At 38.6% G+C, this 72,089-nt stretch overlaps 2 protein-coding genes and 3 pseudogenes across 2 annotated transcripts; 2 read left to right on the top strand and 3 right to left on the bottom strand.

The window, feature by feature from the left end:
* Positions 1 to 8,403: 8,403 nt before the first annotated feature.
* LOC116868777 lies at positions 8,404 to 10,234 on the bottom strand (annotated as a pseudogene).
* An 11,730-nt stretch (positions 10,235 to 21,964) lies between these two features.
* DEFB128 (defensin beta 128) lies at positions 21,965 to 23,977 on the bottom strand. The gene is given in 2 exon segments (XM_032859374.1): positions 21,965 to 22,197; positions 23,929 to 23,977. Coding segments are annotated over 2 exon segments (282 nt in total).
* Positions 23,978 to 27,428: 3,451 nt separating this feature from the next.
* LOC116868730 lies at positions 27,429 to 29,200 on the bottom strand (annotated as a pseudogene).
* A 21,009-nt stretch (positions 29,201 to 50,209) lies between these two features.
* On the top strand, positions 50,210 to 52,512 carry DEFB129 (defensin beta 129). Its single transcript, XM_032859420.1, is given in 3 exon segments — positions 50,210 to 50,267; positions 52,000 to 52,447; positions 52,449 to 52,512. Coding segments are annotated over 3 exon segments (570 nt in total).
* Positions 52,513 to 55,790: 3,278 nt separating this feature from the next.
* LOC116868779 lies at positions 55,791 to 56,110 on the top strand (annotated as a pseudogene).
* The last annotated feature ends 15,979 nt before the right edge of the window (positions 56,111 to 72,089 follow it).

A 72,089-nucleotide genomic window follows, 5' to 3' on the forward strand; every position in this document is an offset into this window, starting at 1 on the left:
AATATAGAAATAAATATCCATGAGTCCATACTGATCTGAAAAATAACTAAACAAAATAAATTGGTGAGAAAAGACAGATTTCCTGTACAGAGGAACTCCAAGTAATTTATGTTGATACTCCCGCCTCAAGGAGGTGAAGCTTTGCCTCTCTCCCTTCAGTGAGTGCTGTGTTTAGTGACTTGACTCCTAATAATAGAGTATGGAAAGGGGCAAAAAGATAACTTTACAATGGATAACTTCAAATTCTATGGAGAAATCATGTTCATAGCATGAGCAAGTGAAATGATGTAATAAGAATGGCACTTCGCCTTTGCTGTCTTCCTCCCTAAAATCCATAACCCCAGTCTAACAGTGAGAAAAATCTTCAGAAAAACCCAAATACAATGGCATTCTGCAAAATATCTAACCAGTACTCCTCAAATCTGTCAAATTCATCAAAAACAAATTTCTGAGGAACTGTCAAAGACCAGAGAAAGATAAGGAGACATGACAGCTAAAGTAATGTGATATTCCAGATGAACTCCTGAATAGGAAAAGGACAGTAAGGAAAAACTAATGAAGCTGGAATAGTGTAGAGCTTAGTTAATAGCAATGTACTTAGCTGTGACAAATGTACCATGGTATGTAAGATGTTAATAATAAGGGAAACCGGTTGATGAATACACAGAAGCTCTCTGTACTGTCTTTGTATCTCTTCTATACACCTAAAACTCTTCTTTTTTTAAAAAAAAGTTCATTAGATTTTAAAAATTAAACACAGAATCAGTTTAGTCATACTCTTTTTTTCATTATTTATCTAAGAGATTCTCATGTTATTTCTTTATTGAATGTTTGATAGAATCCACTGAGATTCAACTTCTTTTTTTAAATTTAATTTAATTTTATTTTTTATTATTTTTTATTTTCAGCATAACAGTATTCATTGTTTTTGCACCACACCCAGTGCTCCATGCAGTCCGTGCCCTCTCTAATACCCACCACCTGGTTCCCCCAACCTCCCACCCCCCCCACCTCTTCAAACCCTTCAGATTGTTTTTCAGAGTCCATAGTCTCTCATTGTTCACTTCCCCTTCCAATTTCTCCCAGCTCCCTTCTCCTAACTCCCCATGTCCTCCATGCTATTTGTTATGCTTCTTATAGGAAATTTTAAAATTATAGGTTAGGTTTCTATAAAATTTAAAGGAAAATGGCAATTTTTTAGTCAACTCATATTTTTGCTTTTAGTAGTTCTCCCATTTTATTAAGGTTTTTAAACCTGTATCAGCCTAAAATAATTATCTTCCTTTTCTTTTTAATGCCTATAAGATATGTAGTGATGTCCCTTTTTCCATTTCTGATATTGTTTATTTATAACTCTTCTATTTTTTTTCTTGGTAAGTCTATTTATTTATTACTTTGAGTATTCTTTTAAAAAACAAATTTTCTTTGCTAATTTTTATTATAGTTTCCAGTTCTTTAGTATCTTCATTAATGCTTTTTTTCTTTTTTTTTAAGATTTTATTTTTTTATTTGACAGAGAGAGAGCACAAGTAGGCAGAGAGGCAGGCAGAGCTCCATTCAGAGCGAGAGGGAGAAGCAGGCTCTCCATAGAGCAGGGAGCCCAATCTGGGGCTCGACCCCAGGACCTGGGATCGTGACCTGAGCCAAAGGCAGCTGCTTCACTGACTGAGCCACCCACATGCCCCTATTTCTCCTTGTTTTTCAAAAACTTCACATGCCATAAAATTCACTGTTTTAGGTGTATAATATAATGGCTTATTTCTACTTTTTTGGTTTTGATATGTTCTTATTTTTTCTAATATTAGGTGATGTTAGGTGATGTTTATCTCTCTTATTTTTAACCTTTCTTCATTTCAAATATGAGTATTTTAAAGCTATAAATGTCCTTCTATACACAGCTTTAGCAGTGTCCCAGAAGTTTTTGGCATATAGTAGATTCATTATTATGTTATGAACTTTTTCACTTTACTTAGGTAAGTACACAAATAGAATCTTGATGATATTAAGACAATGAAGACTAATTTTCTCAATTAGTTATAGTTACATATATAGTAAGGTTACTTTGATTATATATAAACCTAGTCAAACAACACAACTTGAAAAAAAAAACAAAAAATATCCTACACAGAAACTTTTACACACTTGTCCCTCATACAATTTGTTCTCAACATGATCCTCTGTCTTGCCATGAGATTTTGCATAGCTTAAAACTGACAATTACTTTTCATTTATATTGACCTCTGTTATGTTCTTCTAGTCCTGGCTCTCTTAGATCAGTAAATTTTAAAAATATATTTTTTGATTTACAAAATTTGCCAATTATCACCATCATTTATTAATTTATCATTAAATATCACCATCATTCCAAAAGTGAAATTTTACTATCAAGAAATATGTACATATGACATAGGAAGGGAAAGAACAGATTTTTCACTAAACTCGTTCAGATTTCTTAAAATCTTATCACTTTATTCCAGTTTTTCCCATTTTATACAGACTGGCTCAAACTATATTACAAACTACATTGGGACTCATCAATCCACTTAAGAATTCAATTCTCTAGTTCTTAAATTCTGAAAATAAAAATGTATATAATTACTGATACTTAGTGGGCAGTAGTCTTCTGGGATGTATCCATTCCATTCCATCATGCTTTATCTTCTATAATCACTCTCTGAATCTAAATGTCCTATCAGTTCCTTTTTTCTGTAGTTAGGTAGGGAAAGTGCTTACTTGTCTCCTTAATAAATAATGTATATTGCATTCCTAATGATTAGTGGTTTTGTCTTTTTTTATCTGCTTGTGACAGATGGACTTGTGGTCTTTTCTTGAACTCTGATAATAGTAATATCCAATTCCCCATCTAAAGACCATAACGTCAAATACACTCGACAGTTTTTAATCATATTCATATTGTTATGATGTCCATAATCCCCTAATTGTTTAATATTCAAAATATATAAGGAAATCATACAACTCAACAGGAGAAATTCTAACAACCCAATTTTTAAATGTACAGAATACTTGGATGCACATTTTTCCAAAGGCATACAAATGACCAACATGTACAAGAAAAGGTACTAAACATCACTAATTATCAGGGAAATACAAAACAAAACTATAATGGGATATCATTTCACTCCTGTTAGAATGACTACCATCAAAAAGATGAGAGATCCCAAGTACTAGTAAGGATATGGTGAAAAAGAAACCCTTGTGTAACTGTTGGTGGAGAGTCAAAATGGCATAGCCACCATGGAAAACAGTGTAGAAGGCAACTATTATGGAAGGTTCCTCAAAAAATTAAAAATACGGACAGTTAGTAGCTGCACTTGTGGTGAACATAGTAAAATGTATAGACTTATTAAATCACTAAGTTGTACATCTGAAACTAATGTAACATTGTCTGTCAACTATACTCAAAATAAATTAGGTAAATAAACCTAGCAAACTTCTATATATTATTATAAAAATAATAAAATAAATAAAATTTAAATTAAAAAGAACAACTACAATATGATCTAGCAATCCCACTTCTGGGTATATATGCAAAGGAAATTCTAAAACTATCTTAAAAAGACATCTACACTTCCATGTTCACTGAAGCATTATTTACAATAGCCAAGACATGGAAACAACCTAAGTACCTGTCAATGGATAAACGAATAAAGAAAATGTGATACAGATGTAAATATAGATACACACACACAACAGATTATTACTCAGCCTTAAAAGAAGAATAAATTTCAATTTTAAAGATACAATTCAAATCCAGAAAAACGGGGGGTATAGCTCAGTGGTAGAGCATCTTAAAAAATAAGGAAATCCTGCCTTTTGCAACAAAGCAGAGAGGCCTCAAGGGAAATATCCTAAGTGAAATAATTCACAGAAAAAGACAAATTCCATATGATCTCATTTATATGTAGAAACTGAAAAAGCCAAACTCATAGTTACAGAGAAGAGAATGGTAGTTGCCAGGAGCTGGAGGGAATGGGGAGATGCTGGGTACAAACTTTCAGTTTTAAGATGAATAAGCTTGGGGCACCTGGGTGGCTCAGTCGTTAAGCGTCTACCTTAGGCTCAAGCCATGATCTCAGGATCCTGAAATGGAGCTCCGCATTGGGCTCGCCACACAGCAGTGAATCTATTTCTCCCTCTCCTTCTGTGATCTCTCTTGCTTTCACTCCCTCTCTCAAATAAATAAAATCTTTTAAAAAATGAATAAGCTCTGGGGATATAATATAATATACAGCATGATGACTATAGTTAGTAATACTGCGATACATACTTGAAAATCACTTCGAGGGTAGATCATAAATGTTCTCACCACAAAAAATAATAATAAAAATGATATGAGGTTATCGAGGTATTAACTAACCTTATTGTGGTAATCCTTCTGTAATATATACATGCACCAAATCATCACATTGTGCACCTCAAGCTTACACAATGTTAGCTGTCAATTCTATCTTTTGTTGAATCTTTTTTTTTTTAAGATGTCTGTCAAAAATATTTGACAGACAGAGATCACAAGTAGGCAGAGAGGCAGGCAGAGAGAGAGGGAGAAGCAGGCTCCCTGCTGAGCAGAGAGCTAGATGCGAGGCTCAATCCCAGGATCCTGGGATCATGACCTGAGCTGAAGGCAGAGGCTTTAACCCACTGAGCCACCCAGGCACCCCTGTCAATTCTATCTTAATAACACTGAGGAAAAAGAGAAACTGGGCAGTAGGAGGTACCTGAAGAGCATCTCAAAGAACGACACATATACCCCACAGACAAACTAGGATTTAAATACCTGCCACACAAAATACATCAATTACCTCACAGAGCAAGAGCGTGGTGCAGTGCTGCCCAATCACATAAAGAGAGATTTACTCTTTCCTTCTCCCCTCCCCAGTGACAGAAATCTGTGGAAGATGGAGTAGAATAGGGTAGGGGGGAGTCCGTGGCATAGTTGATACCCAGAGTGGGTCACTTTTTATTGCCATACAACAAAATCTGTCTATAATAATTGTATAAAATTAGTAATAATTTCCTTGATTTATTTTTTAATTTTAAAATAAGACCTAAAAGAAGAATAAATTTCAATTTTAAAGATACAATTCAAATCCAGAAAAATGGGGGGCTATAGCTCAGTGGTAGAGCATTTGACTGCAAATTCAAAAAAATACTTCATATATGAATTGAAATTAGTACTAACCATGCAAAAATATTACAACTTGCATTCTCTTTCACCATTTGGATAAACACAAATTTGGTCACACAGAGTGACAGAACTGAATTAACTAACTCTAGTACTATTCCTTCACCTTTACAATCACTCTGGTATCACTGCTGAGTTCAAATCCACTATTTAGAGAAATACATGGTACTTGAAGGTTTGGAACATGGGACATGAAGAAGTTGAATCACGATGAACTTATTTTTTTTAAAACAAACACGTATATCTGAATCCACCTGTATAGAAGCAGGCTGTAAAACCTGGAACTCTTCAGTTAACCTCCCTGTAGAATACAATATATATTAAAGCATAAATAATTTTTTAAATGTGCCAATTTGGTGTGCACATATTATTAAAACATATACGTTATTTAGAAAATAGTCTGAGGACTGACATTACCAGACATACAGATTTACTATAGAGCTACAATAATCAAGGCAGTGTGGTATTGTTGAGAAAGATAAGTAGATCAATGGAACAGAATAGAGGGCCTAGAAACGGACCTACATAAATATAGTCAACTGATCTTTGACAAAGGAGGGAAATCAATTCAATGGAGAAAAGATAGTTCCTTCAACAAATTGTGCTGGACAACTGGACAGCCACATGCAAGGAAAGAAAAATGGAGTAACAGGGCTTGTGGGCAGAGAACAGGACAAAGGATGATGTTGGAGACATGGGCAGAGACCAAAGGACTAATAGGCAGAGGCTAACAGATCATTTTAATGTTTAACTGAGGAGGAATAGGAAGCCATTAAGTATTTTAAGCATGCAATGATGTGGTCAGGTCTGCACTTTTTTAATGGTTCTGTACTGAGTACATAAAATGCATTGAAACTGGAAGTAGATAGGGAGAGAATAGATAAAAGGTATTACAATGGGCCAGGAGAGAGGGGGTTTGGACCAAAGTTAAGATAGCAAAGATTGCAAAGTGGATGGATTTGAGAGGTATTTTTAGCTGTAATTTATAGTAGTTGCTTATTCATTGGATGTGGTGGGAGGGAGGAAGACTTTATGGTTTCAGCCCACAGTGACATGAGAAACTGAATAACAATAATGTCATTTCCTGAAGGATACTATGTGCCCTTGTGTTGTCTCATTATCACAACACCAGCTTCTGATTTAAGCCCCTTAAATGAATTCTGGAAGCCATGGATTGAACCAGTGGTACAGTTTAACAATTATGGCACATAGAGTTGAAAAGTGAAGCTCAGTGAGATCCTGACAATACACCAAGTGGACAACAGGATCCCACATTCAGAGTACACAGTAAGTCTGTGGAAATCATATATAAATCCTCCTTTGTTTCACTGACTATAGAAGGTACTGATTCTGCTTCCTTAAAATACAGTCACCCAAGTCACCTACAGTCCACAGACTTGCTACAATTGCATGCCCCAATTCACTCTCTCCCTCTCTTAAACCCATTCCTAGAGGGAAAGGAGACTGTGTCTTCTCTATACCTGGAGATGTGGTGTGATCAGGGCTGAGATGGCTCTGAAGCTGAGACATTGCCCTAAGAAATATCGATCTTTTCCTTGAACTGTAAACCAAGAGCACTGTCTCCCTGTTTTCTTCAAAAAACAAGCACTGTAGTTTATAGTGCAGTGTCTTCTCACTGTACACCTGTACTGTTTCTAGTGGTATCTCTAAGTCTAGGCCAATTACTCTGCTTCTGTCTCTGAAAATCTATCTAGCTCCACCTGCATTAAAGGAAGAGGTTCTGCTCCTGAATTCTTATCTCAAAACTGGTGTAATGGACAACTATCAGGTTATTGGCTTCTCAACACTTTTTCAACACAATTCTTATTTTGGTTGTAGGAATGGGTCTATACAATCCATGGTTGCTCCTATGGTATAGACATGTGACCTGGGCTATTTATTACCAATAATGGTGTCATGAACATTCACAATCTCTGGAAGTATGTTTTCATTTTTCTTGCATATATAACTAGAAGTGCAACTTTTGGATCATATAGTAAATCTTTGTTTAACATTTGAGGAACTACCAGATTGTTTCCCAATATGGCTGCACCATTTCATATCCCACCAGCACGGTATGAGCGTTCCAAATTCTCTACATGCACACTAAAACTTGTTATTATCTGCCTTTCTGATTATGGCTATCGTAGTGAGTATGAAATGGTATATCATTATGGTTTTGACTTGCATTTATCTGATGACTAGTGATGTTGCATTTTTTTCATGTGTGTATGGGTCATTTGTATATCTTCTTTGGAGAAATGTCTCTCAGATCTTTCATCTATTTTTTTTGCTTTTCACATGGTATATGTTTATTAGTTTGTACTAATACATTCTTGTATTATAAAAGCAATTTAGTGGAAGAATCTTTTTGATACTTGAATCATCTAAACTTAACACAAACAGAGCCACACATTTTTTTTAAAGATTTTATTTATTTATTTGACAGACAGAGATCACAAGTAGGCAGAGAGGCAGGGAGAGAAGGAAGCAGGCTCCCCGCTGAGCAGAGAGCCCGACGTGGGGCTCGATCCCAGGACCCTGAGATCATGACCTGAGCCAAAGGCAGAGGCTTTAACCCACTGAGCCACCTAGGCACCCCCACACATTTTCTTTTTATAAACCTTCATTTGGATAACAAAAAGAGACACATTAAACAACAAAAAAAGTTTTCCTTTTTTACAAGCGACACTAAAGGGGACCCAATTCAGTTTTCTTTTTAAAAGCCTCCAAAGACAAAAGCAACTTAAAATATAATTTAAATGAATATTACTCAGCCATCAGAAAGGATGAATACTTACCATTTACATCCACACAGGTGGGACTGGAGGGCATAATGATGCTGAGTGAAATAAGTCAATCAGAAAAAGACAATTATCATATGGTTTCACTCTTGTGTGGAATATAAGAAACAGCACAGATCATAGGGGAAGGGACTAAAGACTGAATGGGAAGAGAGGGAGAAAAACCATGAGAGACTCTTAACTATAGGAAACAAACAGGGTTGCTGGAAGGGTAGTAGGGGAAGTGGGGTAACTGGGTGATGGACCTTAAGGAGAGCACATGATATGATGAGCACTGGGTGTTATACTTAACTGATAAATTACTGAACACTACATCTCAAACTAAAAAAATAAAAAGTTAAAAATAATAAAAATTTTTTAAAAATAAAATGAATAAACACTTTGTTTCCCAAACTGTCAGCCTCCAGCACCATTTTGTGTTTTCTATTGTTTCAATGCACGTTCTTGTCTGTTTCTTTTCTTGCTCTTTTTCCTTGTCCAGCTGCACCATTTTTATCACCTTCATAATCACGATCACATTTCATTTTCTTGCCCTGAAACTGAACTTTTCCTTTACCCATCCTAGACAGTTTTATTTCCCTTTCTTTTTCCTTTAAATCTGAGACCTTTAGACTTCCTTTTGTTTAGGGATTCTTGTTGATTTATGAGTTTTTTCATTGCTTCTTTTCCATTTCTTCCTTTAGTACGTCCCAGGTCACTTTTTTAAAAAGATTTTATTTATTTACTTGATAGAGAGCACAAGCAGGCAGAGGGAGAAGCAGGCTCCCTGCTGAGCAGAGAGCCCACCATGGGGCTTGATCCCAGGATCCTGGGATCATGACCTGAACCGAAGGCAGACACTTAACTGACTGAGCCACCGAGGTGCCCCATCCCCAGGTCACTTCTTTGTTCCTTTATTGTATATTACCGTTATTTGCACCTTTGGCTTTATCCAATGCTTCCTTAGTTCTTACATCAAATAGAATTATTCCCTCTTTTGCTCCTCTAACAAAGTCTATCCATTTTATTTCACCATGATTTAAGAGAAAGATGTTCAAATCTTCTCTACAGATCTGATCATCTAAGTTCCCCCCAAATTTCAGCAAGCATCCAATCTTTTTTTTTAATTTAATTTTTTGTGTGTGTTTCAAAGTTCATTGTTTATGCACCACACCCAGTGCTCCATGAATATGTGCCCTCCTTAATACCCACCACCAGGCTCATCCAACCCCCCATCCCCCTCCCCTCCAAAACCCTCAGTTTGTTTCTCAGAATCCACACATGTTTTCTCATGGTTTATCTCCATCTAATCCTTTCTGCTAGAGATTTCATTTCAGCATTTTCTGCTACCTTTCATTTTTCTTCTTGATCTTGCTTAGCATATAGTTTACTTCACTTTGTTTTCTTTCTTCTTCCTCTTTTGCCTCGTCTTCCTCCTCTTCCCCATCTTCCTCCTCCTCAGCATCCTTCTCCTCCTCTCCCTTCCCCTTTTCTTTCTCTTCCTTCTTCCTCTTTTTAAAAAGATTTTATTTGAGAGAAAATGAGAGAGATCATAGAAGAAGAAAGAAAAGGAGAAGCAGACTCACCACTGAGCAGGGAGCCCAACACAGAACTCAATCCCAGAACCCCAAGATCATGAACTGAGCCGAAGGCAGATGCTTAAGCAACTGAGCCACCCAATCACTCCTTCCTCTTCCTCTTCTGCTTCTGTTATTTTTCTTTCTGAAGCAGTCAGGTCCTTGTCTTCTGGCCAGGGGTCTAAACAAACTTCTTAGATTCAATTCTATTAAACACAGCATATATCGATACCTTAAATACTGCATGCAATGCTCTTTTCATCTGAATATTTAGTATTTGACCTTTATCTCTTACCACTCTTATGTCATCAAGCACTGCATCAGTTGGGAAGCTTTTAATACAAACACATATTTTTTTTAACATCACTTTTATACTTATCCGTTACTTCAGGGTAAGGTTTGCTTGGCGATCTTCTGATTTTACTTTTAGCTTCATTTATTTCCATGAGTCCTGCCTTTGATTTGCTCAGTGCTTCCACTATTACATTAAAATTAAATAGATAGATGAATTGTATCATTATATTTAAAGGTAACCAACCCTCATCTGGTTTGATCTGTGCCTTTAAAGTTTTATCACAAGGCAAATTGAAGTCACCAAAATCATACTCAATTTGATGAGTTTGGCCTCCAAAGCAGCCATTTTTTTTTTCATTATCACCATTTTCATCCATTGTGGCTATCTTTAAGGTCCTGCTCCACAGAGCCATAGTCCCTAACAGTGACAGCAGATTGCAATGTATTGACTTCCCAGCATTACCAGCTGGCCCAATGTGCAAAAAGATAAAGGTTATTTTCTGTCCATTTTTTAATTGGGTTGTCTTTTTATTATTGAGCTGTAATAATTCTTTATATATTCTATATACAAGTCCCTTATCAGATAAATGATATGCAAAAATTTTCTCCCATTCTGTGGATTACCTTTACACTTTCTTCATGGTGTCCTTTGAAGCCCCAAAGATTTTAATTGAGTAATGTCTAATATTCTGTACACTTTTTAACTTTTTAAAATAAAGATGGGGGGAGACAAGATGGCGGGGAAGTAGGAGGAGGCGCCATTTCAACCTGTACCCTAAAGTGAGCTGATTATCTACCAAAGAACTCCGATCACCCATGAAATCAGCCTGAGATCAGAATTATACACGTCTAGATCTCTACAGGGGCAGAAGATGCCAGTGGGCAGGTAAAGTGGAGTGGGAACGACGGACTGATATCAGAAGATAAACAAAAAGGGGAGGGAGCCACCAGAGACAACTCATTGGAAAGTAATACCCCAATACGAGAGTGCCCTGCGTATGGGGACCAGCATTAACTTGGAGTCTGGTTTAAAGCTCTCAAAAAGAGCAAAGGACCGTGGAGGGAAATTGTGGGAATTGGGGTGGTAGGGACAGGGGCTTAAGTCCCCGGACCCAGGACAGCCACCCCTAGCGCTGAACTAGAGAGAGTGCAACAGAGAAACCAGGTCTTGGTCCCTGAGCCGCCAGCGCGCCCGAGAACACGTGGGGTCCGGCTCCCATGAGGGGCTGGGAGCCTCACCAGACGGCAGAACACTGTGCCATGCTATCAGAGCCTGAGACACGCACACCCTACACCCTCCCCTGGGAGAGGTGCGTGCAGGCGCCAGCCTGGTGCTCTTGGACCTGGAAAGACCAGGCACTCCCAGCCCAGGCCAGCAGGAAAATCTCAGTGTGTGATCACTGCTTGGAACCTCTCTGGAGCCGCTGCCATAGTTTTGGGTACAAGCAGGAGCTCCTGTGTCCCCGGGGACCGTGACCCGGAACCTGCTCTGCCAGGAGCCAAGGGGGAACTTATGTGCTCTGAAGCACCCACAGGGGAGCACACTGAGGCTTCTCTCTGAGAGGGAGGCTGGAGCGCAGTTTGCTTTTCTCTAAACCTCCAAAAACCATCAAAAGCTGTCAAGGCAAGAGAAAACAAATCAACAAACATGAAAACCTCCAGAGAACACAAGCCTGAAAAACCTGTTTCCTCAGAGCCCACCCCCTTGAGGGGGGCGGGAGGACTTAACTCAATGAACATCATTGACTGAAAACCCATGTGGCAGGCCCCTCCCCCAGAAAACCAATCAGAAAAAAAAAAAAGAAAGAAAAGAAAAAGACACCACTACTTCATAGATACAGCTTTTATTTTTAACTCGTTCCCACTATGCTAGTTCATTTTTTTAATATAGATAATTTTTTACCTATTTACCATCACAGTGAGATGTCCAGTATATCAAATTCCATAATAACCTTTTAACCTGAACTTTTTGATACATATACCCGTGTTTTTCTTTTGCTTTTCTGTTTTTTTTAATTTTTTTTTAATTTTAGTTTAGATTAGTATAGTTTATTCTTTTTTTATTTTTATTTTCTAATATTCATATAGAGTTAAACTTCAAGGTAATCCCCTTTCTGCAATCAATGCTATCCCTATAAGTAAACCAATTTTTTTTAAAGATTTTATTTATTTATTTGACAGACAGAGATCACAAGTAGGCAGAGAGGCAGGCAGAGAGAGAGGAGGAAGCAGGCTCCCTGCCGAGCAGAGAGCCTGACGCGGGGCTCGATCCCAGGACTCTGGGATCATGACCTGAACCGAAGGCAGAGGCTTTAACCCACTGAGCCATCCAGGCGCCCCAGTAAACCAATTTTTAATCCCCCTTTATCTTAGGAAAGTTGAGTCCTTTAACAAAGATATCAAGATACATTCAGGAAGAATCAAAATAACCTTCCTCTCACACACTGAGAATTTATAACCACTCTCCCATCTTTTTCTTCCGCCAGTACTTCTGTGTATTTATGTTTGTCCTGATAGTATATAAATCTTATACTTGGGGTTCTTTTTGATGAGGTTCTTCCTTTTTTTGCTTTTATATATATATTTTTTTCTCTTGTCATATACTTTTATCAGTCTTTTTGTTTGTATACTTCATAAATCTTACCTTGGGGCCCATTTGGGCTGAGCCTTCTCTTTTATCTTCCCTTTTTTTCCTCTCTCTCTCTCTCTCTTTTTTCTTTTTCTTTTCTTTTTTCTCTCATTTGGGTAGGGATTGCTAAGAAGCGTTCCAGGGTGCACCTTGACTGCACTATAGTCAATACATCCAGCTACATCCGTTCAGTCATCTCTCACCAAAATGACTAGGAGGAGGAATGCCCAACAGAAGAAAAATACAGAAGATGGGCCTTCTGCCACAGAGCTAACAGATGTCAACATAGACAATATGTCGGAAAGGGAATTCAGGCTAACAATTATCCAGGCAATAGCTAGGTTGGAGAAAGCCATGGATGACCAAACGGAATTTATTAGGGCAGAACTGAAAGCCACCAGGGATGATGTTCACAATGTTAGTGCAGAACTGAAAGCCACCAGGGATGATGTTCAAAATGCTCTCAGTGAGTTCCAATCTAATCTAAATTCTCTAAAAGCTAGGGTAACTGAGATAGAAGATAGAATTAGTGATCTGGAGGACAAACAGATAGAAAGAAAGAATCAGGAGGAAGCCTGGAACAAACAGCTTAGAAACCACGAAAACAGAATCAGGGAAATAAATGATGCCATGAAACATTCCAACATCAGAATTATTGGAATCCCTGTAGGGGAGGAAAAAGAAAGAAGTCTAGTAGATATAGTGGAACAAGTTCTCCATGAAAATTTTCCCAATCTCATGAATGGAACCAGTGTTCATGTACTAGAGACAGAACAATTTCCCCCTAAGATTATAGATTCTCGAAAGTCCTTGAGACACCTAATAGTAAGAATGAAGAATTATAATTGTAGGCAGACCCTCTTGAAAGCAGCTAGGACAAAGAAGCTCCTTACGTACAGAGGAAAGCCCATCAGAATAACGTCAGACCTGTCCACAGAGACCTGGCAAGCCAGAAAGGGCTGGCAAGATATATTCAGGGCACTAAATGAGAAGAACATGCAGCCAAGAATACTTTATCCAGCAAGACTGGCATTTAAAATGGATGGAGAGATAAAAAGTTTCCAAGACCGGCAAGGCTTAAAAGACTATGCAACCACCAAGCCGACACTGCAGGAAATATTAAGGGGGGGTTCTATAAAAGAGAAAAAATCCTAAAAATATCATTGAACAGAAATATAGAGACAATCTACAGAAAGAAAGACGTCAAAGGTAACACAATGTCAATAAAAACATATCTATCAATAATCACTCTCAATGTGAATAGCCTAAATGCGCCCATAAAACAACACAGGGTTGCAGATTGGATAAAAGGACCCATCCATATGTTGTCTACAAGAGACCCATTTTGAACCTAAAGATACACCCAGACTGAAGTGAAGGGATGGAGAAGCATCTTTCATGCCAATGGGCCTCAAAAGAAGGCCGAGGTAGCGATTCTCATATCAGATAAATTAGATTTTAAACTAAAGACTGCAGTCAGAGATACAGAAGGACACTACATAATTCTTAAAGGGACTATCCACCAAGATGATCTAACAATTGTAAATATCTACGCCCCCAATATGGGAGCAGCCAATTACATAAGAAAATTATTAATCAAGATAAAGAGTCATATTGATATGAATACATTAATAGTAGGAGATCTTAACATGCCTCTCTAAGTAATAGACAGATCATCAAAGCAGAAAATCAATAAAGAAACAAGAGCATTGAATGACACATTGGACCAGATGGACCTCATAGATATATACAGAACATTCCACCCTAAAACAACAGAACACTCATTCTTCTCAAGTGCACATGAAACCTTCTCCAGATACTGAGTCACAAATCAGGGCTCAACTGATACCAAAAGACTGAGATTATTCCCTGCATATTCTCAGATCACAATGCTTTGAAACTGAAGCTCAATCACAAGGAAAAGTTCAGAAGGAACCCAAACACCTGGAAGCTAAAGACCACCTTGCTTAAGAATGCTTGAATCAACCAGGAGATCAAAGAAGAACTTAAATAATTCATGGAAAACAATGAGAATGAAGACACTTTGGTCCAAAACCTATGGCATACAGCAAAGGCGGTCCTAAGGGGGAAATACATAGCCATCCAAGCCTCCGTCAAAAAAAATTGAAAAATCCAGAATACACCACCTTAAAAAACTGGAAAATCAACAACAAATCAAACCAACTCCACACATAAGAAGGAAATAATCAAGATTAGAGCAGAGATCAATGAGGTAGAAACCAGAGATAGAGTAGAATGTACCAATGAAACTAGAAGCTGGTTTTTTGAAAGAATCAATAAGATCGATAAACCACTGGCCACAGTAATCCAAAAGAAAAGAGAGAAAGCCCAAATTAATAAAATTATGAACGAAAAGGAAGAGATCACAACTAACACCAAGGAAGTAGAAACAATCATCAGAAGTTATTATCAACAGTTATTTGCCAATAAGCTAACCAACCTAGATGAAATGGATGCATTCCTGGAAAACTATAAACTCCCAAAATTGAACCACAGGAAGAAATTGACAACCTGAATAGACCAATTTCTACTAACGAGATTGAAGCAGTGATCAAAAACCTCCCAAAAAACAAGAGCCCAGGACCTGACGGATTCCCTGGGGAATTCTACCAAACTTTCAAAGAAGAAATAACACCTATTCTCCTGAAGCTGTTTCAAAAAATTGAAGCAGAAGGAAAACTTCCAGACTTTTTTTATGAAGCCAGCATTACCCTGATCCCCCAACCAGGCAAAGACCCTACCAAAAAGGAGAATTTCAGACCAATATCACTGATGAATATGGATGCTAAGATTCTCAACAAGATCCTAGCAAAAAGGATCCAACAGCACATTAAAAAGATTATCCACCATGACCAGGTGGGATTCATCCCTGGGTTACAAGGATGGTTCAACATTCACAAATCAATCAATGTGATAGAACAAATCAATAAGAAAAGAGAGAAGAACCACATGGTCCTCTCAATTGATGCAGAAAAAGCATTTGACAAAATCCAGCATCCGTTCCTGATTAAAACGCTTCAAAGTATAGAGATAGAGGGAACAGTCCTGAACTTCATCTATCTATCTATGAAAGACCCACAGCAAATATCATCCTCAATGGGAAAAAGCTTGCAGCCTTCCCATTGAGAACAGGAACACGACAAAGATGCCCACTCTCACCACTCTTGTTCAACATAGTATTAGAAGTCATAGCAACAGCAATCAGACAACAAAGAGAAATAAAAGTTATCCAAATTGGCAATGAAGTCAAACGCTCTCTCTTCACAGATAACATGATTCTTTATATGGAAACCCAAAAGACTCCACCCCCAAACTACTAGAACTCATACAGCAATTCAGTAACGTGGCAGGATACAAAGTCAATGTACAGAAATCAGTGGCTTTCTTATACACTAACAATAAAAATACAGAAAGGGAAATTAGAGAATTGATTCCATTTACTATAGCACCAAGAACCATAAGATACCTGGGAATAAACCTAACCAAAGAGGTAAAGGATCTGTACTCGAGGAACTACAGAACACTCATGAAAGAAACTGAAGAAGACACAAAAAGATGGAAGATCATTCCATGCTCTTGGATTGGAAGAATAAACATTGTTAAAATGTCTATACTGCCTAGAGCAATCTATACATTTAATGCCATTCTGATCGAAATTCCACCGGTATTTTTCAAAGAGCTGGAGCAAATAATCTTAAAATTTGTATGGAATCAGAAGAGACCCCGAATTACTAAGGAAATGTTGAAAGACAAAAATAAAACTGGCGGCATCACATTACCTGATTTCAAGCTTTACTACAAAGCTGTGATCACCAAGACAGCATGGTACTGGCATAAAAACAGACACATAGACCAGTGGAACAGAATAGAGAGCCCAGATATGGACCCTCAACTTTATGGTCAAATAATCTTTGACAAAGCAGGAAAAAATATACAGTGGAAAAAAGACAGTCTCTTCAATAAATGGTGCTGGGAAAACTGGACAGCTATATGTAGAAGAATGAAACTCGACCATTCTCTTACACCGTACACAAAGATAAACTCAAAATGGATAAAAGACCTCAGTGTGAGACAGGAATCCATCAGAATCCTAGAGGAGAACATAGGCAGTAACCTTTTTGATATCAGCCACAGCAACTTCTTTCAAGATATGTCTCCAAAGGCAAAGGAAACAAAAGCCAAAATGAACTTTTGGGACTTCATCAAAATCAAAAGCTTCTGCACAGCAAAGGAAACAGTCAACAAAACAAAGAGGCAACCCACGGAATGGGAGAAGATATTTGCAAATGACAGTACAGACAAAAGGTTGATATCCAGGATCTATAAAGAACTCAAACTCAACACACACAAAACAGATAATCATATCAAAAAATGGGCAGAAGATTTGAACAGACACTTCTCCAATGAAAACATACAAATGGCTATCAGACACATGAAAAAATGTTTATCATCACTAGCCATCAGGGAGATTCAAATTGAAACCACATTGAGATACCACCTTACACCACTTAGAATGGCCAAAATTAGCAAGACAGGAAACAACATGTGTTGGAGAGGATGTGGAGAAAGGGGAACCCTCTTACACTGTTGGTGGGAATGCAAGTTGGTGCAGCCACTTTGGAGAACAGTGTGGGGATTCCTCAAGAAATTAAAAATAGAACTACCCTATGACCCTGCAATTGCACTACTGGGTATTTACCCCAAAGATACAGATGTAGTGAAAAGAAGGGCCATCTGTACCCCAATGTTTATAGCAGCAATGGCCACGGTTGCCAAACTGTGGAAAGAACCAAGATGCCCTTCAACGGACGAATGGATAAGGAAGATGTGGTCCATATACACTATGGAGTATTATGCCTCTATCAGAAAGGATGAATACCCAACTTTTGTAGCAACATGGACAGGACTGGAAGAGATTATGCTGAGTGAAATAAGTCAAGCAGAGATAGTCGATTACCATATGGTTTCACTTATTTGTGGAGCATAACAAATAACATGGAGGACATGGGGAGATGGAGAGGAGAAGGAAGTTGAGGGAAATTGGAAGGGGAGGTGAACCATGAGAGACTATGGACTCTGAAAAACAACCTGAAGGTTCTGAAGGGGCGGGGGTGGGAGGTTGGGGGAACCAGGTGGTAGGTATTAGGGAGGGCACGTATTGCATGGAGCACTGGGTGTGGTGCACAAACAATGAATAATGATATGCTGAAAAGAAATTTTAAAAATATGAGGAAAAGAAATACATACACACACACACACACACACACACACACACACACAAATAATAATAAAGATGGGTTTTGTGCAAACTCTGGGGGATATTCTGTGTGTCTGCCAGTCATTAATTGCATGTTACTTAAAATATGTTTTTTTGGAGATAGAGGGAACTTTCTATTCTTAACCAAAGGATATAGATACATTGCTAAATTTATATTCTACTACTTCAAATTGGTTAACTATATTTTACTTTCACTACACATTGTAATTTAATTTGTAGAAGTTACAAAAAATTCACCTTCCAACTTTTACCCAGTTGAAAGATAGTAAAAAAAAATGCTGAAAGATAGCTATCGTATCATTTCTGTGCTTCCATTTTTCCATTAGATAGGGATTTTGGATGTGCTTAAGTCTTATGCAACCTGATTCTTGGACTCAGGAAATACTATTTAAAAGCATCTGGGCTTTTCATATTTATCTGACATGCACTATTTGGGAGGGGTTATTTTTTTAAATATCTGAATTATTATCCCTTATAATTATTTTCCACTAATCTCATTGTGTTTTCTAATATTTATTAGCTATTTTTTTAAAGTTTGAAAAGTACCAAAATGAGGCAATGAGTACCTACATATTCCTAAGGGTCTCTGAGTAAATGAAGCTAACTTAGAACTTATCTGTGAATACAAAATATCATCATAAAGTTACTTTGAACATGGCCTCTGTTAAGTACCTGGGATTCTAAAACTAGTTGTTGAAGTGGGTCTGAATTGCTGTCACTGTCATTATCCTATTCTTCACTAATTAATTTTTACTAATGAGCAAACCCTGTTTGTACCTCTGTGCCTGAAAACTTGCCCTACATATAATTTTCATATCTAAGATATGAGGTCATAGGAAACATATACCAACTCAAGCCCATTTTAGAAAAGAAGGACCTAATTATAAGAAATTTTAGTAAATACATGAGGCCTAAAGGACTAGAACCAGTAACTAGAAATCTCTCTCCCTCTCCCACTTTCCTTCTCTCTCCCTCCCTCTCGCTTTCCTTCACTCCTTCTCTCTTTCCCTCCATCTTTTCCTATTCATCAGTTTACCAGGACCCAACTTGGAAATCTGAAGAGGTTCAATCTCTATGTACACATGTGTCATCCATCCCGGTCCAATTACTTGTAGACAAATATAAGGTTTTCTGGCCTTCTACTCTCTTGCCGGAGCCCATTGAAATAAGCTCCCTGAGAAAGGCTGAGCAAATTTTCTAAGAAGGTGTGTGTGGGTATGAAATAACTAATTTAATCTCCAGCACCTTTCATGAGCATTATCCAAGACCCCCAAAGAGGTGGGTGGTCCCCACTGCTGTAACTTAGTAGAAAAATCTATCTGAAACATTCCAGCAATTTTAAAATGTCCAATGAATAAGATTTTGAAGGATGTCCTAAAACAGATTTGAGAAAAATAACCAGTAATACTGCCTGTGCCAGAAAGGTATATAATAAAAATATAGGATTTCAATTTAAATTTGTGTATAAAAATAAAGTCAACCAAAAAAACATGTGCCTATCAATACTGACCACATTCACTCTTCTATGAGTATGAAGGGGGTATAAAAAGGATAACAAGGAAAAGTCAAAGCAAAGATTAGTTCCACCCATTCAAAGGAAAATTCAAGGCTTAATTTGCTTGTTCCTTTCATTATACCTCTCTCCCTGACTCTGCAACACTTCACTGGTTGATCTTACACTAAGCCAAAATGAATTCTTTTATCTAATTTATCAATGGACTCGTATAGAGTAGAGGACACACATAAATTAAAGACAATGGGCAAGACCCATCTTCATATTATAGTGACAAAATGGACACTACTTAAAAATGCCTCTGGTAACTCATAGAGATAGAAGACTGAAAAAAGAGGAGCTTATGAAGTGTTGCAATAAAGAAAGGGCTTTCTTATGTGGGTATCTTGATAATTAGACTGAAATAGTCCTAGATTAGTTTCCATGGTGAATTCATCAACAAAATAATTTCTAATTCTATGATTTAGTCTGGTCCTTGTTTCCTATACACTTCTACAAGATTCTTAAAAGCCACAACTACTAAAAGGAAGGTCTTTATAGGCTCTTAAAATGTTACCATGGCTATCTAAATATTTGTCTCCCTGTCCTCCCAGTGAAATGAGATGCACATGGTAAGCTGTACATGGAGGAATAAGGCCCATTGAGTTCTTTATCTCAGATGAGCAAATGGTAGCTCCACAAAAGTTATTTATGACCAGTACCTTAACCAAGCAACATCAGTGGATGGTACCACAAAATGTTCTGTTCTGTTCATCTAGAGAGCATCGTGACTTACTAAGATTTTATCTAGCTCATGAGGAGCTTCTTAAATATGTCTCTCTCATTTATAAGGCTTTAAATTTCATAGTATTTTATTTATTTATTTATTTATTTATTTATTTATTTATTTTTCAGCTTTCTTGAGGTATAACTGACTCACAAACTTTAAGATATTTAAAAGGTACATCATGGTGTTCTGATATATGCGTATGTCATGAAAGGACTCCCTCCCCATCTAGTTAATTAACACACCCATCACCTCCCATATTTACTTAGTGGTTTTTGGTTTTCTTTCTGTGTGTGTGTGAGAACATTTAAATTCTATTGTCCTAGCACATTTTAATTACACAATACAGTGTTCTAAACCATGGTCATTGCATTTCACATTAGATCCTCAGATTTTATTATAACTGAAAGCTTGCAGATTTCACACTATTAACAAACAAACAATTGAATATGTAATGTTTTCAAGATTCTAAGGGTAATATTGTCTAAAACTTGTGTCAACTGAGTGGTCTGATTGCTATTAAAAAGGAAATGGATGGGGCACCTCGGTGGCTCAGTAGGTTAAAGCCTCTGCCTTCGGCTCAGGTCATGATCCCAGGGTCCTGGGATTGAGCCCCGCATCGGGCTCTCTGCTCAGCAGGGAGCCAGCCTCCTCCTCTCTCTCTGCCTGCCTCTCTGCCTACTTGTGATCTCTGTCTGTCAAACAAATAAATAAAATCTTTAAAAAAATAATAAATTTAAAAATAGGAAATGGAGGATACACATTAAATAAGCGTCATATGATGTATAGATATCCCCTGCTTTTTTAAAGTTTGTAGTTACACCACTTCACTTTTACAAAAGACCCACATTAGCACCTTTTTTCATTACCTGCAAGAAATCTGAAGAAGATACTGTCTTTTGCATAAAAAACCAAAAAGCAAAAATGGCACTCAGTGTATGTTTTGCAGCAAACCATTACAGAGGCTGTGGGTACCCTGAGCAGCAAGAGTGGCCTCACCAAGCTCCTTCCCCAGGACTATACTCAGCATCCCAGCACCAAGCCATCAAAGCTTTGAGCTGTGTCTGTGAGCATCTGTGCTTTATCTTGACTTACTTTGGGCATCCCTTAGCAAGATGTGTCCTAAAGTATCAAAAAAAAGCCTAAGAGAGGTTATTTTTTGGGTCTGGAACACTCAAAAAATTTTCCATTATATAAATTCATAGTAAGTGCTTCTTCATTTTACACCATTCTGGCCTATGAATGTTCTCATAGGATCGCTCTACTTTTGGATAGTAGGGGAAACCTGTATTGGAATTATCACTAGGTGTCATCACTGCCCATTAGAGTTGGCCAATAAATGTTATGAAAATGTTCCAATGACTTGCCTTCTTTTAATGAATTCTCAGTTGTTAGCAATACCCTTATTCATCCTACACACACAAAGTTGGGACATTTAGATCTGCTTAAACCCAAGAAACTTCATTTAAAAGAGGAGTAGTACTTGAAATGCTATGAAATATAGAAAATGGAGGAGCTAACTTCCACTTATACCAACATTTTCACTTCATCTCTGTATCACCCATCTTACCAGTATAATGCCTGGAACATGATTATCCATTTATAGTTAAAGTGTTTTTAAAAAATGAGTGACTTATTTCACTCAGCATAATCTCTTCCAGTCCCATCCACTGGGTGTGGTGCAAAAACAATGAATACTGTTACGCTGAAAATAAATAAAAAATAAATTTTAAAAAAAGAGTGAATACATTAATAAATAAATCCAGAGAAAAGCATAAAATTTTATTACATGGAGAATCAAGTTCACAGAAGAAGTAGATAAATTTCTTACTCCTGGCTGTCAAAGGAGGTGGCACTTTTGATTTAGGAAGAGTGGAGACCAGTGAAGCAAGTGCTCGATTTATAGTTGCACTGTGAGAAGTGTGGTGGTGGGTAAAATGACATAGTCTATCTTCCATCAGGCTGTGGTAGAGAAGGGTGACTCTGGGGCTTTCTTGTGTTTTTTGATTTTTACTTCATTTACACAACATAATTTCCCATTTAGACATGCCACTTCACATATTTCCCCCATTTCACATTTCTTCCGGCAGTAGTCTATTATATTACTAAAGCATTTTCTGGGGCATGCTGTATCTGTGCACAGGAAACATTGAATGCAGATTAGTTTCTAAGACAGAGTAGAAGTAGTATGTGGTACCCACAGGTTTGGCCTCCTGTGCTTCCAAAATGAACCTTATGCTGATAAGAGAAAACTAAGAGCCTCCTCCTTGAAAATCATCAAACAGGGGTTCCTGGGTGGTTCAGTGGGTTGAAGCCTCTGCCTTCGGCTCAGGTCATGATCTCAAGGTCTGGGATCGAGCCCCACATCAGGCTCTCTGCTCAGCAGGGAGCCTGCTTCCCCCTCTTTCTCTGCCTGCCTCTCTGCCTACTTGTGATCTCTCTCTCTCTGTGTCAAATAAATAAATAAAAATCTTAAAAAAAGAAAAGAAAAGAAAATCATCCAACAAATTAAGAACATCAAAAGTCCATGTTCCTAGCCAAAACTCAGTTGGCGCTGAGAACATTAGTACTTATATGACAAAAAGGAAGAGAGAACAATTCATGGTTATCAACTGGAGCTATGTCCCACTCCTGAACTCTGGAAAATATGACTCTGTCTCCCATACTCCGAAGTCAACACTCCCTCAGCCTTACCCTAGCTCAGTGTCCCCATAGAGTACCAACTTGCCACCTCGGCACTATTCAGAGACAAGTTAACTTTTAAAAGAGTACCACAAACAGGACTTTTTAAGTTAAGAGAGAAATAGGGTTTCACACTCACTGATATAAAGAGTAGAAATCTCCCTTTGCCAAGGCCAAGACTTCATGGGTCTCAGCAATAAATGCTGCTGAGAAATTCCCTTATTCAGCTTCTATGTCTTCATGACCATGATCCTCCTAGATTCAGTCTCAATATCTCTTTCCTTCTCTCTCTCCATCCTCCTTTTTGATCTCAGATAAATGTGTTGCCCACGGATCAAACTCAATTCCATGTGTACCCACCTCCCTAGAGAGCCAAACTGTCACCTATTTGGAGTATTGCACTGAGGTCCTAGATCACCTGTTTCACATTCTTTATGTGTCCCTGTACACAAATTTGGACAAGCTCCTGGAACAAAGAGGGAAAACAAAGACATTTCCTCATATGAAATTCAATCATTATGAAATGGGGTCATTATACTCAATTGACAGATGAGAAAACTTAGATTCAAAGGGAATAATTAGGGGTGCCTGGATGGCTCACTCAGTTGAGCATCCAACTCTTGGTTTCAGCTCAGGTTGTGATCTAAGGGTCCTGGATTTGAACCCATGTTGGGCTCTGCACTCAGCAGGGAGTCTACTTGAGGATTCTCTCACTCTCCCTCCACCCCTCTCCCCATGCTCTCGCTCTCTCCATAAAATAAATAAATAAATCTTTAAAAAAGGGAATAATTAGCTCAGTTCATACAATGAATCAGTGATCAAGATATATTTTAACCTCACATCTACATGATTCCAAAGCTTTTGCTCTTCTCATTACTGTTGTAAAGGCAGAGTTTGAATGGAAAAACAGATGGTAGGGTTCCTGAATGAAAACTATATTCAACATTATAAAGATAATTCTAGATGCTGGGTTCATGCCTACTTTTGGAGAGGATGTCTGAGAGTACAGCCCTGATGTCTTCTTACCTCTTACCTCCCCAAATACTTTCTTCTAAGACAGGCTTAAGGAGACTGGGTACTTTTGATGAGATTGGCAAGATATCAACAATCTCAAGGGCCCTGACCCCACTCCTACAAACAGTAATATCTCCTAGGATTTCATGGTACATTTGGACAAGTTACCTGTTGGTACCTTAAACTGCAGAATAAGGAGAACCAGAAACAGCTTCATCTTTACAGACTTCCCAAGAGAAAGTGGCAGCACAATTTCTTTGTCTAGTGATCTGTCACACAGAACTTTTCAAGGTGAGACAAGAGCTTTTGGTGCTATCAGCATTCTGAGCTCTCATTTTAACCCACATGGATGGACAGGAAATCAAAGTCCATACCACCTTCTTTCCCATATATGGAGTTCACAGTCACAGAAGGTTCCATTACCTTACACCTACTCTTCTTTACTCAAGATAAGAGCTCCCAAAAAAAGAAAAAGAAAAAGAGCTCCCAGAGAGCAGGAACATTGATTTCTCCACCTGGGCCATCAGCCCAATTGAATCAAGTCTGGTTGGATATGTTCTTGTTTGTGTGAGTCAGTCCTAGTTTATTCCTCTCATTCCAATATCCCACCCAGCTAATGCCACCATTTACTCACAAAAGTTACCCATTTGGAAGATTAATTAAATCATGAACTAATCAAGGCAGACACATATGCACATCCAATAATAATTACATTTTTTGAGATTTTATTTATTTATTTGAACCAGGGGGAGTGGGAGAGGGAGAAGCAGGCTTCCCGCTGAGCAAGGAGCCCAATGCTGGGCTTGATCCCAGGACCCCAGGATCATGACCTGAGCTGAAGGCAGACATTTAACGACTGAGCCACCCAGGTGCCCCAATAATTACATTTTTTAATGTATGAAACTTCCAGAAAACCCTCTGGGAGTAAGACTGCATTTAGGTTTAGCTAGATAAACTGATATTTTTTCAGAGTCTCCCATAAGGTCTTACCAGTACAGTTCAATTCTACAAATGAAGTCTTTCAAAAGATCAAATCTCTTTAGCACAGTGTTCAACTCATTATGAACTGGTCCCTGCTCACCTCTCCTAGGCATTTTACAGAACCACTTAACGTTTCTACAAAGTAGTGTGGACACCTTAACCCAACTTGTTACTTCCATAACCTGTTTCTTTGCACATTTAAATCCCTCTTCACACATTTATATCATGCTCTCCCACTTAGCCATTAAATTGGCCCCAGTGAGCTCCCAATTTTCCTTCAAAACTACATTCAATCATCTCCACATCTATGAAAGTTTCCCTTGACCCAACTAAACAGAGCTGCAAACTCCCTTCTTTGTGTCAACACTGTATCTTGTCCATATTTTTCTTGGCAGTCATAATATGTCATGTTCCAATTATTTGTTCATCTGTAATAAGCTATGAGCCCCTCAAGGGCAGACCACTGGCTTCATTCAATTTGGAGCTCTTCTGTGTGCATGTGCATGTGTGTGTGTTATGTTAGTTACCATTGGGTAATATTCCATGGTATGTATACACAGTCTCCTCATTTTCAAAGCCTTTTGTGACTAAGTAATAGATTTCCCCTTGAGTAGGCTAAATTGAGTAATTAAATGCTGCATTTTAGTCATGGTCATTAAAAAAAAATCACTCATCAACATTTTTTACTGCACATCCCACAGTCATACAAATTGCTTTTAATACCTTACTTTAAATGTGTTTCATTTCTTAGGAATAATCTCTGAATTCTAGTTAAGATGTTATCTTCCCAAACTGTTGAATAGGCTGAATCCAGACAAGAAATAGGACTATTAATACCCTCTTATAAAGACTGGAGGAGTTAAGCAAAATTCTTCTGTTGTTCTTCGTTTATGGATGTGAGGAAGCTGAATTAACATTTAATGCTAGAAAAATCAGAAACTCAGATAAACAAAAAGGTGGAAAAAAACACCCATAATCTTACCTCTGTTAACATTCTGGTGTTTAGCCTTCTAAATATTTCCCTCCAAAAGTAATTTGACAACTGTATGAGAGGTAAGATAAAACAAAGTAAGCTTGTTTGCTTTTCAGTTACTCTGTTTAAAATAAAATCTGCTAGTCAACACTCCCTGAGCACACATATAATACTCATACAAAGTCTACATTCACCCTTCCAATTCAAAAAACGGGCCTACTGGCAAAAAACAGACATGACCAGTACAAAGGAACCACATTCAGCTGCCTTTACTAATCCAGCATTATGCCTAAATATATGTCATCAGATAGTTTCAGGAAAATAAACAATATAAGAGAAGAACTTAAATGAACAATAAGGATAAATGACCTCAAAGGAAATAAAGCTAATAAGGAGGACAGAAGAGAATTATTAAAAATCATAAAATTTTGGGCGCCTGGATGTCCCAATTAGTTAGACAACTGCCTTCAGCTTGGGTCATGATCCCGGACTCCCGGGATCCAGTCCCGCATCGGGCTCCCAGCTCCATGGAGTCTCCTTCTCCCTCTGACCTTCTCCCCTCTCATGCGCTCTCTCACTGTTTCTCTCTCAAATAAATAAATAAATAAATAATCCTAAAAAATTTTAAATTTAAATTTAAAAAATTAAAATCATAAAATTTGACTACATAAAATGCTTAACATATTAATAACAAAATGCATGCAGGAGAAGGTTCAAACCAGTATAAAATTAAAAGATAAACAGAGTAAAATAAAACTTATAAATGCTTTATATACTATAAGAGGATTAATATCCATAATATATAAAGAATGTTTACAAATCAGTAACAAAATGACAAATGACCTAGTAGAAAATAGGCAAACGATATCATAGAAACAAAACATGTATGCATCTCTTACAGAAGGCTGATATAATTTAGAAATACATTATTCATTTTAAAAGTCTGTTTTTAATCCATAAATTATCTCACAAAATAAATTCATTTGGGTAAGATTGTGGGACCCAAGTAGGTTGCAATTTGCTATATATTACTGTTCCTTCTCATTCCACCGTACTCTTGAGACCTTTCTAGCAATGTGTCATATTTTATGAAATGTGCATTTGGATCTTTTATGTGTGTGTTTGGACAATAATTGTAAAACCCTACACAAAAAGCATATCGACGTCTCATGTGATAATTAATATTGGCTCATAAACAATATTTTCTTAAATACTAAAGATATAAGTGCTTTAAGTAGCTTTAAATATGCCACTTAACTATTTTTCTCCTTTTTTCTCTGGAACTACTAAAAGATTAACATATTTGAAATAAATGATGTTACGGTTTTCTCCCCCTGCTGCAGTGTGTTTCAGATCATTTTATAAAATCAAAATGAATCTGGGGTGCCTGGGTGGCTCAGTGGGTTAAGCCTCTGCCTTCAGCTCAGCTCATGATCTCAGGGTCCTGGGATCGAGCCCTGCATCAGGCTCTCTGCTCAGCAGGGAGCCTGCTTCCCTCTCTCTCTCTGCCTGCATCTGCCTACTTGTGATCTCTCTCTGTGTATCAAATAAATAAAATCTTTAAAAAAATCAAAATGAATCTGAAGTTTTATTTGTTTTGTTTTTGTTTGAGCCATGCAGAGTTTTGTTAGGGGTGTAGAAAAAATTTAAGGTTGAACATCTGGTGCAAATAAGAACATGTGTTATCTGGGGCTTGACCTCTTACACCTAAATTTCACAGTGCTTTAAGATTCTCAGAAGGGAACCCATATATTCCCATGTGTATCTGGTGCTTTGGTATAAGGAATATTCCAAATCCATGGCCGATCTTTTCTTCCATACAGTTCTGGAGGCAGGTCATATGGCACAGGAAAGGTGGCCACTGGCTCCTTGCTCCCTGAGAAGAATTTCTGTTTTACTTTGAAGCTGTCCAGGCCAAATGCTGATGGCAGGAAAAGGACCCCAAGCTCATAGGAATGGATCATCAGCTGGGTGCTGTTCTTCTCTAATGTTTCCCAGGTGGCCTTGGACAAATTGGTGCTTGTGACAAGGAGCCAAGCAATTTGAAGCCTGGAGAAGGTCTCATATATGTTTTAATATATGGCATAGCATTGCTGTGGCCAGATATGTCAGCCAACCATTTGTGAAAATAGGAAGGGAGCCAATTCTGGTTTTTAGCTGTCTGGATGTTATAGGGAAGAGAGATCCCAGCTGGATATCCTTCTAAGCTGGTTCATACATTTTCCACAAAAGGATAGAGCAGGTGAAGAGGAATGGCACTTTTCCCTGAGGTCCTGCTTTCCTTCCCCAGCTTCACCAAGCCTTCTTTAAACTCAGAACACAACCATTTCGAATCACCAGCTCCCACAGACCCAATGCTTGAAAACTGACTTAGTATCAGCAAAGACTCTCCTTTAGGCATGGATGAGGCATGCTCTTTCAGAAGCTTTCTAAGCCTAAAATGTCCCCAATTATCTTTCTGACTTCCTTGAAAGGATCCTGCAGCTGATCCAATAAGATAAACATTGGTTTCAGAGAGCTCATGCTTGTGGATGGTATTTATCCACTCCTTGAATGAAGGAGCATTATAACCCATCAACTAGCTGATGATACCAACTTTAAAATGTGTTCTGGTTCTCCAGATCTGTGGGTTTCATGGATAATTCATGAGTATAAGGGTCTCAACCATATTCCCTGAGTTTTCTGGTGCCAGTTAGCATGGATAAGGTTGGAGGTGTGTATGACAACCCAGAGGCCTTCTTCATAGTAGTAGTAACATCATTTTCCTGAAAGAGGGAAATGTTTTCATAAGGCCTGGCCTAGGTATGTAAGTGAGCCTTAGCTTCTCATTTATCTCCATGCACAAGCAGGACTGGTTTCTTAACTCTGGTGGATACTGTTTTATGAGCCTGCCCATATCAAAGCAGTAGTTAAACCGAGCTGAAGATACAAGTGTCCCAAATAGAGGAGATAGAATATCCTTGATGTGGAGGGCTCCGGAGTTATAATTTGGCTTAATTCCGGAGACTCTAGTGAGGTAAAATTGGGAGTCCCTTTATCCAACATGTCCCAAATGTCTTGGCCTTCCCCTGAGGTTTCATACTCCTCTTTCTCCTCTTTTAATCCATGGTGGGCAGGAGGACAGTGATTTCTAGTTCTTTGGACAGCACTGTCTTTGGAAGAAGAGATGCCGCTCTCTTCTTTGACCACTATGAGAGACACCAACCTAGATCTTCCTGGGAACTACTCTTCTTTTGAGAGGTGAAAACTTCTTCACATTTGGAGAGGTGAAACTTGTGAATCTGTGTTGCTGAACTTCACAAGTATTGATTTTCTTCTATGGGCAGCTTTCCTAGCCTCAGAACAGGTGTATCTTGGTTCATTTCCTGCTCCCTGCCCGGCATGGGGGAGGGGAGAAGTAGATGACTTGTCTAGTTTTGGCTTTTCCTCCTCACTTTCATCACTATTGGATATTGTCCACTTCCCATAATCACCTTCCTGAGGCATATTTTTAAAACTTTCAGAGCTTGGGGCGCCTGGGTGGCTCAGTGGGTTAAAGCCCCTGTTTTCGGCTCAGGTCACGATCCCAGTCTCCTGGGATTGAGCCCTGCATTAGGCTCTCTGCTCAGTGGGGAGCCTGCTTCCTCCTCTCTCTCTCTCTGCATGCCTCTCTGCCTACTTGTGATCTCTGTCTGTCAAATAAATAAATAAAATCTTAAAAAAAATTTTTTTTTTTAAATAAAACTTTCAGAGCTGGTAACAGCTGAATTCGCACCTGAAATTCTGGCAACACACAGGTCTGTTTTTGTTATTTTTTGATAGTTAAATAGTACCATGAAAGGTGAATCTACAATAGAAGAGATATCACCTGTGACTTTGATGCAGCATTCCACAGCATGTCAAAATGAGAATTTTCTCCAGGTGAGGCGTGTGTGTGTGTGTGTGTGTGTGTGTGTGTGTGTGTAGGGCTACCCATGTCTGTCTGATTCTTCTGGTCTTTTATTGATGAAAACTGTCAGGTCAGAGGAACATAAGATAAAAGAAAATGATCATATGTTAGTAATGAGAAATAAATGGTAATTGATAATTAGGGACATTAGTCCTGCTGATGATTTTTTAGATATGACACAAAAAGCACAAGTAACAAAAGCAAAAACAAACAAGTGGAACTACATCACACTAAAAAGCTTCTGCACAGCAAAAGTAACAATTAACAAAATGAAAAGGGATCCTATGGAATTGGAGAAAATATTTGCAAACCAGATATCCGATAAGGAATTTTACCCAAAATATATGAAGAACTCATACAAGTCAACAACAACAACAAAATCTGACTAACAAATAGGTAGAAGAAACAGACATTTTTCCAAAGAACACACCCAAATGGTCAACAGGTACATGAAAAGATATTCAACGTCTCTAAACATTAGGAAAATGCAAAAAAAAAAAAAAACCCCACAATGATATATCATCTCATATCTGTTGGAATGGCTATCAACAAAAAGATAAGAGATGACAAGTATTGGTGAGGATTTGGAGAAAAGGGAGTCTTTAAAAATTGTTGGTAGAAATGCAAATTGGTTCAGTTGCTATGGAAAACATTATGAAGGTCCATCAAATAAGTAAAAATAGAACTACCATATGATTCAGCAATACCACTTCTGGGTTCATACCTAAAGGAAATGAAAATAGGATATAAAGAGAGAAGTGGCCTACAGTTTTCTGTTCCTGTAGTGTCCTTATCTGGTCTTGGTATCAGGGTAATACTAGCCTCATAGAATGAGTTTGAAAGAGTTCCCTCTTCTGTTTTTTGGAATAGTTTGAGAAGGATAGATATTAATTCTTCACTGAACGTTTGGTAGAATCTACCAGTATAGCCATCTGGTCCTGAAATTTTATGGTATGTATCTATCTAAAAAACAAATACAAACACTAATTTGAAAAGATGGGCGCCTGGGTGGCTCAGTGGTTAAAGCCTCTGCCTTCAGCTCAGGTCATGATCTCAGGGTCCTGGGATCGAGTCCCTCATCGGGCTCTCTGCTCAGCAGGGAGCCTGCCTCCTCCTGTCTCTCTCTGCCTGCCTCTCTGCCTACTTGTGATCTGTCAAATAAATTAATATATATATATATATATACATATATATATATATGCATCTCCATGTTCATTGCAGCATTATTCACAACAGCCAAGATATGGAAACAACCTAAGTGTCCAATGATGAGTAAATGGATAAAGAATTGTGTGTGTGTGTGTGTGTGTGTGTGTATATATATATATATATATATACACACACATACACAATGGAATATTATTCAGCCATAAAAAGGAATGAAATATTGCCATTCGTGACAACACAAATGGACCTTGAGGGCATTATGCTAAATGAGGTAAGTCAGACAGAGAAAGACAAATACCATATGATCTCTCTTCCATGTGGAATCTTAAAAAAAAAAAAACCAAATAGATACAGAGAACAGATTGGTGGATGCCAGAGTAAAGGTGTGAGAGGTGGAAGAAATGGGTGAGGATGGTCAAAGATAAAAAGAGAAAGAAAAAAATACAGCATATCACCGGCCACCATGACCATCAACAAAAAAGACCAGAGGTTTAAGAAGATGAAAAGATAGGGCCATGCCAAAAGCTATAAAAAATATGGGGCTCCCATTCCAGTCTGGGGGTCTCATGGAATATGGGTCAAAGAAAGCTCCCCAATGAATATATATATATATATATATAGGCCTCAAAGGATGCATTAGATTGTTTTTCCATAATGAAAACAGCTTTATTCCATAGGAAGGGATAAAGAAGATGTGTTATATGTATACATACAATGGAATATTATTCAGCCATGAAAAGAAGGAAATCCTGCTATTTCTGACAATGCAAACGGACCTTGAAAGCATTACGCTAAGTGAGAAAATTCCGATAGAGGGAGAAAACTACTGCATGGTATCACTAAAAAAAGCCAAAGCCCAACTTGTAGAAACAGAGAATAGAATGGTGATTACCTGGGACTAGTGTGTGAGAGAAATGGATCAATAAATCAATCGTGGTGATCTACAACACAGCATATTAAGTATAGAAGACAATACTGTATTATATACTTCAAAATTGCTGAGACTAAATCTTAATAAATGAATCTGGGTAAAGGATATGGGGATTTTGCAGTATTGTTGTTTTTTTTTTTCCGTAAGTTTGAAATTGTTTTATTATAGGGGCATCTGGGTAGCTCAGTTGGTTAAGCATCTGCCTTCGGCTCAAGTCATGATCCCAGAGTCCTGGAATGGAATCCCTCTCTGGGTTCCCTGCTTCATGAAGAGTCTGTTTCTCCCTCCCTCTATCCCTTCTTCCCACACATGTACAAGTGCAAGCACACTCTCTCTCAAATAAATCAATAAATAATTTGTAAAAAGAAATTGTTTTATAAAAAATTAAAAATGTAAAAAAAGAGCCAAAAAATGGTAATTATAGGACATGACATAGATGTTTGCTAACAGTACAACAATAATCATATTACAGTATATAAATGTACAATTTAAACTTATATAGTGTCACTGTACACCTTAAACTGATACAATATCAACTGTATGTCAATAAAAAATAATAATTTTTAAATGTACTAAATGTTTCTGTTTCTAAAGGCCTTAAAAGATGTGTAGAAGTCTATACAACCAACTTTTAATCTCAGTGTCTTCTGAAGAGTGGGATGAGAAGGGTTTCAGGGATAAACTAAATAGATCACTGGTCGGTGAATCAGTGAGGACTCAAATTCACGACCTTGCTGGATGATCCCTGTATAATTCCCTTTTCTTTCTTTAGCTTCACTCTTCCTATCTGTAACATATAAATGTTGGACTTAGATGTCCACCAAAGTCCTTGTATTCTAAGCCAGGAGTTCAGTTTATCCCCAGGGATGAAAATTTCCCTTTGTCCTTTTAGGAAAGACCTACTCTATAATTTGGGGGTACATGAGATAATTGGGAAGGGAGGTTGTGTCCACACCCACATACAATGGTAACTGGAACATATTCCTAGATGTTTCATCCTCTGCTATTTCCTCCACTGACCACCCCCAAACCCTCCACACCCATCCCCCACTCCCCAGCTCCACTTTCTGTTCTCAGCTTCATTCTCCATTGTCTCCCACCTGTTCCTATGGGACTCTCTTCCCTGGCCTCCCTGTCACCCGTCGTGTACTCCAACAGCCAGAGTGATTCTTTTTTTTTATAGTTTTATATATAATCCACTTTGTTTCTAAAATGGCAAAGTTCTATATATGATTTTATACAGAAACTAAACTGATCTAGAAGTATATAACTAGAAAAGTGAAGGCCACAAACATTGCCCATAGCACTTCAGAAAATAAGATCTACAGTAAAAAGGAGACTGGGACTCACCCTACAAGAAACACCGGTAAAATATCCTGTCACTCCTCCAGAGGGTGCTCTAGGACATTCAATGTGCTCCCTGATGTGATAGTAGGTTATGGTAAAGCATTATGTTCCTGAAGAATGCATTATGCCAATCTTTTCTTTTTCATTAATCTTTTTAAAAAATTATGTTATGTTAGTCACCATACAGCATATCATTAGTTTTTGATATAGTGTTCCAGGGTTCATTGCTTATAAGACCCAGTGCTCCATGCGATCCCTGCCCTCCTTAATAACCATCACCAGGTGAGCCTGGTGATGGGCATTACATCATTCTATTACCAAGTACAAGAGCCCCTGATGATCTATCCTAACAAGCCATATTATGCTGTGCAGCAGCACAGGGACTGGGTTCCCATTAGCTACACTGCAGAAAGGCACTGCCACAATTCACACACATCAGTAAGCCTCTTTCTACCTGGATCCACATCTCCCACTGTAAGGAGACCTTAACCCTGATCATTTAACAACTTCATACATCTTCTTTATGTTTCTCATAAACAGATCAACGAGGCCCAGCCTGTTGGTGCCAAAGTATGGAAACACAAGGAAGTCGTAGGTATGACTTAAAAGTCTTCTTTTTTTTTTTTAAGATTTTATTTATTTATTTGACAGAGACACAGTGAGAGAGGGAATACTAGCAGGGGGAGTGGGAGAGGGAGAGGCAGGCTTCCTGCCGAGCAAGGAGCCCGACACAGGGCTCGATCCCAGGAAGCCGGGATTATGACCCAAGCCAAAGGCAGAGGCTCAACCCACTGAGCCACCCAGGTGCCCTTTAAAAGTCTTCTTAAAGTCTTAATTCTTAAAAGCCTATTCCTGAAAGTGACACCAATCATTTCTCCTCACATTCCATTGGTAAGAACAAATCACATGACCACACTTAGCTGCAGGGGGAATGGGATTTTGGCAACATTTCCCAAGTGACAATTATATACTATGGAAGGGGAGGATGCATTTCAGGGGAAAGCTGGTCAGAGTTGCCACAGGTATGGCAGAGGGCTAAAATATACAGAGAGTTACAGAAGAGTTAAAAGATGCGGAGCAGCTAAAAGAAAGTGTCACCAATCTATTAGAGAAGGGCATAGACATCAGTTGATATATAAGAGTCAACACTCTTCTTGTTTCACAAATAATGATCACCAAAAAAGAAAGCACAACTTTTGTTATATATCCAAGCATTCAACAAGAAAAGTTATTTTTGTACCAAAGTAATTCAAGAGTCTAAATGCATTTTTCTTCAAGAGTCTAAATTTAAAAAGTAATTATATGGCTAAGTAATCAAGACTCCATCCAGTCTGGGATTCCACAAAATGCCAAAGTATTGTACTAAAATGGTATGTTTTCTTTATATTTGCTATTACAATGCAAAAAAACCATTGTTCCTTGTTCCAAAACAAACAAAAAAAATTGAAAAGCATTCAACTTGCTTTTGCTGCTATTATGTAGTTTTAGAAATCTATCTTGTTTCTGACACTTACACCATTTTCTCCTCTGGGGATTTAGAAGAGCACATACTTTGCATCCACTCCACAATTACCTGTGCATATTTTCAGTAGCATGCATGCTTCACTGGGAGCTTAGGGAAACTCTCTCCTAAAGCTTTGCTCTCTGGACCATGGCAGAAGTGTAGGTACCTAAGTGGTTGCAGATCATGCCATGCCCTGGGGTGAAGACCCATTAGTATGACTAGGAGAGATAAGTCACAGGTACAAAGAGTTTGGGATCTGTCTGCCCAGACAGAGGGGTTATCAGAGGCCCCCTGAAGGGGGGTACTTCCCACTCGGGACTACCTTGATCCCTGAAATCACTCTACTCATGTGACCTAGATAAGGAACTGACCTTGCTAAGCTCTCCTTCTTAAGGTCTTTTATCTTCTAGTCTCTTCTAGTCCCTTAACCTGTCTGTCCTGCCCAATTCTTTATTCCTCATCTTATTTCATGGGAGAATAACTCTGTTAGGCCTCTAACAATAACAGCAGGAGAGAGGAAAGGAATAAAAGGCGGCTGTGTGGCATCAAGCAGTAGTGAGCAAATATTCTGTGGACACCAACCATGTGCAGAGTGCTACTTAAGTTATCACACTTAAAACTTGTAACACTTTGAGTTTGATGTCATTGCCAGCACTTTTTAATTGAGGAAAGTGAGGCTCAGAGGTTTGGTATGACTTTTCCAGGATCTCATTAATGCATCAGCAGTGCAAGCTGAATGAAATCCATTCTGCCTAACTCTACCTTCTGTATTAACACCCAGAAACATCTTTAGCTCCCTGATTTTGTTATTATAGAAAACTTCTTGAATTCATCAAGATGTATACTCCCTTGACCCAAATAAATTCCATGCATCGGTCAGACTTTTCCTTCTTCACTTTTCTTTATCAGTGTCCACTCCATGATTCATCACTTCAATTGCTTTCTTGCCAACATCTTAAGAATCCAAACACTATTATTTTCTGCACCTATCTGTAAGGAAAAAATTCAACCCCAGATCCTTTTTTTTTTTATTTAAGATTTTTTATTTATTCTTTTGAGAAAAACAGAACAAGCGAGAGAACAGCATGGGGGGAGGGGAATAGGGAGAGGGAGAAGCAATCTCGCACTAAGCAGGGAGCCCAGCATAGGGCTCCATCCTACAACCCTGGGATCATGACCCAAGCAGAAGGCAGACACTTAACCACCTGAGCCACTCAGGCTCCCCAACCCTAGATCATTTTAAGTATTTGCTTTCTTCACCACCAAACAGACAAACACAAATCCCAACCCTGATAAGAATGCTGGAGAAAATCACAAAGCTGTACAGATTAACAATATCTGAATTTGTCACTTTCAATCTTTACACAGCACTCAGCAGCAGCCATTTGACTGCCATTCAAGAGAAGGACTGATGAAAGTAAAAGTAATATCTGGTTTTGCTCATTATTTCAAACCATTTTAAATGTAAACTCCATGATGTTGGGAAGTGCCTGTGGTACAGCAATTGCCTGTGTGCCAGCCCCTAAGGCATGATACCTGCTCAATAAGTATCTAATGAAGACATTAAATGAAAAAGAGCCTCAAGTGGTCAACAACAGTCCAGGATTTAAACAACCTTGCATTGAAAGTTACAATTAAGCAGAGACTTGAGAGAGAAGTAGGAGTTCGCTCATGAGAGGGGATGGAAAGCATAGTATTAAAGGGAAATTGAAAGGCATTCCTAAGATCCCTCCTTCCTACTTTACACACAGTGTTCTAAATATTCTCTCTACTCAAAGCCTTCTATTCTCTCCAGCCCCATTGTCACTCTTATGAACATACTCAGATTCAGTCTCTATCTTGCAACCAAATGCACTTCTGCTGTTGAAGTAAGCAAGATGGTGAAATAGGAGGATCCTGGATCAAGTCCTCCTCACAGAAACACAAATGAACAAATATCCACAAACAAGACACCTTTTGAAAATCCCAGAACTTGGGAGTGAGGCTGAGGCATGTCCTTTGAAGCACAAAAAAAAAACAAGAAAACCTACTTTAGAAAGATAAGAGAAGTAGGTTCACTTTGACCATATCACCCCTCCCCAGGCAAACAGAGTGCCACGCCAATAGTGATCTTCTGGGCCTATGATTTCTCCAGTGGAGAAAAGAGGACCAGAAGCAGACATTCAGCCTCTCCAGCATTTCGGGGTCACTCCCTGGAAGCCTACTTCTATCGTGGAGAATATTGGGACAATTGAAAGACTATGTACCTGCTTGATCATGGAACAGTCAGGGACCCTGCCCAACCACAAAGAACAGCTAGTGACTCCACTGAACCAGAGAACAAAGCTTTCATTCCCAACCAACCAAAAAGCACAACATGCAGCCCTGCCCAATTGCAAGACATAGCCAGTAGCCCCACCCAACTATGAAGCACAGCCTGCAACTTCACTTAAAACATAAAGTGAAATTAACTTCACTTAACATAAAATCCAGCTAGAAGCACCATTTCACCAAGTACAAACTGCAACTACAGAACCCAGCCAGTGGGTGGGAGCCCAGCCAGCAGTATTACCAAAGCTCACAGCACAAGCAGAAGCTCCATCAACCAGAGACCCTATAGCAAGCCCCACCTGCCAGTGAAAGGTATGAGATAGCCCATCCAGAACCCAGGGCTGAACTGAGTCTTGAAGGTCTTTCCATTCAAACTGAACCTGTATAGACTAAAAGAGATGACTGCTTCCTCAAATGCATAGACACCAATACAAGGATACAAGATCACAAAGAATCAGGGAAACATGACACCCCCAAGAAAACTAAGATTCCAATGACCGATCCTTAAAAATAGAGATATGTGAACTGACTGACAAAGGATTCAGAATAATCCTCTTACAGAAGTTCAGTGAACTATAAGAAAACACAAACACTAAACAAAACTAGGAAAACAATACTTAAAATAACTTTTAAAGAATCACTTTTAAAAAATTCCTAGGGGCACCTGAGTGGTTCAGATGGTTAAGCGTCCAGCTCCTGATTTCAGCTCAGGCAATGATCTCCAGGTTGTGAGATCAAGCTCAGCATCAGACTCCCACACCGGGTGTGGAACGTGGAAAGTGCTTAAGATTCTCTCTCTCCCTCTCTCCCTTTGCCACTCCCCACTCCAAAACACCCTAGAGCTGAAGTATTTCATGACTGACCAAAGGCACGATCCATGATTAAGTAAACTTCATTAAAATTAAAAACTTCTGTCCTGCAAAAGATAATGTCAGGAACATGAGAAAACAAGCCACAGATTGGGGAAAAATATTTCCAAAAGACATATCTGATAAAGAACTGTTATCCAAAATATACAAAGAATTATTAAAACTAAATAATAAAAAAATAAACAACTCAAGTAAAAAAAATGAGCAAAGACTTTAGCAGACACTTCAACAAAGAAGATACACAGATGACAAATAAGGATGTGAAAAGATGTTACACATCATCAGGGAAATTCAAGTTAAAACAACAGTGAGATATCATACACACCTATTAGAATGGCCAAAATCCAAACACGGACAACACCAAATACTAATGAGGATGTGGAACAAAAGGAAACCTCATTCATTGCTGGTGGGGATGCAAAATGGCACAGCCAATTTGAAAGACAGCTTGGTGGTTTCTCACGAAATTAAACATACTCTTACTTATCATTCAGCAATTGTGCTTCCTCACACAGGTATCCCCCACTTCCCCAAAGTTCAGTTATACCACTTCACTTGTACAAAAGACCTCCAATTGAACCATCAAACTAAAAAGCTCCTACTCAACAAAGGAAACAATCAATGGAGTGAAAAGGCATCTATGGAATAGGAGTAAATATTTGTGAACCACGTTATCTGATAAGAACAGTATCCATTAATACTGTTTGTACTAGGGGCGCCTGGGTGGCTCAGTGGGTTAAGCCTCTGCCTTTGGCTCAGGTCATGATCTCAGGGTCCTGAGATCAAGCCCTGCTTCAGGCTCTCTGCTCAGCAGGGAGCCTACTTCCTCCTCTCTCTGTGCCTGCCTCTCTGCCTACTTGTGATCTCTCTCTGTCAAATAAATAAATAAAATCTTAAAAAAAAAGTAGTTTCCACTAACCAAAAGAAATCTTAAGAGGATTCTTACTTTTACAAAAAAGAGGCAAAAAAGTGAAAACAGCTTTCAGCATTTGTTTTGCAGCAGCTGTTAGAGAGGCGGCATGCACCCTGAGCAACGATGGCCACGCTGCCAAGGCCCTTCTCCCACATCCACAGTCAGCATCTCAGCATCTCAGCATCTCAGCATCTCAGCATCTCAGCATCACGCTGCCAGAGCTTTAAACTGGATCCGTGAGCATCTGTGCTTTACCTCAATTTCTTCTGCGCATTCACTGACAAGATGTGTCTAAAGATCTCAGAAACGCCTAAGAAAGGTTACTTCTAAGGTCTGGGAACACCCTCAAATTTTTCCATATAAATTAATGATAATTGGGACACCTGGGTGGCTCAGGGGCTTAAAGCCTCTGCCTTAGGCTCGGGTCATGATCTCAAGGTCCTGGGATCAAGCCCCGAATCGAACTCTCTGCTCAGCAGGGAGCCTGCTTCCTCCTCTCTCTCTGCCTGCCTCTCTGCCTACTTGTGATCTCTCTCTGTGTCAAATAAATAAACAAAATCTTTTTAAAAAATTAATGATAACTGTTATGCCCCAATAATGGGTCCGTGATTAAAAGAGCGAGACTGATACAAAGCAAAGGTCAAGCAAAGCTTTATTTCGTGCCAAGCATCAAGAATCTAACCGAACGTTCGGGGACGCACCTCTTACAAGAGAGGGCGACCCTTCTGTTTCACAGACTAGCTTTTAAGGGCAACGGCCATACGGTCAGGCCTGGCCACGCACAGGTGTCCAATGAGATTGTAACACACACAGGAAACTCCACAGTGATGCTAGGTGACCAATTGAGTTACAATTTACCTAGTAGACATTTGATTTAGCCTATCACACCTTGGTTAGGATTGGCGCCCAAAAGGCTCCCAAAGGGCGGGGCCCATACTCCTTGGTAACCAGGAGACAGTACGCATCCCCACCCACTGATTGGATGTCTCTACCTGGCCTGACCCACCCTTGTATCTGGGCTTTGTTACTTGAAGCTGGTTTCCCGGACTTGTCTCCAAGTAAATCCCCCGGGGGAAGGGCAGGGACAGTTTCTAAATAGGTCCTTACAATAACTATCTCTTCACTTTACACCGTTACATCTCACAAAAGGTTTCAGAGAAATGCTCCAGTTTTGGAGACTAGGGGAAAACTGTGTTTACCTAAAGGAGTTGAAAACTTATGCCCACACAAAAACCTGCATGTGGAAGTTTAAAGCAGCTTTATTCATAATTGCCAAAATGTGGAAACAACCAAGATATACTTCAGAAGGTAAAGGGATAACAACTGTGATACATCCTGACAATGGAATATTATTCAGTGCCAAAAAGAAATGAGCTATTAAGCCATGAGCAGACACAGAAGAAACTTACATGCATTTGACTAAGTGAAAGAAGCCAATTTCAGAAAGACACAAACTGCATGATTACAACTGTATGACATTTGTTAAAAGGAAAAACTATGGAAACAAAAAGATTAGTGCTGTCAGGGATTGGGATGGGAGGACAGATGAGTAGGTGGAGCATAGTTAAGTATTTAAGGCGTGAAACTATTCTATGATACTAGAATGATGAATCCATGTCAATACATTTGCCTAAACTCATAGAAAATACAACACCAAGAATGAACCGTAATGTAAACTATGGACTTTTGGTGATTCTTATATACTAACTGTAGCAAAAAAATATACAAATGGACGAGAAGTATAAGAAAAGGGTGCTTGACAACACCAATCATTAGAGAAACAAATGCAAATTAAAACCACAATGAGATTATCACCTTGTGCCTCGTAGGATGTCTATTATCAATAAAACAAAGTTAACAAGTGTTGGCAAGGATATGCAAAAATTTGGAACCCTTGTACATTGTTGTTGGGAATGTGAATTGAGTCACTATAGAAAACAGTACGGAGATTCCTCAAAAAATTAAAAATAGAACTACCATAACTATCCACCAATCCTATTCCTGGGTATATATCTAACAGAAGTGAAATCACTGTCTCAAAGAGATATCTGTATTCATATTCACTGCATATTATTCACAATAGCCAATGCATGGAGTAATCTAAATGTTCATTGATGAATGAATGGATAAGAAAATATGGTATTTATATATACTAGAATATTGTTCACTCTTAATATGAAAGGAAATCCTGCCATTTGTGACAACATGGGTGAATCTGGAGGACATTATGCTAAGTGAAATAAGCCAGACTCAGAACAGATGCTACCTGATCCTACTGAAATAAGGAATCCACATTAATCAAACACAAAAACAGAGAGTAAAATGGTGGTCACCAGGGACTGGAAGGAAGATGAAATGGGAGAAATTTTGGTCAAAGTGTACAAAGTTTCAGTTATGCAAACATGAGTAAGTACTGTATAGCACAGTGACCATAGTTAACAATACTACAATGTACACTTAAAAATTTACTAAAATAGGGGCGACTGGGTAGCGCAGTGGGTTAAGCCTCTGCCTTACGCTCAGGTCATGATCTCAGGGTCCTGGGATTGAGCCCTGCATCGGGCTCTCTGCTCAGCAGGGAGCCTGCTTCCCCCCCAACCCCTGCCTGCCTCTCTGTCTCTCTCTGTCAAATAAATAAATAAAATCTTTTTTAAAAATTTACTAAAACAGTATTTATTATGTTTTTAGTGTTCTTATCACTAAATAAATTTAAAAATAGATTTTAGGGGCACCTGGATGGCTCAGTTGGAGGACTGTGTGACTCTTGATCTCAGGATATTGAGTTCATGCCCCATGGTGGGTGTAGAGATTACTTAAATAAATAACACTTTTTTAAAAATAAATTAAAAGTAATTTAAATTAATTAAAAATAATAAAAAATAGATTTTAAATGATAAAATATTAAATGTTCAAATGTAAAAATACAGATTTTTAAATGTAAGAAGATTTTGAATAGATTTTAAATGACTTTTGGAGGTCATACATGGTTATGACATGATGTTGATTGTGGTGATGGTTTCATAGGTATATACCTATCTCCAAACTCATCAAATTGCATACATTAAGTTTGTACACATTTTGTATGCCAATAACACCCCAATAAAGTGTTTTTTTTTTAAAGCCATTTTCAGATAAAGGAAAACCAGCAGACCTGCTCTAAAAAAATGCTGAAGAAATTTCTTCCCAAAAAAGGTGGTGGGGGTGGAGGGTGAAACAGGGGGAACTGGAACTTCAGCAATGAAGGAAGAGCAACAGAAATGGTAAATATTCTGGTAAATAATAGACTAGTCTTTATTCTCAAGAGCTTTAAGATATGTATAGCAACAGAGAACAATGACTATAACATGTCTCATGGGGTTTTTATTATACATAAATGTAACACATATGACAACCTAAAGAGGGTAGTATAATGGGACTTACATAGTGGTAAGAATACTACATTCCACTTGAAATGATAAAATATTAATTCTATGTAGATTAGGAAAAGATAAGGTTATATATTGTAATCCCTGGAGAAATCACCAAAAAACTCTACGGTCAAAAAAACCTAAAAATTTTAAAGAGATACTAGAAACATGTTCAAATAATCCAAAAGAAGGCAGGAAAGATTAAAAAAAAAACAGAGAACAAACAGAAAACAAATACTAAAATGGTAGGCCAAAATCCAAATTTACTGATAATCACAGTACCTGTAAATGACTTAAAAACACAAATTAAAAAATAGATGGATTTTTTTCACTAGATAATTAGTGACCCATAAAAGATCCAAGGCTTATTTTAGTATTTTTTAATTGTCATAAAGCAGACAAGCTCCTTCCATAGTCACACTGCATCTACAGCTACATGCAGAACAACTTCTGCAGGAGCAGGGGGACTAGCTGAACGACTCCTACACATTGGACAAACGGACCTACACACTGAAGTAGGTAGGAGAAGCTGAGACACAATCTCCCTATAAATGCCACCCGCCCCCCAGCATGGTAGGCATCTATTTTAACACACATCTAGGGTACTACTGAAATACTCTCCAGAGACTGGAGCTGGTGGGTGCCATATTTGTGCTATCCCTCTGCTTCTCTTCAGCTCACCCATATCCCCCAGAAAAGAGCTTGTACAGCATCTGGCCCCCCAGTTTTTGCTGCTGCTGCCCAGGGGACACCTCTAGACTGCCTGCCTCTAGTTGCCAGCAGGACTTACACTTACAGATCCCACAGGACAAGAAAAGAGAAAGAGTTCTTAACCTCCTACCAACACCAAGGCAGAGAAGACAGGCAACAGACTGAGATGTCCAGTCTCCCTGTGAAAGGGGTCTATTAGCTTCAGAGCTGCAGCTGAGAAGTAAGTATCTAATTAAACACACATCTAAGAACCAACAGTAATCCTCTCCAGAGACCTCAGAGAAAGGCACTTATCTTTGCTCTCTCCCTCTGCTGCTATAGAATACCATTATTGCCAAGAGGGGAGTTTATACACATGAATTGTGCCCTTGTTTTTACAATTGGTGCCCCAGTTTTTGTGGCTGCCACCCAGGGGACAATTCTTGATTGCCTGGCTCTGATGACCAGCAGGGCTTGTATTCATGGGCCCCATGGGATTGGAACAAATGGAGAGACAGTTCTTGGCTAGCTACCAACCCCACAGGGCACAATGCAGAGACAGCAAACTGAAACACATGCCCAGTCTTTCTGTGAAAGAAGCTTATTTCTTATCTTGGAGCTTCTGGTTTGGAAAACATCTAGAGGTCTACTGAGGTGCTCTTTGGGGATAGGCTGGTGACCTCGATCTTTCTACTTTGCCTCTGCCTCATTCTGGGTTACAAGTATCTCCAAGGGAGAAGCTTGTGTACTCACGGTGCACGCAGATTTTTGCAGCTGCCACACAGAGGACATCTCCTATCACCTGGCTCTGGCAGTCAGTGGGGCTTGTGCTCACAAGGCCTGCAGCACTGTTATAAAGGAAGAATTCTTAGCCTGTTACACCCTCTCTCCTAAAGGGCACAGCATAGTGACAGCAGACTGAAATGCATCCCCAGTCTTTCTGTGAAAAAGGCCTATTAGCTTCCTTCACAGCCGTAGCCTGGAGATAGGCTTCGAATTAAACACACATCTAGGGGGCAACAGCAATCCTCACCGGAGACAGGAAGACCAGCAGGTACCATCTTTATACTCTCCCTCTGACCTGCCCCAGGTTATTAGTGTCTCAAGGAGCTTGTGTATACATCTGTGCCACAGATTTTATGTCTGCCTCCCAGAGAACACATCTCTTGAGAGCCTGGCTCTGGTGGCTGGTGAGGCTTGTGTTCACAGGTTCAGCGAGATGGTAGCAAAAAAAAGAAATAGCTTTCAAATGGCCAATCACCAGCCCAGTACAGAGGGAGCAGACAGGAAAGCCCATCTCCCAGTCTTCTCCTGGAAAAAGTATACTCAGATATTTTAAAAGCTGCTGCTTGAGAGTCAGGCTTCCAATCAGCCTGAACCTAAGTGCTAACTGAGATCCTTCCCTTTGGAACACTGACAGGTCTTGTCACACCTCAGCTACTGGTAGCCACTAAAAATAAAGTAACCTGCTTGGACAATCACGATGATTTGAGAGTCAAAGCAAGGGTAAGTTTGAACAATAAGGTTCATCTCTTACATGAGGCAAATCCTTCAAGACTGGGAGAGGTGGATGTCTTATCTAATGCAAAGAAACCAACACACAGAGTAAAGGAAAATGAAGGAACAGAGGAATATGTTCCAAACAAAGGAACAGCATAAAACTTCAGGAAAAAGATCTTAGTGAAACACAGATACGTGATTTACCAGATAATGAGTTCAAAATAATGGTCATAAAGTTGCTCACCAAGCTCAGAAGAAGAATAGATGAACAAAATGAGAATTCCACCAAAGAAATAAAAAATATTAAAAATCACAGAGTAAAAGTCACAGAGTTGAAGAATGTAATAACTGAAAAATACAACAGAGGGTCTGACAACAGACTAGATGCAGTGAAAGAAAGGATCAGTGACCACAAAGGACAGCAGAAACTCACCCAATCAGAACAGCAAAAAGAAAAAAGAATGAAAAATAAATAAGAAAGCTTAAGGGACTTGTGAGATAATATCGGGCAGACCAACATTCACATTATAAGGGTGTCAGAGAAGATAAAGAAAAAAGGACAGAAAATTTATTTGAAGAAATAATGACTGAATATTTCCCTAACCCTGGGAAGGAAACAGACATCCAGATCCAGGCAGCCCAGGGAGTTCCAAAATATATGAACCCACAGAGACCCACACCAGGCACATTATAATTAAAGTTTCAAAATGTAAAGACAAGAAGAGAATCTTAAAAGCAGCAGAAGAAAAATAACTTGTTACCCACAAGGACTCACCATAAGACAATGAGCAGATTTTTTTTAACAGAAACTCTGCAAGCCAGAGTAAAGAGGCACAACATTTGTAAGACACTGAAAGAAAAACTGCCAGCTGAGACTACTCTACCTGGCAAAATTGTCCTTCAGATTTAATGGAAATATAGTTTTCTAGATAAGCAAAATCTAAAGGATTCATCACAAGTAGACCAGCCTTACAAGAAATGCTAAAGGGACTTCTTTAAGCTGAAATGAGAGGGAACTAATTAGTAACAGGAAAACATGAAAGTATAAATTTCACTGGTAAAAGTAAATATATAGTAAAATTCAGAACAATGTAATGTAAAGGTGATGGGTCAATTACTTATAAAGCTACTATGCAGGTTTAAAAAAGAAAGATAGTAAAGTAACATAACCATAATAATTTGTTAATGGATACACAAAATAAAAAATATAAATTGTGACATCAAAAAAACCAAATAGGAAGGGGAGAGAAATTGTAGTGTCTTAGAATGCATTTGAGGACGCCTGGGTGGCTCACTCATTAAGCATTGGCCTTCGGCCTTCGGCTCAGGTCATGATCCCAGGGTCCTGGGACTGAGCCTCACATCGGGCTCCCTACTCTGCAGGAAACCTGCTTCTCCCTCCCCCACTCCCCCTGCTTGTGATCCTGCTCTGTCTCTCTTTCTGCAAATTAATAAATAAAATTTTTTTTAAAAAATGCTTTTGGGGGGCGCCTGGGTGGCTCAGTGGGTTAAAGCCTCTGCCTTTGGCTAAGGTCATGATCCCAGGGTCCTGGGACTGAGCCTCACATCGGTCTCCCTACTCTGCAGGAAACCTGCTTCTCCCTCCCCCACTCCCCCTGCTTGTGATCCTGCTCTGTCACTCTTTCTGCAAATTAATAAATAAAATTTTTTTTAAAAAATGCTTTTGGGGGGCGCCTGGGTGGCTCAGTGGGTTAAAGCCTCTGCCTTCGGCTCAGGTCATGATCCCAGGATTCTGGGATCGAGCCCCGCATCGGGCTCTCTGCTCGGCGGGAAGCCTGCTTCCCTTCCTCTCTCTCTGCCTGCTTGTGATCTCTGTCTGTCAAATAAATAAATAAAATCTTTAAAAAAATGCTTTTGGGGGCGCCTGGATGGCTCAGTGGGTTAAAGCCTCTGCCTTCAGCTCAGGTCACTATCTCAGGGTCCTGGGATCGAGCCCCACATCAGGCTCTCGGCTCAGCAGGGATCCTGCTTCCCCCTCTCTCTCTGCCTGCCTCTCTGCCTACTTGTGATCTCTCTCTCTGTCAAATAAATAAATAAAATCTTTTTTAAAAAATGCTTTTGAATTTAAACTGTTATCAATTTAAATTGGCTGTTATCAGATATTTTATGTAAGCTTTCATGGTAACCATGAACTAAAAACCTACAATAGATACATAAAAGATTAAGAGAAAGGAATCTAAGCATAACACTATAGAAAATCATCAAATCACAAAGGAAGAGAACAAGAAGAAAGGAACCAAGGAGTAACAAAACATTCAGAAAACAATTAACATAAAGCGCATGTCTACTGTGCTCACTTGGGCAGCACATATACTAAAAAAGTGCATGCCTACTAATAATTACTTTAAATGTAAATGGACTTAGTTCTCCAATCTAAAAACATAAAGTGGCTGAATGGATGCAACAATAAGACCCAACTAAATGCTACCTACAGTGGACTCAATTCAGATGTAAATAAACATACTGGTTGAAAATGAAGGGATGAAAAAAAAAACTTCATACTAATGGAAACCAAAGGAAAACTGGAACAGCTACACTTATATATCAGACAAAATACACTCGAAGGCCAAGACTAGTAAGAGACAAAGAAAGTAGCTATATAATGATGAAGGAGTGATCCAACAAGATGATATAACATTTCTAAATGTCTATGTACCCAACATAGCAGCACCTAATAGATAAAGCAAATGCTAACAGACTTCAAAGGAGAAACTGCAATACGATAATAGTAGGAGACTAATAAGCCACCTTCATCAATGAATAGATAATCTATATTAAAGATCAGTAAGAAACATAAGGGTCAAACCAGACATTAGACCAGACAGATTTAATAGACATGTACTGAACATTTCATCCAAAATCAACAGACTATACATTCTTCTCAAACATATATAGAACATTCTCCAGGATAGATCATATGTTAGGCCACAAAATAAGTCTTAGTAAACTTAAGAAAACTGAAATTATATCAAACATCTTTTCTTTTTTTTAAGATTTTATGTATTTATTTATTTTTATTTTAGAGAGAGAGTGCGAGAATGTGAGCAGAGAGAAAGAAGGAGAAAGAAACAAGTAGACACTCAGCAGAGTGTGGAGCCTGACACAGGTCCAATCCTACACCCTAAGATCATGACCTGAGCTGAAATCAAGGGTCGGACACTTAACGAACTCAGCCATCCCAGCTGAGACCCCCTCAAACATCTTTTTTGACTATAATTGTATAGAAACTAGAAATTAATTACATGAAGAAAACTGGAAAATTCACAAGTAAGTGTAGCTTAACCAACATGCTACTGAAAAACCAATGGGCCAAATAAGAAATAAAAAGAGAAATTAAAAAATGCCTTGAGACAAATGAAAAGGGAAAAATACAACATACCAAAACATATGGGATGCAGCAAAGCAGTCCTAAGAGGAAAAATCATAATGATACAAGATTATCTTAAGAAACAAAAAAAGACAGGGCACATGGGTGGCTCAGTGGGTTAAGCCTCTGCCTTCGGCTCAAGTCGTGATCTCAGGGTCCTGGGATCGAGCCCCGCATCATCGGGCTCTCTGCTCAGCAGGGAGCCTGCTTCCTGCCCCCCACCCCCACCACCTGCCTCTCTGCCTACTTGTGGTCTCTCTCTCTGTGTGTCAAATAAATAAATGAAATCTTAAAAAAAAAAAAAAAGAAACAAGAAAAGTCTCAAATAAACAACCCAAGTTTACAATTCAGGGAAACAGAAAAGGAAATAACAAAGATTAGAGTAGAAATAAATGAAATAAGAATTAAAAAACATAGAATAGATCAAAGAAATTAAGAGCTGGTTTTTTTAAAAGATAATTTGTTTATGGACAAATCTTCTCACCAAGAAAAAAAGAGATTTAAATAAAATCAGAAATGGAAGAGATGTTATAACTAAAACCACAGAAATTAGTTTGACACCAAAAGCAAAGGCAATAAAAGCAAAAATAAATAAATGGGACTACATTAAACTAAAAAGCTTCTACACAGCAAAGGAAACCATCAACAAAAGGAAAAAGCAATCTACCAAATGGGAGAAAATACTTGAAAATCATATATCTGAAAGGATTTAATATCCAAAATATACAAAGAACTCATACAACTCAACAACAACAAATGTGATTAACAAATGGGTAGAGAATCTGAATATATATTTTTCTAAAGAAGACGTACAAAGGGCCAGGAAGTTCATTAAAAGGTGCTCAATATCACTAATTATCAGGGAGATGCAAATCAAAATCACAATGAAATATCACCACACACCTGTTAGAATGGCTATTATCAAAAAGACAAGAAATAACAAGTGTTGGTGAGGATATAGAAAAAACAAGGCCCTTGTGTACTTTTGGTGGGAATGCTAATCGAAGCAACTGCTATGGAAAATGGTATGGAGATTCTTCAAAAAATTACAAACAGATCTATCATATGATCCAGCAATTCCACTTCTGGGTACTCTTCTGAAAAAAACAAAAACATTAACTCAAAAACATAGAGATTATGCTGAGTGAAATAAGTCAAGCAGAGTGAGTCAATTATCATATGGTTTCGCTTATGTGTGGAGCATAAGAAATAACACGGAGGACATGGGGAGATGGAGAGGAGAAGGGAGTTGGGGGAAATTGGAGGGGGAGACGAACCACGAGAGACTGTGGACTCTGAAAAGCAATCTGAGGGTTTTGGAGGGGCCGGGGGTGGGAGGTTGGGTGAGCCTGGTGGTGGGTATTATGGAGGGTATGTATTGCATGGAGCACGGGGTGTGGTGCATAAACAATGAATTCTGGAACACTGAAAATAAATTTTAAAAATAAATAAAAATTTTTTAAAAAATGCATGCATCCCCAAATTCATTACACCATTATTTACGATAGCAAGATATAAAAACAACGTTTAGTGTCCATTGATGAATGAAGGATGAAGAAAATATAATATATATAACAGAATACTATTTGGCCATTAGAAGGAAAACAGTGCCATTTGCAACAAAATGGATGGACACTGAGGATATGCTAAGTGAATTAAGTCAGACAGAGAAAAACAAAAACCACATGATTTCACTTATATGTAGCATCAAAATAAAAGATGAACTCACAGATACAGAGAACAGACTGGTGGTTGCCAAGGTACAGAGGAGAAGCAAGTGGGTAAAACAGGTAAAGATTGTCAAATGGTACAAATATCCAGTTACAAAATCATTAAGTCCAGTAATGCACTGCATGGTAACTATAGTTAATAATGCTGAATTGTATATTTGAAAGTTGCTAGAGAGTAAGTATTAAAAGTGTGGTGATGGGTGTTAACTAGACTTACAACCATAATCATTTCACAATTTACACAAATATCAAATCATTTGTTGTACACTTAAATCAAATATATGTCAGTTATATCTCAATAAAAAAAAGAAGAAGTTAAAGTTATGCCAGGAGCTGCCTCCAACAAACTCATTCAGCATGCATGCACTGAGTCTAATGTTGATCCAGTGCCCCTACTAAACAGTGGAGACACTGTTTAGACAGAGACAATCCTCCAAGACTTGATGGTTATAGCAATTTCTATGCTTCTGACTCTCCCATGTTAAGTGCCTTGGGCATAATTAGCTGACAAATAGAAAAACAAATATATTATTCTTGCCATGCTCACTTATTAAGAAGAAGGGATGCAAAGGGCTTACACTTTCTTTCACATCTTATATGTCTTATGTTTCCCCCAAGATCAAGAGCAGGGAATGTGTTGCATAGAAGTGTTCAGGAAAGGCTGTTCTCAAGACAGAATCAGTGAAAATACAACTGCTAGGAGCTTTGGCTGCACTTCACTGCTCATGGCCTAAGGCCATGAAGAGGCCAATAAAGGCTGGAGCTCAAGAACACCAACCCAGATCCAAGGCTTCCTCTCTGGCACCCAGCCATGAAGCTCCTTTTTCCTATCTTTGCCAGCCTCATGCTACAGTACGAAGTGAACACAGGTAATATGGAATCCTGCATTTTGAAGGGGTCGGTGTGAGGAAGCAGGGATGTGGCTGTCCATGACAATGGGAACGCAAGTAATGTTGAAAAGAGGAGAAGCCCAAACAAATGGCTGAAGTGTTTACCTACCGCCTCAGTCATGCACCATCCCCCATGCATCCCATAGGCCCCAACACCCCTAGACTCTGTCTGATGGGGATACACAGGAGTTACAGAGAAAGCAGGATGTTTTCTGTGTATTTAGAAACTATCCAATGTATAAAGGCTGCTTTCCTGCCCTCTATATCTTTATCATCTGGGACTCAGCCAAATCTAACTCATTTCTGCTCTATTTCTAGTTTAAATCATCTTTTGAAGCAAACGTTCATATTAGTTTATACCTTGGTGTAATAAGGAGGAAGTCCTTACCCTTGTGCTAAAAAAAAAAAAAAAATCTCCTCTAAGGATCCAGTAAATAGGTCTATGTTCTCCCTCACAACTTTTTCAGATTTTTACAGAGTTTCATCCCTCTTCTCAGGGTTTGTCTTCTTGGAAACCCCCAAATCACTCATCAGGGCATCTAGGAATACATTTTGGCAAAAGCCTGAACCAGATGATTGGTCACTGTTTTTTTAGAAAGAATAGAGAAGCAAATTCTGAGAATTTGTTTCAGAACAGAAGAATCACCCTGATATTTAGAATAACTGGCAGTGGGTCAGGGAAGGGAAAGTGAAAGAGTCAATATATTTCTAATGTTTTTATCTTGAGACCTTAAGAGAAGAGAAGTAACATAAACAAGTATGGCTGTGTCATCTTGGGTAAAGTCACTTAGCCACTTTGAGCCCCTAATTCCACATGAGTGTAGCAGGTTAATCAGTGTAGCTGCTTGAAATATAAGAATTTTACTATTTTGTCTCTGGAGAGAAATGAAATTAAAATGCATGTGAATATTGGGTCCTATATAAGCTTCTTGCTATTCACGGGAAATCAGTTGTTAAGATTACAGAATGAGGGAGAACTTTCTTGATTCAGAAAAATGGGTGAGACATTGGGATGAAAAAAATTCAGCAGATGAACATGAAGTACTAAAAATGAGCAGAGAACCTGGAGCTGTAGATAACCATGTGGGAGTTACCTTGATAGAGATGAGGCTAAGGCTGTGGTGATGAATAAGGCCTCTGAGGAACAGAATGTCCAGAGAGACTACAAAAGATAGAACACCATGCCCCAGGAACCACAGGTCAAGCGGTTGTCAAGGAGAGTGAAGTCATGGACCACTAGGTTTGGCAAGAAGTCAGCACTGCTGAAAATCCTACTGATCCCTTTTGAAAGTCTTCCTTGGATTAGTTTTATGAAAGGCTTTGTTCTTGTTGGTATTTTCTAGGATCATGAGGAGAGATAGTGATGCTCTGTAAGTGTCTAAGGGTCTAAGCTGGAGATCTAAAATCTTATCCTGAAGAAAAAAAAGTGTTCCTTTTCTCCTTTCCTCTATGTGCTCTAGATTTTTAAAGTTACTTAATGAGGGGGACTAGAGAGATTTATTTTGGATTTTAGGGGTGTACAGATCCACCCCTTTGGATTTTAGAGGTGTACAAGACTTTCTTGGCCTGCCAGGTGCTTCCATCAACATCCCTAAACACTGCACTTACCATTAATAAACACCCTCTTATTCTATGCCTAACCCTCCAGCAGTCTTAACATCATATATAGTTAGTAACCTTAGCCCAATGGTTTTCTCTTTTCTTTGTGCAGAGTACTTTGGCTTGAGAAGATGTTTAATGGGTTTTGGAAGATGCAAAGACCACTGTGGTGTGGATGAAAAAGAGATACAAAAATGCAAGAAGAAAAAATGTTGTATTGGACCAAAAGTAGTTCAAATGATAAAAAACTACATGCAAAATGAAATGTCCCACACACTTGAAGAGCGCTACCAAGAACACCTACAAACTACCAAGAATTCTGATGCTGAGATACAAACAAAAAATAAGATTTTACCTCTTCTCCCCCAAATCGTAAGCATCAACCATTTTGCCAACATCGACACCCTCATCATCCCAAACACCACCAATGTAAACTCTGCCATCACCAACCCTGTGTTCTCAGGAAAGATTTCATATACTGTTATTTCTACCAAGAGAGACACCAAAGAAATCAGAAACTTAGCTGCTGACTTCCCACCACCAGCACCACCACCCTTAGACACTACCAACAACATGACTGGAGCTGGAGGAAGCAGATGAGCAGGGATGTGGGCCTTCCCCTTAAAACACCAAGTTCCTCTCTTCTTTGCTAGCTGTAAAATGAAACACAAATCTGTTTCCTCTGTCATCAGTCATTCAATAAATACTATTTAAGCACCTATAGTTTATATAATGTTATCATTCTTACAGAAACATCACAGAGGAGGTAGAGCTGGAGAGGAATGGAACTTTAGTTTGCATGCCCAAGAAAAAGCAAGCACCAGGAATGGTGAAGGTAGCATTGAATTTGGCTCATGGATAGCTCAGATTAGGCCTCTCTAACAAGGGTTTATGGTTCGCATAAGATGTGGTTTCCTTGCAGTAACAGGGAAAAAAAAAAAGAGAGACATTATTTTTTTTTTCACAGATTTTGTAGAAAAGGCCCAAATGCAAAAACAGAAAGGGGGGGGGGGGGGGGGGGGTGGCGTTGGCAAGTCTACTTTCCCCACTAACCCAAGAGCATAACCCAGTTCATGGAGCCACTTAAGGTAAAAATACAGGAGAACAGTGGAAGAGAAGAGCAATAAAGGAGAAGCATACGATTTCTATCTCCGGTCCAAAGCATTTCCCAGGGCACAACAGGCAATAGGCAAAGTGGTGCTTCCAAAAGATACATAATGCAGACCACAAATGCAACTCATAAAGGTCATTTTGAATTTTCTAATAGCTACATTTAAGAAAATAAAACTAGATAAAATGAATATTAATAAAAAATTTTATTTGATGCAATAAATCTAAAATATCATTTCAACATATAATCAATATAAAAAATATTTGAGGTTTTTGCACTAAGTTTTTGCAATCTCATATGTATATTACATCACATTTCAATTCATACCGGCCACAGTTTAAGTGCTCAATAGTCCCATGTAGCTAGTGGCGACTATACTGGACAGCATCAAGTTAGAGACTTTCAAGCATCTACTGAACTGTTAGGCGAAGGAGGTGATGCTAATCAAAAGCCAGTCATGTTTCTAAGGGCTGTGGTATAGAATTTATCCATATATGAGCATCTGTTAATCATTCACAAAACAGAGATGTAAACATGGTATTATATCCCAGAATCTACTTTCTTCTATCCCAGATCACACTTCTTTTATTGCCCAAATTAAAACAGCACAGACCCCTATTCCACTTTTTGAGCATGTTCCTCTCTATTACCTAGTACCTTCCTCAATTTAGAGACCACCTTTCCTTAACCTACTGATTCTTTACTACACTGTCACCCTAACCAAGGCAAAGATTTTCCCACAATCTTTTTAAAATATGTTCCTGCAGACATTTCTCCAAAGAAGACACACAAATGGCCAACAGACACATGAAAAATGCTCCACATCACTCAGCATCAGGGAAATACAAATCAAAACCACAGTAAGATACCACCTCACACCAGTCAGAATAGCTAAAATTAACAAGTCAGGAAATGACAGATGTTGGCAAGGATCTTTTGGTGGGAATGCAAACTGGCGCAACCACTCTGGAAAACAGTATGGAGGTTCCTCAAAAGTTGAAAATAAAGCTACCCTACAACCCAGCAATTGCACTACTGAGTATTTACCCCAAAGATACAAATTTAATGATCTGAATGGGCACCTGCACCACAATGTTTATAGCAGCAATGTCCACAATAGCCAAACTATGGAAAGAGCCTAGCTTTATATCAACAGATGGATAAAGATGATGTTACACACACACACACACACACACACACACACACACACACACAAAATGGAATATTACTTGGCCATCAAAAAGAACAAAATCTTGCCATTTGCAATGCTGCCAATGGAACTAGAGGGTATTACACCAAGCAAAGTCAGAGAAAGACAAATACCATATGATTTCACTCATATGTGGAACTTAGGAAACAAAACAGATGAACATAGAAGAAGGGAAGGAAGAATAAAATAAGATGGAAACAGAGAGGGAGAAAAACCACAAGAGACTCTTAACTCTAGGAAATAAACAGGGTTGCTGGAGAGGAGGTGGGTGGGGTAAAAAGTAACTAGGTGATGGGCATTGAGGAAGACACTTGATGGAATGAGCACTGGGTGTTTTACGCAACTGACAAATCTCTAAATTCTACTTCTGAAACTAATAATACAGTATATTTTAATTATATTGAATTTAAATGAAAAAAAAAATTTTAAATAAATACAAAATAAGGGGCGCCTGGATGGCTTAGTCTTTAAGCATCTGCCTTCAGCTCAAGTCATGATCAAGTCCCGTATCAGGCTCCCTGCTCCGTGAGAAGCCTGCTTCTAACCTCTCCCACTCCCCCTGCTTGTATTCCCTCTCTCCCAGTCTCTCTCTGCCAAATAAAAAAAATCTTTAAAGATAGAGAGAGAGAGAGAGAGAGAGAAAGAAAGAAAGAAAGAAAGAAAGAAAGAAAGAAAGAAAATAATAATAAAAAATAAAAATAAAACATGTTCCTGGAAGTTTTTGTATAACACAAAAGAGTTGCCATATGAAGAATAATTTCAACTCTTGCTAAACATGTGTTCCCCTGAAGAAGCCCAAATATCTTACAGACATGAGATTCCCTCCCTGCTACACTATTTGCCAACCTCTTGAATGTCCAGCTTACCTTCCCACAGTTGGAGTGCTCTCTTCATTGTCTACCCTCTGAAAGAAAAGAAATTTCTTTCCTGTCTAAATGTAAGGCCTTCTTCTGAGTCCTGTCATGGAACTTACCCATCTTCTCAGGATGAGTAATACTAGGGAATACCCTTCTCAGCTACAAGCTAAGAAGGAAACCACAGTAGAAATCAAGCCTGCCAATACCATGATCTTAAACTCCAGTTTCCAGAACTGTGAGAAAATAACATTTGTTGTTGAAGCCACCCAATCTGTGGTATTTTGTTATAGCAGCCCAAGCAGACTGATATAGCCCATAAAAGAGATGATACCCTTTTCCTCCTCCTTTCTGAGCTCTAAGTAAAAAGACATAGGAGCCACAGGTGCCTCTGAGAATACCCTGAGCTTTTGTTCTGGGTTTATCAGTCACTGACTTTGGACAAGGCTAAACAACCTTACTAGGATTTTTATACTCAAACCCAAGATATTAGTTTATTAAAATGGTGGTCAGATGTGACTGTTAATTATGAGAAGAAAATTCACAGAATGCAGTGGAAGGCAACAAGCATAGAATGATTACTTAATTGTTGTCAAATAATTTGGATTTTTGCACAGACACTGGGTTTGAGTTTACTAATAATTTGAGTTTACTAATAAATCAAATATTGCTATACAAGGGAGGCAAGTCTGTTTGTGCTCAGTGTCCTTGTACACACTTTGCAAGCCATGAGTCTGACTTCTAATTCCAGCATAGTAGTTGAGTGGATCACAGCAGTTACCATTGCTGCTGGAACAGCTGCAATTGGTTATCTAGCTTACAAAAGATTTTGTGTTACAGATCATTGCAGCAAATCTATGGTAAGCTTTCACATCCAGAAAGACAGCCCCAAGATAGTACATGCTTTTGACATGGAGGATTTGGGAGATAAAGCTGTACATTGCTGTTATTAAAGTTCTGAAAAGCTTCTGTGATGGGGCCCACACAAAACATAACAGAGGCTGGAGACAACACAAGACCTTTAATCATCAGGAAAAAAAGAAAGTGAAACAGATTTGATGTTGCAAACTGACTTGGCATGCTATTACCTGATTGCTTAATTAACATGACCACTACTACTGTCTAAGTCAACTTCCCATATTCTTTGAAAACTGCAACTTTCACATCACGGCATTTGCCTTACGTAAAACATTGTGGTACATATTTGCTTTTTCAAAAGTAAGGAAAAAGACAGAATAGAGAGCCCTGAAATGGACCCGCCAATCTATGGTCAACTAATCTTCGACAAAGCAGGAAAGAATGTCCAGTGGAAAAAAGACAGTCTCTTCAACAAATTGTGTTGGGAAAATCGGACAGCCACATGCAGAAGAATTGAAACTGGACCATATCCTTACACCACACACAAAAATAGACTCAAGATGGATGAAAGACCCCAATGTGGGACAGGAATCCATCAAAATTCTTGAGGAGAACACAGGCAGATACCTCTTCAACCTCTGCCACAGCAACTTCTTCCTAGAAACATCGCCAAAGGCAAAAGAAGCAAGGGCAAAAATGAATGACTGGGACTTCATCAAGATCAAAAGCTTTTGCACAGCAAAGGAAACAGTCAACAAAACCAAAAGACAACCAACAGAATGGAAGAAAATATTTGCAAATGACATATCAGATAAAGGGCTAGTATCCAAAATCTATAAAGAAATGATCAAACTCAACACCCAAAGAACAAATAATCCAATCAAGAAATGGGCAGAAGATGGGGCACCTGGGTGGCTCAGTTCTTAAGCCTCTGCCTTCAGCTCAGGTCATGATCCCAGGGTCCTGGGATTGAGCCCAAATCGGGCTCCCTGCTCAGCAGGAATTCTTCTTCTTCCCCTCCCACTCCCCCTGCCTGTAAGGGGAACTGTGAGAAAATACATGTGTGTCTCTCTCTCAAATAAATAAAAATCTTAAAAAAAAAAAAAAAGGAATGAGCAAAACACATGAACAGACATTTCTGCAAAGACATCCAAATGGCCCACAGACACATGAAAAAGTGCTCCACATCACTTGGCATCAGGGAAATACAAATCAAAACTACAATGAGATACCACCTCACACCAGTCAGAATGGCTAAAATTAACAAGTCAGGAAATGACAAATGCTGGCAAGGATGTGGAGAAAGGTGAACCCTCCTACACTGCTGGTGGGAATGCAAGCTGGTGCAATCACTCTGGAAAACAGCATGGAGGTTCCTCAAAAATTTGAAAATAGAGCTACCCTATGACCCAGCAATCACACTACTGGGTATTTACCCTAAGGATACCAATGTAGTGATCCGAAGGGGCACGTGCACCCAAATGTTTATAGCAGCAATGTCCACAATAGCCAAACTATGGAAAGAACCTAGATGTCCATCAACAGATGAATGGATAAAGAAGATGTGGTATATATATACAATGGAATACTATGCAGCCATCAGAAGAAAAGAAATCTTGCCTTTTGCAAGGACATGAATGGAACTAGAGGGTATTATGCTGAATGAAATCAGTCAATATGAGAAAGATAATTATCATATGATCTCCCTGGTATGAAGAATCTGAGAGGCAATGTTGTGGGTTTGGGGGGGTAGGAAAAATGAAAGGGAAGGAAAAAATTAAACAAGATGGGATCGGGAGGAAGACAAACCATAAGAGACTCTTAATCTCACAAAACAAACAGGGTTGCTGGGGTAGGGGAGAGGGTGGTTGAGTTATGGACATTGGGGAAGGTATGTGCTATGGTGAGTGCTGTGAAGTGTGTAAACCTGGTGATTCACAGACCTGTACCCCTGGGGCTAATAATACATTATATGTTAATAAAAAATTAAAAATTAAAAAAAATAAAATTTTAAGGGGCACCTGGGTAGCTCAGTTGGTTATGCATCCAACTCTTGATTTCAGCTCAGGTCATGAGCTCAGGGTTGTGAGACTGAACTCCACAACAGGCTCCACGCTCAGCAGGGAATCTGCTTGAGATTCTCTCTCTCACTTTGCCCCTCTCACCTAGTGCATACACACACACACACACACACACTCTCTCTCTCTCTCTAATAAATAAATCTTTTTAAAAAATAAAAACAAAATCTTAAATATACATATATTTATGTTGAAATCCTACCCCCAATGTGACTGTAGTTGGAGATGGGCCTTTGAAAATGTGATTAGTAACCCTACAAAAGAGACCTCAGAGAGCTCAGTCACCCCTTCCACCATCTGAAGACACAGTAAAAAGACAGCCATCTATAAACCAGAAAGCAAGCCCTCAGCAGACACTAAACTTGTCAGAGCCTTGATCTTGGACTTCCCAGCCTCCAGAAATGAGAAATAAATGTCTGTTATTTATATCACCTGTTCTATGTTATCCCATTATAGTGGCCCAAAGAGACTAAGACACCTGGTCAATTATCCCAGGATTTCCAGGTACACAATAAAGAACTGAGTGATCAGAAGGCTAATAGGGTGCCTAAAGAAAAGTGGCCTAAAGACAAGAATGGCTACTTCGACTCAGCCAGGACTATCTGAAAGATTATCTCCCTAGAGATAACATGCCTGCTAATGGACCTCAAAAAGATGCATTCCTCAGATGACAGAATGAGAAGATCTCGAAATTGCAGTCCCAAATGAAACAACTGATTCAGATAAAAATCATGAACAGATAATTAAAAAATTTGCTGAAATATTGATGGAGAACTAGGTATTTGCTTGGTGTCAAAATTTTACCCTACAGATTATTAGCCAGTGACAGAGGGAGAGATATAACTTTAGAAGGCAGAGATCCAGCAGCACCACCTTAATCTTGTGTCCAGACTTACCATGACTAATACTGGCATATTCTGAAAATGTGTGCCCCCTAATGGGGTGTGATACAAAGTACACAGCAACATCGTGAAATATTACTGTCAAAAATGTTTGACCTAAAAAAAAAAAAAAAAAAAAAAAAAAAATAACCTAAACAAAAAAAAAACTTTACATTTAACCGCAAGTTTATAGAAAATTCAGAGAAAAAAAGAACAAATTAAACAAACTCACAAGAAAATAATCAGATGAATTAAGAATCAAGTTTTCTACAAGAAAACTGTCTCAGCTCTTGAAGAGACAATGATGGGGGTCAGGGGAGGACTACTCAAGATTAAAAAGGAATGAAGAGCCATAACAATGAAATACAATGCATTGTCCTTAATTGGATCGTGGTTTGAAAAGGGAACAAACATTATCAGACAACTGGGGACAATTACGGACAACTGAATTCGTTGTCAGGATGCCACGTCCCCCACTAGCCCCTGGGGCTCTCATTTGTCCATGCTTCCTCTACAGATCTTGCCCTACTGCTTGGCTCATCCTTCTGCTACCTCATAAAAAAGGATTCCTGATTTGCATCTTCTGGCTGCAGCTTCACCTTACAGCATTACTGTGATTGCCTCAGTCATGGCCTCGATGCAATTCCTCCAGCCAAGGTGCCAGCCTCTCAAACACACAACCCTTGGGAGTCAGAAGGATATGAAAGTGAATTTTATTTCTGCTACTTACTCATAGTACTGAGAAACTTAGAATTCCCATTGCCTCCAGTTTCTTATCTGCAAAATGGGGAGAATATTCCTTGCCTAGAATAATTCCTAAAAATACTAAATGATATCACTTATATAACACCCCTTGGACACTCTGTAGCCCACAGTTATACTCAATAGAAATGGGTTCTTTTCTTTCCATGTCGTAAATCAGGGCAGGCCTGTGTTCATCCTTTATTTCTGGTCTTTCATTCATTCATTTGAGAACTATTTAATGAGGACCCAGTATGTATGGATGGGGTAAGTGTTAAATTCTTGGGGCTCCAAAGTGAGCAAGATAAATAGAACCTTGTTCTGATGGGGATTACATTCTAATGGCAGAAGACAGACATAAAAATTAAATTAATATGGGTGCCTAACTCAATTGGTAGGCATGCGACTCTTGATCTCAAGCTTGTGAGTTTAAGACCCACACAAGTGTGGAGATTACATAAAATTAAATTTTCAAAAAGATTAATATATTATGATATAAAACAAACATGTCTTTTAATTGGTCCCATATATTTGGTTTACTACAGACCCAAGGTCACATGGGTTGTTATAAGATAATGTACGACACCATGTAAGGTAGTGCTTAGAATTTCCTTCCATCCCTGGGTCTCTGAACCCTTGCTCACTTGGACAAGAATTTATTTGCATGGGAGAGCTGTTCTCTTCCATTCATTCTCAGTTCCTGGTTAATTGGTCCTCCACTGGAGTGTATCTGACCCTCCAGCAATGGCCATCCTACCATCCCAATTTGCATGAAGAAGTAGCAGCTTTGGGCGCCATGCCAGACTCATAGAGCTTCTGTCTTTCCCTCATGGTTGAGTGTGCCCTACCTTACGCCAAGCTGGCTAACAGTCGACATGAGAAAAATACCATTTCTACCCTTCAGGAACCTCAGTCCAAGGATGGAAGAAGTCTCGTCTCTTGAGAAGTATCCAGAGAGCTATAAATGACCACACCACATGGGGTTCACAGGTGACTGCTCCAGATACCAAAAGAAATCAACACCTCCAACAACCATGGATCTCCTGAGCTATAAAGAGAAATACATTCTTAAGTGAGAATCTAAATACATGAGTTCAGCCTCTCTGAGCACTGCTCCCACAAAAAACTTCCTTTCCTAATCTAGGCTACCCATCTGGACATGATCCCAGGAAACTCAGTTAAGGTAAGAAAAACACCCCAATAAGAAAAAGCATGGGAGACAGGAGAGCACACAAACCATGGAGTCCCTTGGGATCTAACTATCCATGGAAAGAACAGGGCCCAAGAGAAATCTATGATCAGAAATGTTTCTTTTCAGGACAGCTCCATGGACCTAAAGCCAAAAACTGTGTCTGATGAAGCACCCAAAGTTGTCATTAGCCCTCCAAAGTCAGCATCACCGGTAGCACCCTGCACTGTCCCCACAGGTCTCACCAGACTCCAATTGACTTTCACACATAACAACTTTCTCCAGTAAGCAGTAGTTTTCTTCTCTGCAGATGAGCTCTCTAAGTAAACTCCTGTTCTGGGAAGGGGTGCAACTTTGACTTTGTTTAGCTTTATGTTGTTTTAATATGGGAAGAGGGAGAGTAATTTGTTGAGGGTTCTTAAAGCACTTCCTCTGAGCTCTGAAAGGGCTGCCTGGTGACAGAGACTTAGGTTTGTCCTACAGATCAGTGGTCTGTGACATCATCAACTTTGGGACTTCTCAAACTAGAGTGATAACCCCTCAATCTTTCCCTTTCTAGATAACTTTTATATATGTCCACATGGGTGATTTTTAATGATCCGAGAAAGACTGAAGAGATAAATTAAAAAGAAAAGACAGGGTAAGACACATTTTAGGGGGCAAATTACATTAGGAATTATTTTGTAGGGGAGAGGGAGAGAAACACGTACACTGTGTGGTTTTAGTTGACGACCAAGTGATCTTTATGAGATTTAGGGGGCTACATTCTCTTCCCACCATGCTAAGAGTGTCTTGATAACTGTCATTTTAAAACAAGTTTGTTTTTAGGGGCACCTAGGTGGCTCATTCTGTTAAGCATCTGCCTTTGGCTCAGGTCATGATCCCAGGGTCCAGAGGTCTCCCTCTGCCTGCTACTTCACCTGCTCATACTCTCTTTCTGTCAAATAAACAAATTTTTTAAAAATCTTTGAACAATAAGCTTTGTTTTTATTTATTTTTTGTTTTTGTTTAACTAGACTCCATGCGCAACATGGGACCCAATATGGGGCCCAAACTCACAACCCCAAGATCAACAGTCACATGCTCTACCAACTGAGCCAGCCTGGTGCCCCTCTAAGTTTTGAAGTCGCCAAGGGAAAGACCTGCCACTTTGTTCTTGCTTCAAAATTATTATTATTTTTGGTCTTATTATATAATTGACAAGATCAGCTTGTCAGTTTTCAAAAAAAGTCCTGCTCAAATTTTGGTAGGGATTGTGTTGACACTATAGTCAACAGAGCAATACTGAGATATGCTCAAATACACTGGTAATCAGAGAAAAACAAATCAAACCAACAACGGCACTGGTAAAATTAGAAAGCTGGATAATGGCACATGTTGGAGAAGATGTAGAGTCACAGGAACCCTCTAATACTACTTGGAGAAGTATGGACAATTCATGTTTCTGAGAACAATCTACTACTTAGTTAAATTCATTATATACTTATCTTATGACTCGAGAATTTGACTCCTCAGTATATCCCCAAAATGTTCTTGCCCAAGTCCTAAGAGGACATGTAGTATGTTGTTAGTTACAGCATTATCAGTATCGGTAATCCCAATACCAATCTAAGGCAATCTGGATAGCCATTCTGGAGTAGTGGATTGATAAGATTATATGGATGCATACTTTAGAATACAACTCATAAGTTAGGAGCAATGATTCACTATACACATAGCTACATAGGTGGACATTAACTATTATAGCCCTGAGTGAAAAAAAATAAGAAACAGATGTATAATACCATTTATGTAAACTAAAAATACATGCAGAGAATAACACATTTAAAAGGACAAGTAAAAGATATTCATTAAGTTCATTCAAGCAAATAAGGTATACAATGAAAGAGAAATGAATGGATAAAACAAGAGATGGGCCTTGCACAGACCAATGATTATGTGTCATGAATGCAGAAGAGTGTTTCATTCCATAGTTGAGATCTAAAACAATGGGGGGGGTGGTGAAAGGAATAGATAATAAGGGACAGAGTCGCTTGCACTACAGCTTAGACCAACTAGGAAACTTCTGCCCACTCTTGGCCACAGTAAAATCTTCAAGTCACGAGCCAGAGAACATTTTTTAAAATAGTATATTAAATATTTTAATTAAATTAAGACTATAACATTTGTTCCACTGTTTCAATAAAATTTCAAATTACTTACAAATAATAATTCCTTGGGTACCATATTCCAAGTATTGCAAAGGTGTCATGGAAACATATTTTTCAAAATAAATAAACTGTATTCCAGGGACGCCTGGGTGGCTCAGTTGGTTGGGCGGCTGCCTTCGGCTCGGGTCATGATCCCCGAGTCCTGGGATCGAGTCCCACGTTGGGCTCCTTGCTCAGCGGGGAGCCTGCTTCTCGCTCTGCCTCTGCCTGCCACTCTCTCTGCCTGTGCTCACTCTCTCTCTCTCTCTCTCTCTGACAAATAAATAAATAAAATCTTAAAAAAAAATAAAATAAAAACAAATAAATAAATAAACTGTATTCCAAAATTTGGTATATAAATCCAGACATAATACATATTATACATAAGAAGTTTAAATAATTGGGCGCCTGGGTGGCTCAGTGGGTTAAAGCCTCTGCCTTCGGCTCAGGTCATGATCTCAGGGTCCTGGGATCGAGTCCCACATCGGGCTCTCTGCTCAGCAGGGAGCCTGCTTCCTCCTCTCTCTGCTTTCCTCTCTGCCTACTTGTGATCTGTCTCTGTCAAAGAAATAAATAAAATCTTAAAAAAAAAAGAAGTTTAAATAATCTAAGGATTAAAATCACTTTAAATAGAGCGATTTACCTCTTTGTAATGGCAGCTACAACACATATGCCACCTTGACATATATGCAATGGATGATTACACCTAGAAAAATCACTCTTTGTGAATACAATTTATCCTAGAGTACAGTTCACATAAAAACACTGTCTTTAAAACATGCTCTATTTTAGAAAAAAAATAAATGTGGGCCAAGTACTTTTCAAACTGCAAGTTTCTTTTAATTAAATTCATCTAATTTTAAGTTATTTCTCCTAATTTACCTAATGACATCATTAACAAGGTTTCATTCATGAGCTTGCCCTTAACCTTAAAAAATAAATTTGTTTACATTTCACACTTGAAAGAATTTCAGCCTTCAATTTAAAAGATGTATTTTATACAAGTCCAATGTAACAATTCTGCTTCTTCCCTGCAATGTTTTTATTTGATAAAAACTATTAAAATTTTGGGGCACCTGGGTGGCTAAGTGGGTTAAGCCTCTGCCTTTGGTCTAGGTCATGATCTCAGGGTCCTGGGATCGAGCCCCACATTGGGCTCTCTGCTCGGCAGGGAGCCTGCTTCTCTCGCTCTCTGCCTGCTTCTCTGCCTACTTGTGATCTCTCTCTCTCTCTGTCAAATAAATAAATAAAATCTTTTAAAAAAAACATTAAAACCTTGACCTCAGAAAATCCACTTAGATCAATACTTTTAATGAGAACATTCTCAATCTACTTCAAAAATTCAGAGGCTCAGCTAACATGTAAGTATAAGGAGGCAAACTGTCTTTCTCTTTGGAACCAACTATGGATCTACAGCAACTCTGCTGAAGTGGAAGTATCCATTATTTTCATGGAGTTTTGCTATATTTCCTGGCATATATATAGCAGGCAACTAAGCTACCAACTACTTTCTCTTCACCAGGTCCAATCAGCACACTGTAGATCCTGTGCATCCAAGGGAGAAAAAGTAAGACAAGATGATGAGAGGGCACTGCAGTCTCTACCAGGTGAAAACAAACTGCTCAAGAATTACATGACAAGTAATCATTAATACTGTCAGTTGCTTTTTCTCTTAAGTAAGTCTGGGCAAAGAAAGAAAACAGAACTCCGTGTGCTTCCTACTGTCTGTCCTCCCATCTTGAATTTCAGCTTTGAGCTCAATCCTAGAAGCAAACACATACTCATGGTGAAAGTACCATTTGATGCTAATGGTAAGATCACTTCGGCTCTAGAGATTCTATGGATATATAACAAAGAACCCCTTGTAACCCCAGATTCCTCATATCCAGAATTTATCACTTGGTGCATTCTAACTCCAGAATAAAGTGAGGGGGTGGAAAACAATTTACCATGCTAATGGTCATTAAAAGAAAGCTGGGGTGGTAATCCTTATATCAGATAAATTAGATTTTAAGCCAAAGACTATATAATAAGAGATGAAGAAGGACACGTATCATACTCAAAAGGTCTGTCCAACAAGAAGATCTAACAATTTTAAATATCTATGCCCCTAATATGGGAGCAGTCAACTACATAAACAAATTAAAAACAAAATCAAAGAAACACATTGACAATAATACAATAATAGTAGGGGACTTTAACAACCCCCTCACTGAAATGGCAGATCATCCAAGCAAAAGATCAACAAGGAAATAAAGGCCTTAAATGACACACTAGACCAGAAGGACATCACAGATATATTCAGAACATTCCATCCCAAAGCAACAGAATACAACTTCTTCTCTAGTGTACATGGAACATTCTCCAGAATAGATTACATCCTGGGTCACAAATCAGGTCTCAACTGGTACCAAAAGATTGGAATCATTCCTGGCATAATTTCAGACCACAATGCTCTAAAGCTAGAACTCAATCACAAGAGGAAATTTGGAAAGAACCCAAATACATGGAGGCTAAAGAGCATCCTACTAAAAAATGAATGGGTGAACCAGGAAATTAAAGAAGAATTGAAAAAATTCATGGAAACAAATGATAATGAAAACCCAATGGTTCAAAATCTGTGGGACACTGATATAAAATCTATGCACAGAAATCTGTTGTATTTCTTTACACCAACAAGACTGAAGAAAGAGAAATTAAGGAGTCAATCCTATTTACAATTGCACCCAAAACCATAAAACACCTAGGAATAAACCTAACCAAAGAGGCAAAGAATCTGTACTCAGAAAACTATAAAGTACTCATGAAAGAAATTGAGGAAGACACAAAGAAATGGAAAAATGTTCTATGCACATGGATTGAAAGAACAAATATTGTGAAAATGTCTATGCTACCTAAAGCAATCTACACGTTTAATGCAATCCCTATCAAAATCCCATCCATTTTTTCCAAAGAAATGGAACAAATAATCCTAAAATGTATATGGAACCAGAAAAGACCTTGAATAGCCAGAGGAATATTGAAAGCCAAAGTTGGTGGCATCACAATTCCAGACTTCAAGCTCTATTACAAAGCTGTCATCGTCAAGACAGTATGGTACTGGCACAAAAACAGACACACTTGTTTGTTGTTGATCAATGGAACAGAAAAGAGAGCCCAGAAATAGACCCTCAACTCTATGGTTAACTAATCTTCGACAAAGCAGGAAAGAATGTCCAATGGAAAAAAGACAGTCTCGTCAACAAATGGTGTTGGGAAAATTGGGCAGCCACATGCAGAAAAATGAAATTGGACCATTTCCTTACACCATACACGAAAATAGACTTAAAATGGATGAAGGACCTCACTGTGAGAAAGGAATCAATCAAAATCCTTGAGGAGAACACAGGCAGCAACCTCTTCAACCTCAGCTGCAGCAACTTCTTCCTAAACGTCATCAAAAATCAAAAGCTTCTGCACAGCAAAGGAAACAGTCATCAAAACCAAAAGACAACTGACAGAATGGGAGAAGATATTTACAAATGACATATCAGATAAAGGGCTAGTATCCAAAATCTATAAAGAACTTACCAAACTCAACACCCAAAGAACAAATAATCCAATCAAGAAATGGGCAGACGACATGAACAGACATTTCTGCAAAGAAGACATCCAAATGGCCAACAGACACATGAAAAAGTGCTCAACATCACTTGGCATCAAAACTACAATGAGATACCACCTCACACCAGTCAGAATGGCTAAAATTATCAAGTCAGGGAATGATAGATGCTGGCAAGGATGCGGAGAAAGGGGAACCCTCCTACACTGTTGGTGAGAATGCAAGCTGGTGCAACCACTCTGGAACACAGCATGGAGCGTCCTCAAAAAGTTGAAAATAGAGCTTCTCTACAACCCAGCAATCGCACTACTGGGTATTTACCCTAAAGATACAAATGTAGTGATCCGAAGGGGCACATGCACCCGAATGTTTATAGCAGCAATGTCCACAATAGCCAAACTATGGAAAGAACCTAGATGTCCATCAACAGATGAATGGATAAAGAAGATGTGGTGTATATATACAATGGAATACCATGCAGCCATCAAAAGAAAGGATGGAACTAGAGGGTATTATGCTGGGCGAAATAAGTCAATCAGAGAAAGGCAATTATCATATGATCTCCCTGATATGAGGAAGTTGAGAGGCAACGTGGGGGGTTGAGGGCATAGGAAAGGAATAAATGAAACAAGATGGGATTGGGAGGGAGACAAACCATAAGAGACTCTTAATCTCACAAAACAAACTGAGGTTTGCTGGGGGGATGATAGGGAGAGGGTGGTTGGGTTATGGACATTGGAGAAGGTATGTGCTATGGTGAGTGCTGTGAAGTGTGTAAACCTGGCGATTCACAGACCTGTACCCCTGGGGCTAATAAAACATTATATGCTAACAAAAAAATAAAAAATTTTAAAAAAATCTAATGATGTACTGTATGATGACTAACATAACATAATAAAAAATTATTTAAAAGAATAAGATGTGCTCCCTATATGGAAGTAGTTTGACTTTTTTTAAGGGTTTTTTTTTAATTTATTTAAGAAATATCTACATCCAAAATGGGTCTTTAACTCAAAACCCTGAGATCAAGAGTTGCTTCCTCTACTGACTGAACCAGCCAGGTGCCCCAAATTGACTTTTTCTAATTATGAAGTTATACAGAATAATTTTAGAACATTCATATGAAACATTAAATTATGAAGAATAAAATAAAAAATCACAATAACCCTTCCCAAAGACAAAGAACCCTTAAAATTTGGGGTATATATCTTCCAGATTATTTTTTTATATTTTAAACTCATGTATATTTATGTATAAATATATACAACAAAGGCTAGCTCTTACTAATCCATAATTTTCCTTTCTTACTGAATATATCATTGACAACTTTTTATCTCATATGTCCTCAATTATTATCACTATTTAAAGTTGGATGGAATTCTAATATGTTATGTACCATAAATCAGCAAATTCTCTGTTGATGGACATTTAGATTTTCACACCCTCATTATGAGCAATGCTAAGAAGGAAATGTAGTGCTTAGACATCTCTGTGAACTTATCCATTTATTCCATGTGTATTAATTCTGGGTCAAAGGGTAGCATAGTTCCACTGTTTAACTTTTTTTAGACACTGAATATATATTGCAAATTCTCTCCAAAATATATTCCATTAATTTAAACACACAGAGTACACAGTTGTCCCTGTTTTGCTTCACCCTTACCAACAGCAGTTAGAAAGTAAATTTCTAAAGTATATCTCTATACTTCAGAAAGTGTATTTCTAAAGTATATTTTTAATAAATTTTAGAAAGTATATTCCTAAAGTATATTTCTAATAGGCTTCCGGATATTCTGGGAGAACTCAGTAAATGTAGACAGTAACCAGTGAGACAGTCTGGCCAAATCCATTTGCCCTGATGGCTGAGATTTCTGCTTTATTTTACCTTATTACTTGCTCACTGCCCAACTTTTTATCTTTTCTGAAGTTATAAAAGATAGAGCTCCAGGCAAGTGACAGGTACCTCTGTCCATCCACCCCACTGCACTGTTCCCAGACATGTCCCCATCCTTCAGGCATGAAGTTCTTGCCTCTGGCTTTTGCTGCTCTTCTGTTCCTGGCTTCAGTGACTCTAAGTAACCTGGAATTCTCCATACCAAGAAGAGAATGATGGCAGGAAAGGGAGATGAAACAAAAGCATTAGATATATCTATTTTTAAAACAAAAGAGGGGTACCTGGGAGGCTCAGTGGGTTAAAGTCTCTGCCTTCGGCTCAGGTCATGATCTCGGGGTCCTGGGATCGAGCCCCATATCGGGCTCTCTGCTCAGCGAGGAGCCTGCTTCTCCCTCTCTCTCTCTGCCTGCCTCTCTGCCTACTTGTGATCTCTCTCTCTCTGTCAAATAAATAAATAAAATCTTTTAAAAACAAAAGAAAAATCTTAATGGATATCTACCTATAGGAGTAGGAGGACATAAAGCAGAGAAGACAAGTTTTTGTTTTTTTTTTAAGCTAGACTTCTCTGAATATACCGTTTGGAAGATTTAACTTTGGAATCACTTAAATATTTCCCCTAATATAAAAAATCAACATCTTAAAAGTAATCCTTAAAAATTAAAAACCAAAGAAATCAAATTAGTCCATGTGTTGAACTGGTAGCATGACCACAAACAAAAGAGCTATTTGGAGATGCCTGCACCTGGGTGCCTTAGTCAATCAAGCATCTGACTCTTGATTTTGCCTCAGGTCATGATCTCAGGGTCAAGAGATGGAGCCCCATGTCCAGCTCCACATCGGGCTTAGTGCCAGGGCTAAGCCTGCTTAAGATTCTCTCTCTCTCTCTCCTCCTATGCCTACTCTCTCTCTCTCTCTCTCTCTCAAAAAAGAGTGAGAACTATTTGAAGTGATGGGAAATAATCATTCCCATTTTTGTAAATGGAGAAACTGAAAAAATAAAATACATGTTCATCAAAGGGTTCTGTTTTTGGCTAGCTCACTGTATATCCATATGTGTAAAGTGGTATAAAATTAGAAAGGAATCGTGGAGATCCACATTTTTAGGTGTGAAAAGAGCTCTTGGACATATTAAATTTTTGAAAGGAAGCTAAAGAACCCTAAGTACAGAATGATACAATTATTTTTTATAATTTGTTTACTATCACTGAGTAAATTTGGCTTTTGGTGCACAGTTCTGTTAATTTTGATATGTTTAGATTCATGCAACCACCACCACAAACAGAACACACAACAGCTTCACTGCCTAAAAAATTCCTCTTCATATTCAAACTTTCATCCCACCACAATCCCTGACAACCACTGATCTATCTACTTTCCATCACAATGGTTTTGATTTTCCTAGAATGGTACCTGAATAAAATGTTTTGTGACTGGCTTCTCTCACTCAGGATGTCTTTGAGATTCATTCAATTTTTTTGTGTACACCAGTAACTCATTCCTCTTTACTGCTGAACAGTATTGCATTCTAGAGACATAGTGCAGATTTTTTCTCCTTTCATTCATTGAGGACATTTGGGGTTTTCCAGTTCAGGTTATCACAAATAAAGTTGCTATAAACATTTGTTTACAGATTTTTGTGTGATCCTAGGTTTTCATTTCATTAGGGCAAATGCCGAAGTGTAGGATTGCTAGGTCCGATGGATGGCAAGTGTTTGTTTAACTTTATTTTTTTTTTAAGATTTTATTTACTTATTTGATAGAGACAAAGCAAGAAAGGGAGCACAAATAGGAGGAGTGGGAGAGGGAGAAGCAGGCCTCCCATGGATCAGGAAGCCCAATGTGGGGCTTGATCCCAGAAACCTAGGATCATGACCTAAGCCGAAGGCATACGCCTAACAACTGAGCCACCCAAGCATCCGGCATGTTTAAAAGAAACTGACAAACCATCTTCCAGAGTGACTGTGCCATTTTGCATTCCCACCAGCAGCAATGCAGGAGATCCCAGTTTTTCCAAATCGTTGCCAGCAATTAGTGTTGTTGAGAATTTTTATTTTGGCAATTCTGAATAACGTGCAGTCATACGCTCATTTGAAAAAGTCATGGGATTTAAAAAATATATATTATATACTATTTATGGGATTAAAACAAAACATAAACACATAAAAGGAAGATAAAAATAAGCAAATACAGTTTCTTAAACTTAAGAACCTATAGAAAGAACATCAAAATTAACTTTTTGAAATAAAAGACATGCATATACATAATGAAAATTATTTGCCACACACCCAAATCCTCCCTAAAGCAAAGAGCAATCAGGACAGTGTAAGGGCAAATAAAAATTAAAAATGAGGGGCACCTGGGTGACTAAGTCAGTTAAGTGTCTGCCTTTGGCTCAGGTCATGACCTTGGGGTCCTAGGATCAAGGCCCACATTGGGCTCCCTCCTCGGCGGGGAGCCTGCTTCTTCCTCTCCCTCTGCATCTCCCCCTGCTTGTGCTCTCTCCCTCTTTCTCACTCTCTGCTATCAAATAAAATAAAATCTTTAAAAATAAAATTTGAAAAATAAAATTGGGATTTTAGTGCTTGCCACCACCAGATGAAAAGTTAAGAAGCAGCCTTTCTGTGGAGAACAAGAATAATTGTGTACAAAGTAGAGAAGCATCCAAATATGTGACAACCTCTGTGTAATAAAAATCTGAGTAAAGTTACGAGAGAGAGAGAGAGAGAGAGAGCCTTAATTCTCCCTGTTAGAGACTTAATTCACTTCTCCCTTTCCTTTGAACATTTACTTGAGAAAACTTGTAAGTTCTTTCTCCTTAAAACATCTTTTAAAAATGTAAGTAGATCTCTTGACCACTTTACAACCCTGAAATGTCTTTCTCAAAGACCTGGGAGCCACCTCTTTGAAATGCAGTCATCAAGAAAGATGGCACCCATCTCCCAGTCTCTGTGGATAGATAGGAGCCTAACTTCAGCAGGTTCCTAGGGCTCCTTGCTCCAAGTTTCAAGGATATGAGAATTTTGTTTTTCCTTGGGATGAAACCAATCAGCAAACACAGATAGCCACTCCAATTATCAAGTGAGACTAGGATGTGCTGCATGTGACAAATGGTACTTTCACATCCTCTTACTTGAGAGCTAGTGATTGTTTATCTTGAGAACATGTCTGTAATGAGTTGTATCTGCTTGGCTACAGAAATGGGTAAGACTTTGGTCTCCGTAGTCTCCTAGCAGATTGTCTATAATGTGCATCATGTTCTGGTTTAATGCTTATTCAGTGACAAAACTGTTTTCTTTCTCTCCTACCTCTGTTGGGGAGATTTTATGGGTTGAGAAGGGATTTTGTTTTTAATTGTATTCTCCCCCAAAATAGCAAGTACAAACACACATGTGCATGCACACAGATGACATCATCAACAAAACTAAGTGAAGAAAAGAGTAAAAAGAAGTAAAAGTGAAAAAAAACAATAGCTGACTACAAGCACAACAATAAAAGCACTAACATGTGCCCCAACAAGAATATCCTGCCTTTGGTATAAGATTAAGCCCGTTGTTCTCAATGCGCAGTCTCCGAAAAGGGAGATTTGTGCATTGTTG

This window comes from Lontra canadensis, unplaced genomic scaffold (assembly GCF_010015895.1).
Source record: "Lontra canadensis isolate GAN:19392208 unplaced genomic scaffold, GSC_riverotter_1.0 scaffold16, whole genome shotgun sequence".
NCBI lineage: Eukaryota > Metazoa > Chordata > Mammalia > Carnivora > Mustelidae > Lontra > Lontra canadensis.